At 47.7% G+C, this 70,658-nt stretch overlaps 2 protein-coding genes across 2 annotated transcripts; one reads left to right on the top strand and one right to left on the bottom strand.

The window, feature by feature from the left end:
- The first annotated feature begins 5,668 nt into the window (after positions 1 to 5,668).
- LOC101609572 (mannose-binding protein A-like) lies at positions 5,669 to 9,407 on the top strand. Its single transcript, XM_004657998.2, has 4 exons — positions 5,669 to 5,831; positions 6,552 to 6,668; positions 7,712 to 7,786; positions 9,034 to 9,407. The coding sequence occupies exons 1-4, from the start codon at positions 5,669 to 5,671 to the stop codon at positions 9,405 to 9,407; spliced, it is 729 nt and encodes a 242-aa protein (XP_004658055.1).
- Positions 9,408 to 27,101: 17,694 nt separating this feature from the next.
- Positions 27,102 to 64,039, bottom strand: Sftpd (surfactant protein D). Its single transcript, XM_045137768.1, has 9 exons — positions 63,972 to 64,039; positions 57,063 to 57,138; positions 39,306 to 39,507; positions 33,891 to 34,007; positions 33,487 to 33,603; positions 33,045 to 33,161; positions 32,508 to 32,624; positions 31,100 to 31,183; positions 27,102 to 27,478 (listed from the first exon to the last, which is right to left on the bottom strand). Exons 1-9 carry the CDS (start codon positions 64,037 to 64,039, stop codon positions 27,102 to 27,104), a joined length of 1,275 nt encoding a protein of 424 aa, XP_044993703.1.
- Between the last annotated feature and the right edge of the window lie 6,619 nt (positions 64,040 to 70,658).

The raw sequence follows: 70,658 nt of genomic DNA, 5'->3' as shown, positions 1-70,658 counted from the left end.
CATTCTGGCCTTGGATGCTGAGACCCTCAGCCCTACAGAGCAAGTATTACAGCTCTCGGATCTAAGGTGCAGGATCCCTAGGTCTTAATAGTAGCTAGTGCCACAGTTCCCAGGACAAGGTTGTCTGAGAGCCTTAGCCCTGGCAACTCACTGGAACTGTAGTTGTGGCTCATCTGTGTAGCTGCTCTCAGGATGATTGCTACCTCCTTCACTGTTGTTCTTTTCTCCTTTCTTTTGTTCACATACATGTGTATATATTGGGGGGAGGTGGTTCAAGGTAGGGTATCGCTCTGACCTGGAATACACTCTGTAGTCTCAGGCTGGCCTCAAACTCACAGTGATCCTCCTACCTCTGCCTCCCAAGTGCTGAGATTAAAGGAGTACATCACTACACCCAGCTGTTTTTATAGTTTTAATGATTATTCATTTGCAAGTAGAGAGAGAGAGAGAGAGAGAATCGGGGCCTCCTGCCACTGCAAATGAACTCCAGACACATGAGCTATGTTGTGTATCTGACTTTACATGGATACTGGGTGGGGGTCAAACCTGGGTTGTCAGGTTTTGCAAACAAGCACCTTTAACCACTGAGCCATCTCTCCAGCCCCATCTTCTGTTTTCATTATGTAACAAGCTCAGCCCCCTTCATAGAATAATGAAAATGAAAAGTAGGCAAGAAAATACCATTTGAGCAAAGGCTTTTAGTGAGCCTAATGTCACATGATCAGGGAGGCAACATAGGAAGGTGCCTCTGAGCTGGATCTCCAAGTGAGCTGAACTTAACATAAGCCAAAGGGAGACGTGGCAAGTTTGCTTGCACCAGCTCATATAAGTGAAGGTCTGTGTTTGCAGCAGTCATATCTCAATCCCTTATCAAATGAGGAACCTCACTTGTACCAACAATAGCAGTCCACCAAGTGAAGGAAGGACAGTGTTTGTATTAGTCACAGATCTTCTGCTGAACTACCAGGGGGAATGCATCCCCTCTGGTCTGGGTCCCTGGGCTATCTAGAACTCACCAAGACTTATAATGGAAAAAGTCCAGTGTGAGCTATTTGAAATAGTCATGCTGAGGCAGCCTCTTCCAGAGCCGGAGTTGCATTTTAGCACCAAGCAGCCATGGTTGCAATGTAGCTTCCTCGAGGCCACCGAGTGTTTAAAGTGGCTGGAACTGGCAAGATGGTAATTCTGCATGCTTGGCTGATAAATCCTTGGCGCAGAGCAGCAGCCACTTCATAGAATGGTCTAATAGCTGTCAATTACAGGGCTGGAGAGATGGCTCAGCCATTAAGTGCACTTTTTGCACAAGCATGAAGGTCTGAGGGAGTCCAAAACTGCCAGAGTTCGAATCTCCAAATCCCACACAAACACTGGGCGTGGCCACAGGCACCTGTAATCCCAGTCTCACAAAGGGGAGCAGAGACCAGGGAATTGCCCAAAGTTATAAAAAATGGCAAGGTCCAACATCAAGAAGAGACTTCTATTCAAATAATATCAGGAAGCAGTAAGCCCTTCTCTTCATGTTCATACCCACATATTAGTGCTATTCTCACTTTTGGTTAGAGAAGCTTCTCTTTTCAGATTTCAGTGACCTTGGGATGACTCAAAAGGCACCATAGTGCTGAGAAGAAGTGACAAGAGTGCTCAGTACTGCAATATCTCTATCATGCCTTCCAAGGATCAGGGTTCATCATAGAAGAGGTGGCAGAAAGAATGTAAGAGCCAAAGAAAGGGTAGGACTGCTTACAATGCACTTTTCAAACACAAAATGGCCTGGATCTCCATGACCTCACAGTGCCTGGTATCACCTGCACAAGACCATCGTAATAGGAGGAGAAGATGATGACATCAAAATAAAAGAGAGACTGGTGGAGAGGGTGATGGGATATGATGCAGAGTGGATTTGTGAAGGGGAAAGTGGGGGAGGGAATTATCATGATTTATTGTCTATAATTATGGAAGTTATCAATAATTTTAAAAGTTGAAAACGATAATATTGGGTAATAATATTGGGCAGAAGAGCAATGAAGAAGAACCCAGACATTCTGCTCCAGCCGCCACCATGGGCGCTGGGCACCACAAGGGCACATGCATGTGCATATGCACACATACCACACCACCGCCCCCCAACACACGCATGTGCCAAAAAAAGCTGTTAGAGAATCAACTCACCCCTGCCCCCAGTATCTTAGCTTTAAAGAAAAAGAATAGAGCCGGGCGTGGTGGCGCACGCCTTTAATCCCAGCACTTGGGAGGCAGAGGTAGGAGGATCGCTGTGAGTTCGAGGCCACCCTGAGACTACATAGTGAATTCCAGGTCAGCCTGGGCTAGAGTGAGACCCTACCTTGAAAACCAAAACAACAACAACATTAAAAAAAAAAAAAAACCCAAACAGGCAACTAAATAAGAATTTTCACATACAAGTAACAGTCAGGAAATTTTATCAGAGAATGTTAATGTATCTACAGAGCAGCTACTTAAAATTACATACCTAGGAAAGGCCTTTCTCCTGAGGTAATGGTTCAGCGAAACCTGAATCACAATTGAGAATTTCAAGATAGAGGGAAATGTCTGAAGAGAGAGAGCAGTTTTGCAAATGGCCACGTTCAGCACTGAATTTATCTACAAATATTTTTGCCTCTCCAGCTGGAGAGATGGCTCAGCAGTTAAGGAGTTTGCCTGTAAAGTCAAACAACCTGGGTTCAATTCTCCATTGCCAAAGTAAAGCCAGATGTACAAGGTGGCACATGTGTCTGGAGTTTGTTTACAGTGACTAGAGTCCCTGATGTGCCCATTCTCTCTCTCTCTCTTTCTCTTTGACATAAATAAAATATTTTTTAATTTTTTTCTGCCCCTGTGTCCAGCCTTGTGACATGCCCATCAGAGACATCTGTCCATGCTGGGAATGAGGCGAGAGGAGTGAGATAACTCTGGTTCTACCCTCCTCATTGTGGCCCTCCAATAAGGAAACACAAATCGATGAGTAAATTAGAGTAAACAGGAGGGTTCTCTTCAAGTCTTGTCTGGTGTGATGTCTATGCAGATTTTGTGAGGCAATCGATTTCTGGAGGAAGCTATGCTAGTTAAGATCCTATGATTCTAGAGGATTGAAGCGGCCAAACTGTATGCTTAGATATCAGAAAGGGGCTTTGGAAGGAGAAATGTAGGGTGTTAAAGGGTGCTCAACATTCTGCCAAGACCCCACCAGCAGCCCTGAATGGCTAGCGGGTTACAGCAGCTCTGATAGTGGTTGTTTATTAATCTAGGGTTGAAGGTCATTCCAACACGGCCCCTGGTCACCAGGCTAATTGGGTCTGATATCAAGAAGGCAGCTGTCAGAAGCCTGTTTCCCTCTTTCTATGTTCCAGGGAAGGCTGAGAGTCATTTCTGGATGAAAGAGGTAGGGGACAGGACTTGGATGCTGGCCTCTAGCCACAAACCTTGTGAGGTCCCGGCAGAGTCTAGTGGGATCAGCAGGTCCTTCCTAGATCCACCAGATTATATGCACATTAAAGGTCAGTCTCTTAGTCTCTTCCAAAGGGAGAAGTAAAAGTGTGTAGAGCCGGGCATCACCAATATGTATCACCTGTGGCCCCGGGTGATGTCCAGCCTGGACATAGTAAGATAAAAATAGAAAATTAGAAAGGATAAAAGGGGAAATGTGAAGGAGAATGAGACCTTTTCTAACTGGTCTGACTCACTGCATGCGGGAGGAAGGAGAGATTACAGGGAAAAAGCAGTCAAGGGCAGGAGCAAGCATCGTTCAGCAAGGACTGGGGATCGTGGGATTTGAGGGGTGGAACCAGGCAGGAGGACAGGCCTAAGGGGATGTCTGCCAAGCCTTCATGGAAGAGAGTAGTCTTTCTTCCATCTGGGCTTTGAGCTGAATCTAGACAGCCTAGAGGGTTCCGTCAGGAGAAGGAGCATGGGTTAGCGCCTGCCAGGCTCACATGAGCAGACATTTGGGGAGCCTGGGCTTTGCTTGACAGAAAGGGCCCCTTGGTGGGCAATCTCAAACCAAGGGGAGTCCCCTCTAAAAAGACTCAGTGACTGAAGAAGGGTCCATTGTGAGGGTCAGAATTCTGTCTCAAGGCACTCAGGGTCCAGAGCTGCCAGCAGGTACCTGTCACAACACAGACTTTATACCAGATCGTGACAGGCTCCTGGAGAAAGGACTATAGAGCTGAGGATTGGTAGGGGCCAGGATTCTAAAACAAGGATGTTTTTATTTGAAATGGGAAAATTATTATTTGTATATCCAAGGATGCTGTTGAACTTCTTTTTGGTATTTTTATTTATTTGAGAGGGTTGGGGGGGGGCGTGCAGCATGGGCACACCAGGGCCTCCTGACACCTCAAATGAACCCCAGACACGTGCGTCCCTTTCTGTGTCTGACTTTACATGGGTAGTGGGGAATTGAACCTGGGCCGCTAGGTTTAGCAAGCACCTTTAACCGCTGATCTATCTCTTTAGCCCAACCTTGAATGGTTATCCTTCCGCCTTTACCTGAGGTTAGAGGTAAGTACCACCAAGTTCAATTTTATACAGTTCTGGGGCACGAACTCTGAGTTTTGCACACACTCAGCAAGTTCTCTACCAAATGACCAAATAAGCCACAGCTACAATCACCACCCCTCCCTGCTTCCTGTCCTTCCTTCCTTCTTTCCTTTCTCTCTCCTTATTGGTGTGAAGGTAAAACCAACTTCATAAAAAGTGTTTCAAAGTATTTTATTTGCTTACCAGTGTATGGAATAGCTCTAGGGACATCAGAGTTCGTATTGGAGTTTCTGGTGGAATTTAGCAATGGTCTGCCACTGGAGTTCTCTTTTTTTTTGGAAGATTTTACTGCTGCTTCGCTATCTTTCCTTGGGATTGATTGGTCTGTTTAGTTTTTATATTCTCTTGACTTGCTTTTGGAGTGTCATATGTATGTGTCTGGGACTTTACCATGTCTTTGATGTTCTCCAAGTTACTGGAATATAAGGTCCCCTGCTACAGTTTGGACCTAGCTTGAGGGCTGATGAGAAAGGGAAGGCATGGGCTGGAGAGATGGCTTAGCAGTTAAGCACTTGCCTGTGAAGCCTAAGAACCCTGGTTCGAGGCTCGACTCCCCAGGACCCACGTTAGCCAGATGCACAAGGGGGTGCACGTGTCTGAAGTTCATTTGCAGTGGCTGGAAGCCCTGGCGCGCCCATTCTCTCTCTCTATGTGCCTCTTCCACTCTCTGTCTCTCTCAAATAAATAAATAAAAATAACAAAAAAAATTAAAAAATTAAAAAAAAAGAAAGGGAAGGCGTGAGTAACTGGGGCTTCTGTGACCCAGAAAAAGAACCAAAATACAGAGAGGCTAGGTTGGGCTCTTGAATCTGCCAACGCATCGAGCTAGTGATTTTCAGGCTCTGTTGGCCCTCTGGGTACCCAGGGCCTGACCACTAAGCTTTGTGTGCCCTCTGGGAGAACAGGGCCCTTTTTATCTTGCATCTTCCTTGGCTTTAGCCCTGACCTGACTCTCCTTATTTTTGCTTGTCAGCTCCCCTGGTGGCCCAGGAGTAGGACAGAGCCATGGGGTGTGATAGTCCTTGGGTCTGCTGTCAGCCCAGAGTGAGGTGTAGGTGAGACGAAACAAGGTGCAATTACTTCCCTAGACTTTTTCCACTCTGAGGTAAGGGCCATGTTCCTGTTTCTGCTGCTGCCTGTCCTCCTGGGTGTGGTGAGACTGTCCTCACCAGAGCCAAACACCTGTGAGGATGCCCTGAAGACCTGCTCTGTGGTCGCCTGCGGCACCCCAGGAAGAGATGGGCGAGATGGACCCAAGGGAGAGAAGGGAGACCCAGGTATGTAACAGACAATGCTGGTTTCCTGCATCTTTATCTCCATCAGGAAACAGTTCTGTGTCCCAAGATAGAGCACAGGGGCCTGTGGAGGCTCAGCCTTCAAGATGGACGATGTAATTCCACTCAGAATAATCTCCCCACAATGCCACTGCCTCCCAATCAAAGGTGCTCTTCACCTCTTGTCTCTTTAAAAAAATATATTTATTTATTTGAGAGAGAGAGAGAGTGCACGTGAGAGAGAGAGAGAATGGGCGCACCAGGAACTCCAGCCACTGCAAACGAACCCCAGATACATGAGCCACCTTGTGCATCTGGCTTACATGGGACCTGGAGAATTGAACCCCAGTCCTTTGGCTTTGCAGGCAAGCTCCTTAACCACTAAGCCATCTTCTCCAGCCCCCATGTCTCATCTCTTGTAAAAACCTATGCTCTTGCTGGGCATGGGGGCACACGCTTTTAATGCCAGGACTCGGGAGGCAGAGTTAGGAGGATCACCGTGAGTTCGAGGCCACCCTGAGGCTACAGAGTGAATTCCAGGTCATCGAGATCAGTGATGCAGGGCTGGGCTGGACCTCAAGACAGGATATTCAGTCCCGAGAGGTGGAAGGATCTTTCTTCTTTGAGGTTTTCTTGGGGTCAGTGTGAATCCAGGGTTGAACTTCTAGAGAAAGACAATGAGAAATGATAAGCCCTGGGCCATATTGCTTTTGTCTCCAACAGGTCAAGGGCTCAGGGGCTTGCAGGGCCCTCCAGGGAAATTGGGACCTCCAGGAAGTACAGGGGCTCCTGGGCTTCCAGGACCCAAAGGCCAGAAAGGAGATCGTGGCGAAAGTTCAGGTAGGAAGTGTTCCCCAGTGTGCCTTGGCTAAGGGGACCCAGGGCCCTGGAGCCTGGAGGACCAGTGGGAGGCGCCCCTTGTGGTCTGTGTCACTGGAAGATGTTCATTGCTGCTGCTTCCTGACCCAGTGGTACCTGGAGCTGAATCAGGGATTCCCACCAATGCCAAGCGCCCCGCAGGGCTGCTCCCTCATCAGGCCTCCCTAGGAGATGGGTCCTGGCTTTTCTTCAGCTGAACGCCGGTGTGTGTTCCAGGCTGCGTAGGGAAAGTGGGTTCTTTGCCCTGTCCACTGTCACGAGAGTGGCATCAAAGCAGTCTGCCTCGCTGAGCCTCTGAGTAACCGGGAAACATTTTAGCAACTTAGTCCAGAGCGAAATAAATTCAGTAAGGACAAAAGGAAAACGGCAGCTCTTTTGCGAATATTTGTCCACAAAGTCTGTCAAAATAATTAAAATTATTAAGTAGTTTGCCTGGACCAAGAAATGAAAAAGAATCACAAAGAAACAATTTCAACGTGGAAATTATGAGCACTTTCTTATAAATTCCTATAATATTACAGGGTTGGAGCATTGTAACATAATATCAAGGACCCATCATGATAGTGAACAGGTAGCTAGTACTGGCTAAGATATATGTGAAAAAGGAGGAATACAGTTATTTTCCCCATTTGCTTCTTTTTTTTATATTTATGTTTATTTATTTATGTGACAGAGAAATAGGGAGAGAGTGAGAATGGGCGCCCAGGGCCTCCAGCCACTGCAAAGGAACTCCAGACGGGTGCGCCCCCTTGTGCATCTGGTTAATGTGGGTCCTGGGGAATGGAACCTGGGCCCTTTGGCTTTGCAGGCGAACGCCTTAACTGCTAAGCCTTCCCTCCAGCCTCCATTTGCTTCTTTTTGCTTCCTTGTGTTTCTGCAATGAGTGGTGAGGGAAGGGTGAAAGGAGATGGTTAGTAAACCTTCCCACCGTCCATCCAAAATGCTGCGCTCTCTCTTTAAAAGTGCTCTTTTCACAGAGGGCCTTCTCCCTACTGCTTTTACAGTTGCTGAGTCCAAACTGGCGAACTTGGAGTCAGAGATACGGACCCTAAAATCAGAACTGGAACACATCAAGAAGCGTAAGCTTTTCCTTGGCCCTGGGGTGTTCTCGCCTCTCATGTCTTCCTTTAGAGCTGCCCAGATTTAAGGGGATAGTGGAAGAGGGCCACCTCTTCTTTGTACTTCCTATCCACCAGGGTCTAAGCTTGCTTATAATGGGGTTGCATTCAATTCTCTCATCAACTCTGGCTTGTCATTATGCTTTTGTTTTCAAGAAAGGGTCTCACTCCAGCCCAGGCTGACCTGGAATTCTCTCTGTAGTTCCAGGCTGTCCTTGAACTTACACTCTGAAGTGCTGGGATTAACAGCATGGGCCACCACACCCAGCTTATTAGACTTATTTTTTTAAAACATTTTTATGAAAAAAATATATTTTTATGTGGTTGGAGAGATGGCTCAGCAATTAAGATTCTTGCCTGCAAAGCCTAATGACCTGGGTTCAATTTCCCAGTACTCAGATGAACAGAGTAGCGAATGTGTCTGTAGTTTGTTTGCAGAGACTAAAGACCCTGGCATGCCCATTTATTCTCTCTCTCTCCTTGCAAAGCAATGAAACTATTTTTAAAATATTTTTATACTTTTATTCGCAAGCAGAGTGACAGATAGTGAGAGCGATTGAGAGAGAGTGAGAGAAAGAAAGAAAGAGAGAGAGAAAGAAAGAGAGAGAGAAACTAAGCAAGCAAGCGCCAGGGCCTCTTGTCATTGCAAACAAACTCCAGATGTGTCCACCAGCCAATTAGTGTGTCTGGCTTTGTGTGGGTACTGGGGAATGGAACCCAGGCTCTCAGGCTTTGCATGCAGGCACCTTTAACAGCTGAGCCATCTCTCCAGCACCTGTACTTGTTTTATTTATAAGTGTGGGAAAAGAAATTTGGGAAGTGTGGGGAAACTCATTCCACACCACAGAGCTAGCAAGGAGCAGAGAAAAGGTCTGTGGGCTTCAAAATATCCCTGTTCCTTCCTCCTCACCCACTGTTCTAATGTGGGTGCCCCTCTTCTACCCTGGTGCCAAAACCCAAAAGTAAGGCCCACACATGTCTCCCTGTGTTCACCCATGCTGGTGCCAATGTTTAACTCATGTTGGTATCAAGGGTGGGGTACCCCACGAGGCTCTGCAGCTGGGGCATGCCTTCTTGCTAGATTTTCTTTGAGACAGTTTGATATGGGACTACTTTTCAGAGTCCTGGGTTCCCACAGAATGAGTTTTGCATCTGAAGCCCTGTCTGGGTCCCAGACTGAGCCAGCCTCATCTACTCTGTAATTTCAGTGCAATCCTTCTCTTTGGGTAAAAAGTCTGGGAAGAAGTTCTATGTGACCAACCATGAGAAGATGCCTTTTTCCAAAGCGAAGGCCTTGTGTGGGCAGCTCCGAGGCACTGTGGCCACTCCCAAAAATGCTGAAGAGAACAAGGCCATCCAAGCTATGATCAACGACTCTGCCTTCCTGGGCATCACGGATGAGGTGACAGAAGGCCAGTTCATGTACGTGACAGGCGGGAGACTGACTTACAGCAATTGGAAGCAAAATGAGCCCAATAACTTCGGCTCGGGGGAGGACTGTGTCATTATCCTGAAGGACGGGCTCTGGAATGACTACTCCTGTACATCCTCTCTACTGGTGGTCTGTGAGTTCCCAGCCTGAGGCAGCTCCCTGGCCCCTCTGTCCCTCCTGGGCGCCTTGCCGAGATCAGCGCTACTTCTAAAGAGAATTTGGTGCCAGTTTCCCCAGGCTGATGTTGAGTGATTCCTTTGTGTAGAGGAGGGTGTGTGTGGTCGTGGGATGAGCAAGTGAAGAGATGTTGACCATGAGGCCCAAAAGGGTCTGGTCCCGTGCAGGGCAGGGGTCACATCTGTCCTGTACCAAGCCAGAGTCGACTGTGGAAAAGCAAGAGTACCTCCCCTCCTTTGACTCTGAGGATGCTGCAGGCCACCAGAGGAACCCAAAATGGCCCCCACTTGTGTCTGAATGGCATTTGGCCACCAAAACATCCAACTCCTTTTCTCTAACAATTGCCACTGAGTGATGCCAAACTTACTGTCCTAAGCTCCTCCCCCAAAGCAGGGCATGGTGGCTCACGCCTTTAATCCCAGCACTTGGGAGGCAGGGGCAGGATGATCGCCGTGAGTACGAGGCCACCCTGAGACTACACAGAATGAATTCCAGGTCAGCCTGGGCTAGAGTGAGACCCTGCCTAAAACCTCAGCTCCTCCCAATGGCTAGCGCAGCCCTCTCTGTGATAAGAGTGTTGCTCCCAACGTTCACGGGTCACTCTCGAGCCCTGCTCCCTGTCTGGTTATATCAAGGGGCAGCATCCTGTGTATGTCAGTTACTTTCCTGTTACCAGGACAGAATACCCAATCAGAAGCAGTTCAGGGAAGGAAAGTGTTTATTTGTGGATTACAGTTTCCAAGGGAAGTCCATTCTGCCTGGGAAGGCATGGCAAGAGCCAGAATCATGCCATCACATCGGCAGAGAGGAAGTAAAGACAGAACAGCAAGCATGGAGGATAGAAAGCTCAAGGCCCACCCCCAGTGACACCATTCCTCCAACAAGGTCCCACTTGCTAAGTGGCCACAACCTTCCCAAACAGCGCCACCAGCTGGAGAGGAAGCATCCAAGCAAGTGCTCCTATGGGGGCAGTTTACATTCAAACTAGGCACACTATGTAATCACTCTCAGAGCCAAGAACGCCCTCGACCCACCTAGGTAGCTATGCCCTGTCTTTAGTTACGATGTGACTTTGAGTGCAAAGACCAGCCTGCATAAGGTTAAGGGACTGATTTGAGGTCATGTGCCCGCACGGACGGAGGGGATGGCCTTGCTAGTTGATGTCCTTCTCCATCTGCCTCACGAGCCTCAGTCCCCACCGTTCCCTCCCTTCAAGGTGATATCCTTTTCCCAACTGTGGGTCTGTGGGTCAATTATCAGTGATCATCAAAGGACAAGCTTTGTACCCTGAGGGTCAAATCATGGAGCATCATTGGCCAGCCAGTGCCACCTCCCTCCACAGCAATCTCTGGGGTCATCTCAGCCCAGACTTCTGGCGGTGACCATGGAGGTAGGTCTTCAACTACCTGTACGTCAGGGTGGGTGGAGCTGAGATCCCACAGCCTCGCTCTGGCTCCAGCTGTGTCCCATCCACAAAATGAGATGGGGAAACTTGTCATGAATGGGCCAAGAGCCACATGCACTTAGTGAGAAGTTTCTGTTCATCTTTGTTTTTCATTTTTCTCTTTGTTTCTGAATTACCAGGAAAAAGCACTCTGCAGTCAATGAGTTCTTGATGAATGTTTGTCAAACAGAAAAAGCAAACACTTACAAATGGATGGGTGGGCTGGCTACCAAGAAGTCAGTGTGGGGTTCTGATCCTCCTGTGGGACTTTCCCAGTAGGTGTGAGAGTGGACTCGGTTCTGCTGAGGGCAATGGGGCCAGCGGGATGGGGTGGAAGGACTATGTCCTGAGGTCTTTGGTTTCCTTTTTTTTTCAAGGCAGGGTCTCACTCTAGCCCAGGATGACCTTGAACTCACTCTATAGTCCCAGGCTAGCCTCAAACTCATGGCGATCCTCCTACCTCTGCCTTCCAAGTGCTGGGGTGAAGACATGGGCCACCACACCCGGCACGGGTCCTTGTGATCTGAGCAATTCAAACCCAGATTGCTTAGCAAAGACAATGGGGACTGCTTAGAATTTAGCCACGCCAGTGAAATGGTGAGCTAGGGCAAAGAGAACAAGGGAAGACCCGAGACTGTAGACAGGAGGAAGGTAGACACTTAAGGTGAGGCAGTACAGGGAGTCATTATAACAGAGCATAAAATGTAGCTGAATGTTCTCATGGCCAAGACAAGAATGGGACACTGACAGGTGACTCTTCTGTAATTCTCTCTAACTGGCAGTGTGGGGCGTGGCATGGTCTGCTGAGATGAATGTCCCCTTTGCTATAGAAGATGGCTCCCCACGGACTGCTGCCCAGCAAGTAACAACTGCCTCTTGGGTAGGAAAAATGCAATGAAAACGTGCTGGAGAAAGCTGGAGTTCCCCATTGTCCCCACACACACACCTGCAACAATTCGTTCCTTTTTCCTTCTTCCCTTCCTCTGACAACCCTCCATCACTAGAGCCACAGTTTCATCTAGAAGAGTTTTTTAAAATATATTTTATTTACTTATTTGAGACAGAGAAAGAGGCAGAGAGAGAGAGAATGGGTGCACCAGGGCCTCCAGCCACTGCAAACGAACTCCAGATGCATGCGCCCCCTTGTGCATCTGGCTTACGTGGGTCCTGGAGAGTCAAACCGGGATCCTTTGGCTTTGCAGGCAAACGCCTTAACCACTAAGCCATCTCTCCAGACCTAGAAGAGTTTTCTGTGCCCGCAGGACCCATCCCCCTCCGTGGCTCATAAGCACGCCCAGCCCTGCCATTCTGAAAATCCTTGCTGAGTTTCTCTTCTCAAAGCCCACCTGGACGGTCACGAAGGCGTGTCCACAGGCTCAGGGAAGGGCAGACTTCATTCTCTCCTTGATCCAGCACCTGACAGTTCTTTCAGAGTTCCTCTCTCTAAATATCCCCACCACCACCATCCTGACTTCACCCAAGAGCAAACGATTTAGAGTCCTTGCCTAGTTCGTATCAGCAAGCTGTGGGGTAGCCCATGCTAGATAACCTGGAGAAGATAGGGTTAATCTAGAATAAGACATACTCATGTAAGTATAAAGACAGAGAATGCAGGTCCTCCAGGCCTCCTAGGACATAGAGCAAGAGAAAAACGTATTTGATGTGTCCTTCCAAGAGAACTTCCTTCCTTCACTCATTCATTTGCCTTCATTGCTTCTGTTCATTTGCTTTCTTTCCTTTTTTTTTTTCTCCCTTCTTTCATCCTTTATCTCTATCTCTATCTCTCCTCCTGCAGTGCTGGGAGTTGAACCTAGGACCTCAAGCATCTCACCCATGCCACGATGCTGGGTAAACGCTCTATCAGTCAGCTGCATCCCAATCCCAAAGACGCTCATGTGCCCCATTGTTCTGAATGAGCTGGAGTTTGCATCCCACAGCTGACAGAGGCCACTGATCTGCCGCTGCTCTCAATGAGCTCTTCATTGTGTGCCTCAGGGCACCCCTGGAGAGCAGGTGGATTTCAGGATCCTCTGCAGCAAGGGGCTGTGGTCCTGGAGCCTTGACCAGAGGATCAGGGCGGGGCGGGGGAGGTGTGAAAAACGTGGCCTCTGAAACCTGCAGATTTGAGATCCACTCTGTGTTTCAGCACTGGATTGCATGTTGCCTTTCTATGCTTCAAGTTTCCCTGTGGTACATCAGTCTCTAGAGGGTTCTGTCTTCCAAATGGCCACACATATGTCCCCCCTGCAGGAGCAGAGCTGTGAGATCTGAGAAATGTTTTCAGTTCGATGAGCTGTTGATTTTGCTCAAACTGACTGTGGGTTAAACGTATCTCAGTTACTTCTGAATTCTAAAGAAAGCCAGGCTGGGTAAAGTTGGAACAGCAAGCCTAACTTCCCCATGAGATGAGAACATAGGGTTTAGTTATGTCTTCAGGTTCCTTCTGTGAAACTTCTCACCCAGCCAATGATTTGCCTTATGTAAGCAAACAAAATCAACTGTCAAGTGCTCAGGAGGCTGAGGTAGAAGGACCATGGTTAGTTCAGGTCCAGCCTGAGACTGCATAGTGAATTCCAGGTCAACCTGGGCTAGAGTGAGAGCCTACCTCAAAAAAAAAAAAAAAAAAAAAAGCAAAAACAAAATCAACTCTGAGACCCTTAAGACCTGGATCCTAGAACTTCAAGCCTTGCTCCTCCAGGACGAACTTTCCCAAGAGTCCTATGTTCCAGCCAGAAATGGGGACTTAGGGTTCCAACTGAAGGATTGGCATTCATACCTGTCAAACTTCATGCCTGCCGGGATCCAGCCAGCCTCCTTTCTCTGCGGCTGTCAGAGACCAACCAGCGCCAAGGGCCAGACCTTGACCCCTGGGGGTATATGTCATGAGAGAGCCTCTGCCCAAGAAAGCTGTTTGCTTGCTATTGTGTAAATGACTTGTACTTTGGAAACTACCAGGAATTGGGGATTTCGTTTTCTGCATTAGCCGGAAAGTCATCAGGTGGAGGGGGAGGATGGGCTGGGGATGCTGGGAAGTGAGTTTTGTAAATCGGTGTTACCTGGTAACCCTGAGTAGCTGAAGGATTAATGGGCTGATGGGGCGACTGTCCAGATCTTCTAACTCTGCTGGGAACCTGTGGTGCGGAACTTGTCCATGCCCTTGGGAATGACAGAGCCATTACTGGCTCTTGGCTGGGCTTTAACTCACAAGCTAGGGTTCCAGACACTCACCGTCACATAAAATGTCTCTGCCAGTGGCCTCCAGGTTCTTGTCTGGTGAATTTGAATAATGATACCCATAGACTATAGAGGGTGAGGTGTCCAAAAGACTTTATTACAGAGCATAAGAGATTCTTTGGAGCATGACCAACCGAATGGACTAGAACTCTGACACAATCACAGGACTCTGGCCCCGTGCTGTGGCCGTCTTGGTGGGGTCCTCAGGTGATATGGATGTTTGGCCAGTTTTGGGAAATCACCACCCCAAGAAGTATGGTCAGTCACCCTACTGGGCTTTGCCCCCCTTCTCACAAGTGGTTCCACAAGTGGAAGTCGGGGTCTCTTCATTCTCCGGAGGCCCTTCCTTGTATAAAGGAGCCCTGTTGATAGTGTCTGTCCATAAAAAACAACCGCTAGACCAAAGTCTTCCCTGCACAGCCTCGAGTCTTACCAGTGGCTTTAAGGAATGGGGCTGGAACACCTCTGAGGAATGTCAGAATATGGAAGATGCTGGGCCCATGTGACCCTGTGGGGTATTCACGTGACCATGCCATGCCTAGACTATCTGCATATATTTTTGTTCCTAAGTGTGAATTGAGTGTCTTTGTGGCAACCAACAGACCCAGTGATTGAATTTCCTGCACCCTCTGCCCAGCCTCAGCCCAGCCCTCCCCCAGCCTATGTCCAGGCTTCTCTCAAGGATGTCTACTCTGGTTGGTGTGTGGGTACTGGTCATATACAAAATCCCACCAGTAGCTCTGAGTGTGTTATACGGTATCTGGAGATTAATGAGGTTGTTTTCCCTGCGTAGGGCTCAGATCATGCCACCTCTGCCCCAGGACACCATGGAGTCCTGTTTGGCCAGTGACTCGAAGGTGGCTCCAACATCAGCCATCCATACAACACTCTTATTTTCCTCTTAGTAATTGTAGATACTTGGAATTATTTTGACCATTTGTTTTTCATGTCGGTGTGGCAAAAAGCATTGGAATGAGTACTCTGGAGCCAGACTGCCTGAATTCAAATCCTGATTCCAGCATAGTACAGCTGTGTGGTCCTGGGCAGAGCACAGTTACGCTCCATGGTTTTAGTTCTGTTCTTGATAACGTTGGGCCACAACCTCAGAGAATAAATAGTCTGATGTGAGTGAAGCGATCAGGGCAGTACTGACCTGCAGTGAATGCTCTAGCAACAGTACCTTGACTGTACCGCAAGGCTATGTCATTCACCCCAACAGTCAGTCCCAATGCCTAGAAAAGGGCGGGGAGCCACTTACACGCTCCCTACACCTGAGAGCTGTTGAAAGAGGAAATGGACAGATAGATGAGGCAATGAACTTGAACCCTCTGTCAGGATGTGCAGCCCCTCCTTGCCTCCAGAGATTACCTCAGGGCCAGTCTGGGTCCATTAAAAAAAAAAAAAAAAAAAAAAACCTTCTGGAAGATGGTTGTGGTTTCACCCTCCTTGGACTCCTGGCCAGGTCAGGAGTGAGGCTCAGCGGCCTTGTGCTGCCCTCTGCTGGAGATCTTGAAAGCAGATTCTGCCAACCCACTAAGACTGAAGTCTAGAGAGTTCTGGAGTCCCTTTAACCCCTTGCCTGCAGTTTGGGATGTCTCTACCACTCCGGCTGCCACACCCATGAGAATAGTGTGCCCATCTTGCTGGGGTGCCAAATGCAGATGCCTGCTTTCACCAACTTCGGTTTCCCAGCTCGCCAGTGTCCTGCTGGAATACACAGCTCCTGTGTTTATATGTATCTGCTCCACTTCAAACCTAAAATGTGAGCTGCTTAAAGCGGGATCCCCATTCCATGCCCGTCATCTTCCTGTATGCGTCTCTACGTACAGGGTGACTTCCATGTCTCCTCTAGGCAGGATTTTTGCTGGGTGACCTTCTGGGCCTTGTGGGGTCTGGATTGGTGGGCTTCTCCTTGGACTCCCTGGACATCTCTCTGAAGTTCAGTTTCCTTTCTTTTCTCAGCATCAGCAGGGAAAAAATCTAGGATGTTCTCTGAATCAAGTTCTTTCTGGGGACATGACAAAGTGTTTACCTGTGGTCGTTGCCACAGCCCCAGGTCATCTCAGAGGTGCCCAAGCTAGGAACCTGTCACCAACAACCCTCTAAGGGACCAGCCAGTCACAGGGGCAGTCCACAGCGATCCTGCTGTGTGGGCATCCACATGGTCCACAAGAAGACATTGTGGCCTCTCCTCCTCCTTGTCACTGACAGACACTGTGAGTCAGCTGCTTCCTACACTGCCTGGATAAGACCCTGGGAGATGTGTAACCCTACAGTCAGTCCCAAGGTAGCCAAGATGATGTGCAGAAAAGATCTTGTGGTCCAACCCTGCCCAGTGCTCCCACAATGTCCTGCTTCCCATTCCTGCAAGAAGCTGTGGCTTTGGCAATCCCAATAGTGCCAGGTGCCATGCTGAGCTGTCCCCCAGGAAGAGCATCATGCAGAGCTCATCCTGTCCCCTTGCGCTGACCCTTTCATGGTCATTTGGGAGCAGCTCATGGTGACCATCTCTCCCATGCTGGTCAACTCTGGTTCCCAAGCATTCCCAGGGGAGGAATGGGGAAAGCAGTGTGTATTTTGGCTTCCCGATGTGAAAGAGGTTGGAGAGTCCAGAAAGGGAAGGTGCCAACTGTGGCTGGTTAGCTGTGCCTGCCACTGACAAGGAGATGGGCCGTACGTGTGCTGATGTTCACTGGCCCTGGCACTGCCCCAAACAAAGGCAATGGCCTTGAGTTTCTTCAGTGAGCCCAGTGACACTTTCTGAGACCTCATAAAGATTCTGGGGACTTCTACCAGCTGGGTAGCCAAGAGAATGGGAGTGGGGGCCTAACAGCACCCCCCGACGGCTGCGTGCACCAGGGTTACAGGCTCAGATCTGAGAAGATACAGTGTGCTTTCCTCCAAGGAGTTCTAAGCCACCCAGAGCTTCTGGGCAGGAGGGTGAAAAATCTGAGTCGGGGCTGTGGGCTGGAGAGTTAGCTTAACAGCAAATAAATTAAGGCGCTTGTCTGTGAAGCCTAAGGACCCAGATTTGATTCCCCAATACTACCTAAAGCAGATGCACAAGGTGGTGCATGTGCCTAGAGTTTGTTTGCTTCTCCCTCCCACATGTGGGACCTGGAGAGTTGAACATGGGTCCTAAGGCTTTGCAGGCAAGCGCCTAAACTGCTAAGCTATCTCTCTAGCCCAGCACTTTTAATTTTAAGTTGTGTTATACTTTCTTAAATTTTCCAAAAAAATAATTTATCTGTCTGTGTGGTGTGTGTGTGTGTGTGTGTGCGCGTGCGCGCGTGCATGCACGCGCCAGGTCTTTTTCTGCTGCAAATGAATGCCCATCTGACTTTATGTGCGAACCTGGTAAATTGAACCCAAGCTGTCAGTCTTTGCAATCCAATGCCTTTAACCACTGAGCCCTCTCGCCAGCCCTCTTGTTATACTTATTTTGCAAATAGACAAATATGCATTTCTCACAGTCAGTCATGCAAGCATTATCACTTTGAGCTTCTCTGGTAGTATTTTAAACTATTTCCCATCCAAAAGTATATATCACTTTTTTCTGACTCTTACTTTGTATTTTAATTTATGTTTTATTTTAATTTAATTTTATTATTTTAGAGACATAGAGAGAGAATTGGCATGCCAGGGCCTGCAGCCACTAAAATCAAACTCCAGATGCTTACTCCACCTAGAGGGCATATGAGACCTTGCACTTGCCTCACCTTTTGTGCATCTGGCTTATGTGGGGTCTGGAGAGTTGAACCTGGGTTATTAGGCTTCACAGGCAAGTGCCTTAACTGCTAAGTCATCTCTTCAGCCCCTATTTTTTTTTTAATTTTTAATTACTTTTATTTATTGCCATGCTGGGAATAGAACCAAATTTAAATTTTATTTATTTACTTATTTATTTATAATAATGAGGAAAAGGAAGCTGGGGGAGAAAGGAGAATGGGTGGCCAGGGCCTCCAGCCCCTGCAAATGAAGTCCAGATGCACGTGCCACCCTTGCATCTGACTCAAACCTGGCTCCTTTGGCTTTGGAGGCAATGCCTTAACCACTAAGCCACTCTCCAGCCCTTTTACTTTAATTTTTAATTACTTTTATTTATTTCCATGCTGGGAATAGAACCAAGGTCCTCACAACTGCTAAGCAAGCATTCTACCACTGAGCCTGATTTGCATTTTCATATTTAACTGAAAGAATATTTTACCTTTTCCTCTATGTGCTTAGCCATTTAGTCTTAGTTATTTAATCTAACAGTATTGAGAAGCCATTGCCTACGTTTGGGTATTCCGTTTTACTCATGTGTCTATGGAATATACTCTTGGATCCATCCTTAGACTTCCTGCTCTTTGTCATTATTGTTCCCTCCTGTGACAGGTAATGTGCCATTTTCATTGTGCCAGCTGTACAAAACCCTTGAGCACAAAAGGAGCAAAATCCATTCAACAAACACTACTTTTAATTTTCATTTATTTATTTATTTGAGAGAGAGAAAGAGGAAGGGGAGGGAGAGAATGGGTGCACCAGGGCCTCTAACCACTGTAAATGAACTCCCGAGGCATGTGCCACCATGTGTATCTGGCTTACGTGGGTTCTGGGGAGTCGAACCTGGGTCCTTAAGCTTCACAGGTAGGCACCTTAACAACTAAGCCATCTCTCCAGCCCCAACATACACTGTTTTTAAAATATTTTAATTTATTTATTTGCAAGCAGTGAGAGGGGCAAGAGAAAAAGAGCTCACCAGGGCCTCCAGCTGCTAAAGGAACTCCAGATGCAGGCACCACCACTTTATGCATTTGGCTTTACGTGGGTGCTGGGACATCAAACTTAGTTGTTAGGCTTTGTAGATTTTGCCCTGAACCATCTCTCCAACCCGATGTACACTATTTTAACCAGCTTTCCTGACTCTTCAAGGATTCTTTCTTGCCTTCTTAAGAACTTTAGACTCACTTTGGGAACTCCTCACAATCTCCAGGTTGCACTAAGTTCCTGTCTCCTCTGGGGAATTCCCAGCCCTCTGGTCCTCTTTAGGCTCTCTCAGCCCGTCCCTGCCCTCCTCCAGTTGGCACCAAGATCCCAGGCTTGCTCAAACAACCCTCCTCCCCCGAGTTCTTTCTCTTCCTCCTCTGGCCCATCCTTCTGGTCGCAGAACTTATTTGCTGCCCTGAAGTTGTGCCTTGACCTTTTAGCCCTGGCCCAGCCCCAGCCACTCACACTTGAACTGAAGTATTAAGGGAAATGAACACGCAGAAGAGCTGGCTGTGAGGTCACTGCACTCTTACCAAAGATCAAAGGCCTGGTGACATCTTAAAAATACTCTATCTAGCCCTTCAAGTGGGAATTAAGAATCTTATTCACTTGACTCATTCATTCCATTCGTTCTCCTTACTAAGGAAGCATGCTGGGACCAGGGAGATGGCTCAGGAGTTAAAGGCACTGGCTTGCAAAGCCTTCTGGCCCAAGGTTCAATTCCCCAGTATTCATATAAAGCCAGATGTTCAAAGTGGTGCATGCAGCTGAAGTTTTCAGAGGCAAGAAAACCTTGCACACCCATATTCTCTCATTCTCTCTCTCTCTCTCTCTCTCTCTCTCTCTCTTTCTCTCTATCTCTCTCTCAGATAAACAGGGCTGGAAGAATGGCTTAGTGGTTAAGGCACTTGCCTGCAAATCCAAAGGACCCAGGTTCAATATCCCAGGACCCATATAAGCCAGATACACAAAGTGGCACATGCATCTTGAGTTCCTTTGCAGCTGCTGAAGGCCCTGGCATGCTCATTCTCTCTCTATCTGCCTCTTTCTCTCTCTCTCTCTCAATAAAATAAATATTTTTAAAAAACATGCATATATTTTAAAAAGAAACATGAAGGAAATCATCTTACTCAGGCAAGCCCCAAACCAGTTTGGACAGACAATATGACAGGGCCTGATTCTTAAGTAAACAGAAGTCAAATATGTTAATATTGGAAATGCATCCACTTAGGACCCCAAAAGCTCAAAGTCCAGTTGCTTAGCGTCTCAGAATATTTGATCTGATGTACTATCCAGCAGTCCTTCCACAGTCACCATGGTTGCAGATGAGAGAAATGTGTAGGGACCCTAGCCTGACCACACGCCGGAAGTTCAAGCCTGGCCTCACCAGGGCTGTCACTGAAGTGCTGGGGAAAATGGGCCCAATGTACCACAAGATTGTTGCTCTCAGCTGTGCGAAAGCCTGTCTGTCATGGACAGCAAGGGTGGACAGGAATGAGTAGGCTGTTTTGCTTTCTGCGAAACTTGGTGACTGCACAGGAGCTGCTGTCCCCTGTCACCCTGGTTAAAAGCTCTTGATGTGGGCTCAATCCAGTCACTCTACATTTACTGGACAGCACCTCTGTTAGTCGCTGCTGAAGTCCAGCTCCACAGGTTACCTCTCTGTAAGGAGTGTAGGCTATAGGATCTCCCAGTGCATGATGGGCCATTGCATCTTTGGATGTGGTAACTGGATAAATGTCTGACATTTACATTAACATTTTATTTCACTTAGTAGAAACAAGGAGGTTGGAGGGGAGTGGTTTTTGTTTTGGCTCCTGCACATCAAATGTGGGTAACTTGAAAAGGCCAAGCAGAGCATTAAGCTTGAATAAGATGAACTTCTGGGAGGTAAGATGGGTAGAATTTCCTGAACTTGAGCAATTCAGTTTTCAGAGTTGTATGTCCATGGCCAAAGGACCTAGGTTCGATTCCCTAGGACCCAGGTAAGCCAGATGCACAAGGGGAACATGCATCTGGAGTTGGTTTGCAGTGACTAGAGGCCCATTTTCTCCCTCTCTCACTCTCTCCCTCTCTCCCTCTCTCTTTCTCTCTCTCTCTCTCTCTCTCTCTGCAAATAAATAATTTTTTTAAAAAAATAGGATACTAGCCGGGCGTGGTGGCACACGCCTTTAATCCCAGCACTCGCGAGGCAGAGGTAGGAGGATTGCCATAAGTTCGAGGCTACCCTGAGACTCCATAGTGAATTCCAGGTCAGCCTGGGCTAGAGTGAGACCCTTCCTCGAAAAAAACCAAAAAAAAAAAAAAAAAAAAAGGATACTAGAAAAGCAAACATCAGAGGGTTCCCAATGTCTGTTGGATATGTAGACTGGTTTGGTGGCTGGAGAGATGGCTTAGCTGTTAAGGTGCTTGCCTGTGAAGCCTAAGGACTCATGTGCAAGGTCGCACATGTACACAAGGTGGCGCATATGTCTGGAGTTCGACTGCAGTGGCTGGAGACCCGGGCATGCCAATTCTCTCTCACACACACTCTTACTCTCTCACATAAAAACAAAGGCCAGAACTGGTGAAATTGCTTAGTGGTTAAGGCACTTGCCCGCAAAGCCAAAGAAAGGACCCAGGTTCAATTCTCCAGGACTCACATAAGCCAGATGCACACAGTAGCACATGCATCTGGAGTTTGTTTACAGTGGGTGGAGGCCCTGGTACAACCATTCTCTGTCTTTCTCTCTCTCTAGTTCCCTCCCTGCCTCTTTATCTCTCTCAAATTAAAAAAAAATTTTTTAAATGGCCAGTCTGTTGGGCTTGTCTCTGCCTCAAAAAAGAAAACAAAACAAACAAACAAACACCATGGCAGAAGTCTTGAGAATTTACCATTAAACGGGACATGGTGGCAGCCCATGCAATTCCAGCAAGGAAGCTTAGTGCAGGCAAATGAAGAATTCAAGGCGGCCTGGGCTACCTAGAGAGCCTTTCTCAGGAACGACAAGAGGAGAAAATAAAATCGTAAAGGAAATGCACTATGAAGGTGAACAGGGTTTCCGGTGACTGGCTGCGAAGGTCTCCTTGTGAGGCAGGCGAGCATAGGGACTAGCTTAACAATCTGGGACACTACTTGCCTTGGGCAGTAAACACAACATTGCCCTAAACAATACACACCTAACCACCTACTGGCAACCCGGGACCCCCACCCTGGACTGCTGTGCTACACCCCAGTCCAATGAACAATGAACTCCTTTTCTCCTCTCCAAAACGACCATCACTGTTGATCCATACCTATTCAAGTATGTCCTTATGCTGATCTGGGATCTGAGTTGGGATCTGATCCAGCTGGTTTTAGGTGCATGTACAGTAGGGTAAACTGTGTCCTCTAACTGAAGCTTGTTTTGTTGTTGTTGTTGTTGTTGTTTGAGGCAAGCCCAGCAGACTGGCTTTTTTTAATGAGAGAGAGAGAGAATTGGCAGCCCAGGGCCTCCAGCCACAGTAATCAAACTCCAGGCGCCTACACTACCTTGTGCGTGGGTGCGACCTTGCGTGCTTGCTTCACCTTGTGCATCTGGCTTACGTGGGACCTGGAGAATCAAACCTGTGACCCTAGTCTTTGCAGGCAAGCACCTTAGCCACTAAGCCATCTCTCCAGCCCCTCCAAGTGAAGTTTTAGAGAGAAACTCCAATTTACCATCATATGACTCTATAACTGGGCACACATATGATTAAAATCAGACCCATCATGGAAGGAGCCTGTGCAACAGAGGAAACATTCTATAACCCAAACTTGTCAATCAAACCAGGGGATCACCCAAACTATATCTCCAGCAACAGATCTGTCCTCCCCTAAAAATCCTATAAAGAGAAGCCCCAGATCACTTCTGGGGGCCCTGAGTGTTCTCCATTTGAGTGGCTGGCTTCCCTTTTGGCAGTGATTCAAACTTCTCTTATTGCTTTGGTCCTTTATATATATAAAAAAAAAATTATTCATTTATTTGCAAGCAGAGAGAGAGAAAGACAGAGACAGAGAGACAAAGGGCTCGCCAGGGCCTCTAGCCACTGCAAATGAACTCCAGACACCATGAGCTACCTTGTGCATCTGGCTTATGTGGGTCCTAGGGAATCGAACCTGGGTCTTTTGGTTTTGCAGGCAAATGCCTTAACCGCTAAGCCATCTCTCCAGCTCTGTTTTGTTTTTAATAAAGGTTCTTGCTATTTCACTACTTGTGTGTAACTTTCTTCAATTCTCTGAGGAAGATTCCAAAAACCTGCAACACCTACACACACACGCGCGCGCACACACACACACACACATCACAAGAAGAGAGAGATACCAGCCACCTACTGGTAACACTTAAAGACATGAATGAATACCAGTGGCTATCATGATTCACCTGGCACTGGGAGGGTTGGCATGTCTCCTAGCTTCACTTGACACTTATGCTAATAAAAGTTCCTTGGCCCTTAAGGGTGAGGGTTGAGAGAGAGTGAGAGAAAGAGGCAGATAAAGAGAGACTAAGTACACCAGGGATTCCAGCCCCTGCAAACAAACTCCAGATGCATGAGCCCCTTTGTGCATCTGGCTTTATGTGGGTGCTAGGGAACTGAACTCAGGCCATTAAGCTTTGCAGCTAAGGGCCTTAACCACTGAACCATCTCTCCAGCCCTTGAACTTTTGACATACCTTGTTTTAGCCTTCTTTTTAACCAGGCCATGTCTACAGAGCCCAGGTGACCCTGCTGGCATATTGTCTCTGCAGGGAGAGAACCAGTGGCCACGATGCCAGTGGGTCTGAAGGCTCTTCTGAAAGGGGCCAGAGCCTTAACATCCCAGGCCAGACAGGGATCGTTTGACTTTCCATGGACTCCTGCTGTTCTTTCCTTCCAGTTGTCACAACCCCCCCTTGGCGGAAGCATCTGAGTGAGTAGCGATTGCTCTGAGAGCTTCCACGGTGACCTTGAGTGGGTCTCCGTGGCCACACTGCCCTGTGGTCCCATTCCCCCCAAGCTTAGCTGATTGGAGGAGCGTGGACATCCGAAACAAGCAGACTCATTTCCACAGGGTTTCTGAGCCCCTGTGCGTCAGCCTCTGTCGCAAGCTTCCTTACCCTTGGGCTTTCAAGACCCAAGAAGCAGGAGAAGCCGAGGAAGAAAAGAGGGAGGGTGCGCAGAGACAGGATGAGCCCCGGAAGCTGGCTTGACCCATCCAGTGTTTCCCCGGAGCTTCTTGGGCCCACCAGAGCCATCTGCTTATAGAAAATCTCTTTGGCTTAAATGAGATTCTGCCAATTGCTGCTCTCATTTGCTATAAAAAGAGCCTTTCTGCCGCCCTGTGAGGGAGGCCGGTGTGGCCTATGCATAAAGTTGGTTGCTCATTGTGTAACTCACTGGAATTTCAGAAGGTGCCAGGAATTTATTTATTTTTTTAGTAACAGGAGGAAGAAAGATCCTGAGTTTATGTTGTCTAAAAGGGTGGCACTTGTTTTAGACATGCCATCTTACATATGAGGTGTGCCTACAGGACTTCTGAGAAGCACGGTGCTCTGGAGGGGTGGGGGAGGGGCATTCAGGAAGGACAATCTCTCCTGGCCCCTGTGAAGTGTCTGGTTTCCTGCCTGGGGAAGGAAGGAGGTTGTGTTCCTTGTATGAACCTGTGTGGTATGCCCAGGGATCCTTCCAATTTATCTAACACAGACATCATTTGAATAATTTTTATAACCGGGTAGCAATAAAAATCAACTTCATATATAGAAGCTTTAGCCTAAGTATATATACAGGCCAAAAACATAAGCTATGGGATCAGGAGGACCCCGTTTGTGGCCCAACTCTGACCCTCCACCCCGGCTCCCCACACGAGCCCTCTCCCGTCTCTGTGCCTTGCTGTCCACAGTTGGAAGCGTAGAAGGATTAGCTGGAGGTAGAGGGCACTGAAGGTTCTGGAACTTCCAGGCCAGATAAGGCTTGGGGTGAATTTGAGCACTCTCTGCTGCTCCTAACTTCCCGGCCATCCCAGGGGGCTTCAGGATCTTCCTCCCATGACCCAAGACACAGTCCCATTGACGGGAGTGGTGAGGACCACCGCTGGGCTGTGTCTGGATGAGAGGCGTCATCCTGGGTGTGTCAAAACCAAAGGAAGCTAGCCACGCCTCCCCCCAACTTCGTCTGGCTCTAACTAGCAGACTGCAAGCTCAAATGCTCCCATTCTGCTCTGAGCCGGATGGAAAGCAGACCAATCCTCCCAGGGCCCAAAGCCTAGCAGGAAAGCAAGACCAGCCCCCTGTTGCCAGGGGCCGAGGCCACCTGAATTATAGCCTTGGGTCCTATTTATCTAGCGCCTCTGTGACCACACCACCACCACCACCATCCAGCATCTTTTGGGCTCCTGGATGGGCCCATAGCTCAGAACTTCCTCCTTCCTGGAAAACCTGGGCTAAGGAACCATCTTACTTTGTTCCTTGGTACCAAAGTCTCAGTGTATGTCTCTCTCTCTCTCTCCAGCTTTAGGACCTCACCATGCTCTTCCCATGGCAAAATAAGTCCACTACCACCAATAAACCTATTAAGTGCCTCTCAACTGAACTTGAAAAGAATCTTTCTTTTAAAATCTAGGGCTAGGGGGCTGGAGAGATGGCTTAGCGGTTGAGCTCTTGCCTGTGAAGCCTAAGGACCCCGGTTCGAGGCTCGGTTCCCCAGGTCCCACGTTAGCCAGATGCACAAGGGGGCGCACGCGTCTGGAGTTCGTTTGCAGAGGCTGGAAGCCCTGGCACGCCCATTCTCTCTCTCTCCCTCTATCTGTCTTTCTCTCTGTGTCTGTCACTCTCAAATAAATAAATAAATAATTTAAAAATTTTTAAAAAAAATCTAGGGCTGGGGAGATGGTTCAGTGGTTAAAGCACTTGCTTGAAAAGTCTGAAAAGCTGGGTACAATTCCCTAGTGCCCACATAAAGCCAGATGCACAAAGTGGCACATGCATCTGGAGGTCATTTGCAGTGGCTATACCCATACTCTCTCTCTCTCTCTCAATCTCTCTCTGTCTGTCTGCCTCTCTCTGTCTCTCGCTCTCTCTTTCTCAAATAAATAAATAAAAACAGGGCTGGAGGGATGGCTTAGCAGTTCAGGTATTTGCCTGTGAAGCCAAAGAATCCAGGTTCAATTTCCCAGGACCCATGTAAGACAGATTCACAAAGTGGTTCATGCATCTAGAATTCATTTACAGTGACAGGAGGCCCTGGTGCACCGTCTCTCTCCCTTTCTCTCGCTCCCTCTCCCTCCCTCTCTCTCTCTCTCTGTGTCTCATAAATAAATTATACAAAAAAAACATCTTATGGGGGAAGCTCAGTAGTCTGATGATGTTCCTTGTCATGTCACCCTGCTAAGGCTGTAGCTTCTAGACCTGAGCCTCCGAGCAAGGGGCAGTCAAAGGCCTCCAGCCTGCAGCGGTTAGGGGAGTTTAGGGTGCAAGGAGAAGTCCTGAACAGAAATAAACACATGGGAGCCGCAGTCCGCAGACAGAATAGGAAACCAAGGACAAGGAAGAGCTTATCCTGAAGAGAGCAAAGGAGAAAACAAAACTGAGGACTAGTGCCTGTGTGTCCATCAAGTGACGTGGTCAAGTAGAGCAAGAAAGAGAGCCACACAGGGGCTGGGGAGATGGCTCAGCACTTAAGTCACTTGCCTAAGAAGCCTAAGGACCCAGATTCAATTCCCCAGGACCCACATAAGCCAGATGCACAAGGTGGCACATGCATCTGGAGTTCGTTTATAGTGGCTGGAGGTCCTGGCACACCCATTCTCTCCCTTTTCCTCCCTCCCTCCCTCTCTCTCTCTCTCAAATTAAATAAAAAAATAAATTTTTAAAAAGAGCCAGATTGGCAAGCTTAGTGTCCTGAAATCCCAGAAAAAGAGGAAGAGTTTGAAGAGGAGGGAGTGTCAGCTGGGCCAAACGCAGCTGGTAGTTTAAGAAGCAACAAGGCTGAAGAGAAAGCATTGGGAGGTCATGGGGATCAACTTATAGGTAGGAAAGCTGGCTGGTGCCTTCATTTGACCCCAGGAGTTTTCCATGTGGGAAAGCAGCCCAGCATTTCACTCTGATGGAGGAGCTCTGCATAGTCTTTTAAAGGCATCCCACAGAGAATCCAGGCTGGCAGAGATGGTCACCTTTTATTAGGATGCCCACAGCACCCAGGCCTGAGCAGCACTTCATGGGCCAAGCTCCTAGGCCGCACCCTGCCCCAGGCCCTCACCCCGGGGGCTCAGAACTCGCAGACGACGAGGCGCAGCTCTCCGCAATCCCTGTCATTCCATTTGCCGTTGGTGAAGATCTCCACACAGTTCTCTGCGCCGCCGTTGTTGTTGGGCTCCCCGGGGACCCAGTTGGAATAGCCCAGGGACTCCCCCGAGGGGTAGGTGAACTTGCCCTCGGAGTTCACCCGGGTCATGCTCAGGAAAGCGGCCTTGTTGTGGACGGTGATGAGCTGCTGCAAGGCCGCATTCTCGGCCTCGGAGCGCGGGGTGGCCAGCTGCCCCCCAGCCTGCTCGCACTGCGCCTTGGCATCTTCAAAAGGCTTTTCGGAGCCCACTGTCTTGAAGATCTTGTCCCCAACACTTCGGCCATTAGGAAAGAGCTCCGCTGAAAGATGAGAGGTGGGCTGAGGTTGGTGGCATCCCCTAGCTGAAGCTCAGGGACCCTGAGGTACTCTGCCAAAACCTAAGCCTTCGGGATCAGATCTTTGTACACAGGGCCTTAGGGTCTTAAGGAAGACACTCAGTTCTAGAGGTGCCCTGGCTGCATGTCACACTCTGTGTGGGTGCCACGTGACCACCCCCCCCATGCGCAGGTAACAGCACCCGAGCTCAGAGACACTAAGAACAAGGCCTCAAGTCATGCAACCATCAAACAAGCATGCAGTCAGGAGCAACCTTAGTCCCACACCAAGTGTGGACAGGCTCTGGCTGTGTCAGCCCATGAGGTGTGATGCTGGAAGTGACTCTGCAATTACTATGTAGAACCGACGACGTTCCCCAGGGCAATGACTGGTGTCTGAGCACAGAAACAGCGCGGCGGGCCGCCATCCACTCTGGTGTAATAAAGTATGATAATGCTGGTTGTCAAGGGGGACCTACGCCATGTAGTGGGGTTCAGAAGGGACAGGGTGAGGCATCTGAGAGTTGAAATATGCTCAGCTCTGCATTGAGTCCGTTCCCACATACGTCAGGCGGTGCTGGGGAAGGGGTCAGCGCGCACGAGAGGTGCACTGGACGACCCCGAATGGGGATCAGCTCAGCCACTAGGCCTCGCCCTGGCAATGGCTAGCTGGGAGAGTAAGAAAGAGGAAGTCACTTTCTCCTCAGCTTTGAAATGAGGGGAGGGTCACGTGATCAAAGCACCATCGCATTGCAGATCAAGCGTCTCTCATTCCCATGCATCTCCATCCCTGTAGCTTCGGGCCCTTAGGTGGGCTTGCATGAATATGCACGTGCATTCATCCAAAAAGGCACGTGAGAATGCCTCAGGTCCAGCCAGATGTGTGTGCAATTCTGTGTGTGTCTGCTGTGTGCACATGAGCTCATGTATGTAGAATGAACGACATATCAGTACATGGATATGTGGCGGGTGCATGTGCACATGTTCTTGGTGTGTGATTCGCAGTGCCTGTGACTGAGTGCATATTCAAATATGCCTGTGGAGAGAGAAAGACAAGAGTGCTGAACACTCTCACCTCTGAATTTGGGCATCTATGCAGGCAGGATCCAATACTCTCTTACTTGGATAACCTTCTTTTTGTGCTTTATCACTCAGAAAACTCTTTCTGACATAGTAAGATTTTTCTGGAAGATGTTCACTCAAAACTGATGTCACGGCCCTGAGAAATCAAGCTAAACTTAGTGGATGCTTTCTTCCTCCTGACTAGTTGTCATAGTGCTGGAAAGGTGGGGAGAGAAGTCAACAACAGTCTTAATCAGCTGTGGACCCTGCAAGTTACGTAACTGGCCAAGCCAAGCAAGATGTGCTCACCAGTGCAACAGCAGCATTGTCTCTTATGGGGAGAGCCAACTGCTCCCGGACTGAATTTGAGAGGCCCACCCTGTGGCAGGGAATTCATGCCTGGTGAAACTCAGTCAAAGACCTATGGCTAGAGAGATTATAGACCCTACGCGGGTAGTCACTACTAATGTTGTTTGGCTAAATAGAATGTTGTGCCCTTCAAATTGCCCTCCGAAATATTTATGTCTATGCCCACAATTTAGTACTGTTCTCACTTTGGACCAGATGGCGCTGACTGCGGAGGAGACTCACAATGCTGAGGAGTGGCAGTCAAGCGCTCGGCACTCCATGAGACTTCTCAGCCGGGCGTGGTGGCATGCCCCTTAAGCCCAGCACTTGGGAGGCAAAAGTAGGAGGATTGCCATGAGTTCGAGGCCACCCTGAGACTACATAGTGAGTGAATTCCAGGTCAGCCTGGGCTAGAGTGAGACCCTACCTCAAAAAACAAAAAAGGAAGAAAGAGAAACTTTTCTATCACACCCTACCAAGGGGTAGAAAGAACGCAAGAGCTAAAGGATGGAGTGCTTTGAAACGTTATCTTTCAGACCCAAAGCAGCCATTGCATTCAAGACCTCACAGAAGCTACTGTTACCTGAACAAAAACTACAAACACTGGGCGGGGGGGGGGGGGGTGGAGAGGAAGCCCCGCATGGTGGCGCACGCCTTTAATCCCAGCACTCGGGAGGCAGAGGTAGGAGAATTGCTGTGAGTTCAAGGCCACCCTAAGACTACATAGTGATTCCAGGTCAGCCTGAGTTAGAATGAGACAAAACAAAACAAAAAAAACCCTACAAACATTGGGCCAATCTCCATGTTACCATGGATGATGGAGAAAGGGGAAAATGATGTCAAAACAGAAGAGGAAATACTTGGGAAGAAGGGGTTCAGTGGAAGAAGGGGACACAAAAGAAAGTAATGGGAGAGAATTATGATTAAAATACATTATCCATGGGCTTGGAGAGATGGCTTAGCGGTTAAAGCACTTGCCTGCAAAGCCAAAGGACCCAGGTTCAGTTCCCTGAGACCCACATAAACCAGATGCACAAGATGGTGCATGTGTCTGGATGTTTGTTTGCAGTGGCTCAAGACCCTAGTGTACCCACTCTCTCTCTCTCAAATAAATAAAATAAAATAAAATATTTTACAAAATAATTTAAAAATACTGTCAACCACGTTTCCCCCATCTCTGCAGAAACTGACTGAGGTCTCTTGGTCCACACAAGGAATACCAATAACCTCACCTAAGACCCTCACATAACTGGAATGGGGGAGAAGGAGTCTGAGAGTACAACTGTTTCATAAAAAGTAAATGTAAAAGAATGCTAAGATGAAACCTATTGCTGTGTATGCTAACTTAATTAATAAAAATTATTTTTAAAATGAAAAATAAATAAAAATACTGTCAATAAAAAAGTTTTTAAAAACTGATGTCATGGAAGGCAGGGGAGGTGCAATTACAAAAAAAAAAAGACACAGAGCCCTCAGGTATGTGCTCCTGGAGGCCTCTGACAGCTCAGGACCCCACATTCAGTGAAGTCACTGCTCCCTGCTTGTCAGGAACTGCAGGCAGAGCCCAGCCCTGGCTGGAGCCCAGGAGTCTCCCCTGCTAACCCAAGAAGTGTGCAGAGGAGGGAAGCTCAGTGACCACATACCAAGGTCACTCCTCTGCCTGCCTTGACTCCAGACCAGGATAGGACTGGACTCTGTGCTGCCCAGAGCTGTGTGTCCACAGATCTTGGACATCCCCACCCGTGGCCCCATAGGGACAAGGAACACAGCCCTCCCTGATGGGTCTCTTCTTGGACCAGCACCAAGGAAGCAGGTGTCAGAGTTACTGAATCATATTGGACCCAGGACATCTATCTGCCCCTTGGCACAGGCTGTGCTGAGATTGGAAGGTGTTCAGGGGCCGGGTAGCTTCAGCCGCGTTTCTGCCACCCTGGTGAACCACATCCTCCTCTGTATCCTTTGGACCTAATTCCAGTTCTTGCAGCACGTGTCTTCCTGCCCAGTCCTTGTGCCCAGCCCCTTCCTGCCTCAGCCACAAGCGCAGCCATTGACGTAGTTCTTCATCCTAGACCCAGGGTGAAGCTGGGCCAACTGAGTAACCATAACCCTAACACCAGCTCAACCCCAAGCCAAGGCCTAGTAGTTATACTTTGGACCCATCGCAGGTACCACTTAGGTATGGACCCAGGTACTCACCTTTCTTATAGCGAGAGAGGGCGGCCTCCAGTTGCTGTAGCTGTCCTTTAATGGACCTCACCTGGCTCTGCAAAGCGACATTGTCTGCAGGAGGGAAATGGTCAGGGAAGGTTGTCCTAACGGTCTGCGACCAGCTCAAGCCTGGGCCTCGGGGGAAGCGTGGAGGTGGGGAACTGGGCTGACCCCAGCAAGCCCACGTCTGTGATCTGGTTCTTTTATTTTTAACTTCTTACTTTTTATTGACAACTTCCAAACATGATGAGCAACATAGTCCTGCTGTGCAGAAATCTTGTTTGTTTGTTTTTTTTCACTTTTTATTGACAACTTCCAGGCATTCTGGACAATACAGCATGATCATAATCCCCTCCCAGCACCCTCCTTTCTCCCTCTCCTGAAAACCCTCTTCACTGAATCCCTTCTTTCCAACTAGTCTCTCTCCCACTTTGACGTCATCATTTCTCCTCTTGCTATGCAGATCATTTTCTTTAACATGTTGTTTATTAATTGATTGGAAAGACAGAGAGGGGAATCACTGCAAATAGTATGTGCCACCTTGTGCATCTGACTTTATGTGAGTGCTGGGGACCCGAACCCAAGACGGTAGGCTTTACAGACAAGCTGCCTAACTGCTGAGCCACCTCTCCAACCCCGTTATGCAGGTAATGTCAACCCCTGCGAGGTCATGAATACCACAGCCACTCTGAACATGGAAGACAGTATTGAAAGCACTCCTTCTCTTTTTTGGCTCTTACATTCTTTCTGTAACCTTTTACACAATGAACCCTGAGCCTTGGAAGATATGATAGAGATGTCAGGATCTTGTTCTTTTTCTTTCCTTCCTTCCTTCTGTCTTCTTTTTCATTCTTTCTTTTTTCTTTTTGAGGTAAGGTCTCATTATGTAGGCCAGGGCACCCTGGAACTCACTATGTAGCAAAGACTGCCCCGAACTCAGAGTGATCCTCCTGCCTCCACTTCCCAAGTGCTGGGATAACAGGTGTGAGCCACTATGCCTGGTTTCTGTGCAGGAATTTCTCATGGTTCCTAAGCAAGTTCCTGAGCCTCACTGACCAGTGAAACCCAGTGGTATTTTGACTGGAGACCTGGGAATAAAAATGGTGTCTCCATTCTATGAAGGAAGGGAGGAATGCCGCATTAAGGTCTACTCACTGTTGGATGCTCAAAAGCTATCCTAAAACCAGGAAGACAGCTACCAATGAAAAAAAAAAAAACCTGTCCAAGTTTGCCTCCCATATACCTTAGGCAGACAGCTAAGCCCAGAGCCCAATTTGCCTCCTAACCTGCCAGCTGAGCCGGGTTCTATCCCCACCTGACTGTTGGGTGGTCACCCTCAATTCCAGAGTGCTCCCCGCTTCCTGGGGGCTTCCAGGGCCAGGAGCTGCAGTCTTACCTGCAATGCCACTTTCTCCCTTAGCTCCTCTGTCTCCAGGAGCACCTTTGTCCCCTTTGAGTCCTGGGGTTCCCCTGGAACCTGGAGCTCCCTGTGGACCCACAGCACCAGCAGGCCCTGAAATCCAAGAACTAGGTATGGATATATTTTTCATGGCACATAAATTGTCCTTGTGCCCAACCATAACCCCTCCCCACCTAAGACTTCACGGGACTCAGCGGTGTGCCCTGTGTGGTACACAACTGTCTCCATCACTTGGTAATCAATATTTTGGGCCGGGAGGGGATTCAACTGTCACTGTCACCCAAAATTAACCTTTCCTGTACAGAGGTTATCCTGGAGGCTGGGAAACGCACCCTCCCTACATGTGGACAGTCATGGAGCCCCCGAATTCACCCTCCTGGGATACACACTCTCTCTCCACAGCCCAGAAATGCCAACTCCGACTTCATGGATAGGATGGGGGAAGGGGGGCCTTGGCAGCCCCAAGTGGGCCTAAAGGAACTAGATCCAGCCTCACATCGAACCTTTACGCACCTGCTGCGCCAGCAATCCCAGGGGCTCCACGCTCACCAGAGGCGCCTCTCTCTCCCTTTGGGCCTGGGGGACCTCTTGCCCCGGCAGGACCCTGCGTGCCCGGAGTACCTGCTTCTCCTAGGAAGAAACAACAGGGGGAGATGTTGCTAAAAAGATGTTCATCACGCACCACTTCCTCACTGCTGGCCTTCTTTACTCAGAACGACAGGATCAGATAGAGAGCTGGAGAGACAGCTCCCTGCTGGCTGGGGTTCCCTGGTGAAGGATAAGGGCAAAGCTGTTAGGATATGGGGACTTGGAGGAGATGTGCTTGGCAAGGCCTTCACAGCGATGGTAGCCTGGGCTTCTCCTGGCAGCCTGAGCATGCCTCAGGTCACCCGGAGGACCTCTTCCGTCCATGCCCCTTTCCCCCTCCCAGACTGACCACAGCCCATCCACCTACCTTTGGGCCCCGGCTCTCCTTTGGGGCCTAACTGGCCTTGAGGTCCTGTGCTTCCCTGTTTCCCAGGGGGACCATCCCTTCCAGCTGGACCAGGCCGACCTGGAAGTCCCGGAGGTCCTGGGGACAAGAACCAGCCTAGTCAATGCCACTAAATGCCCTTGACATTGGGACTGCCTATGAGGAGAGAAGAGGAGAGGAAGAGAGGAGGAAGGGGAGGGGAGGGGAAAACAGCTTGAAGAGACAGCAGCATCTTACTGCCCCACAGGAAGCCCTGAAACAACTCCATGCCTCCCTCTGCACTTTTTTCTTCTTCCTGGAAAGGGCTGTCTGCCTGCCACTGGTATATCTTCAGGGAAGAAGCACCCCCTGAAAAAACCAACTGAGTTCCATGCCCCACTGCTCACCATTGGGTCCAGAGTCTCCCTTTGGTCCAGGTTCCCCGATGGAGCCATTGTCCCCTTTGGGCCCAACTGGACCAGCTGGTCCTGGCATCCCTGGGTGCCCTACAGCTCCTGGCAAACCTACAGCAGCAAAAGAAATAGACATAAAGTTAACTCTGTGCTCAGGAGGAGCCAAATGCTTTCAGAGTGAAGGCCCCAGCATTCCTTCAGCACCGTGCAGAGCCCAGGCTTGGCGCACACACCATCATCCAGTGGTAGCCAGGGAAATGGATCTGAGCGCCTCCACTTCGAGGAGACAGAGGTGGCAGATTCAAGCCAACACTGCCACGACTGTCCACACAGCGCTCCTTCACCTGGCCCAAGGCCACGGTTTCATCAGAAGACAATCCATCAGCATTTACCAGTGACCATGGGACACGTGTACAGATGACCATATCTGTAACGTGTCTATGTATAGTTTAACATAGGTGTGTGCCACACATCTTTATCAGAAATGGCTTTATACAGATACTAATTTGGTCATTAAGTTATTTACTACCTTGCTCATTTGTTTATGAAGAATCTTAAAGCACAGGAAACAAAACTTGACAGGATGGAATCAAGCAGTAACACTTCTTCAGGGTGAGACAGGATGAAGCGACAATTCCAGAAGGGGAGGAAACATTGGCCAACCATTTATCTGACAAAGGATTAATTTCCATAATATATAAGGAATTTAAAACTCAGCAACACAGCAGAGGCCAGTAAGTTAAAAAGGAGACATAAAGGGAAGAGAAAGGAAGGGAGGAGGGTACTTAATAGGTTGATATTGTGTATATGTAAGTACAATGATTGTAATGGGGAGGTAATATGATGGAGAATGGAATTTCAAAGGGGAAAGTGTGGGGGTGGGGAGGGAGGGAATTACCATGGGATATTTTTTTATAATCATGGAAAATGTTAATAAAAATTTAAAAAAAAAACTCAGTAACAACAACAAAAATAGTAATACAACTTGAAAATGAGGAAATGATCTGAACAGCCTTCTTAAAAGAAGTAACATGTGCCAGGTGTGGTGGCACACACCTGTAATCCCAGCACTTGGGAGGCAGAGGTAGGAAGATCGCCGTGAGTTCGAGGCCAGCCTGGGACTACAGAGTGTCAGGTCAGTCTCAGCCAGAGTGAGACCAAACCTCGAAACAAATAAAAAGTAATACAACTGGCCACAAGATATATGAAAAAAAATTTCAGCATCATTAGCCATTAACGAAATGTAAACAAAACCACAATGGGATTCTGTCTCATCCCAGTTGAAAGGCTATTAAAACAAAATAAAAATAAAACACACACAAATAACAAGCGCTGATGAATCTCTGGAGAAAAATAAACCTTCAGAGAGACTATGAATTAGCCACTGTGGAAAAGAGCACCAAAAAGCATTACTACTGCTTAATGCAGTGATGCCATTCCTGGGACATATCCAAAGGAAATGAAATTGACTTACCAAAGAGATATGGGTGCACCCATATTTACTGCAGCACCACTTATGATAGATAGGAACAAAATCTTGTCAATTGCAGGAAAATGGATGAGACTGGAGAACTTCAAAGCCAGACACACAAAAAAAAAAAAAAATTTTTTTTTTTTTTTTTTTTTGGTTTTTCCACCAGCCTGACCTGGAATTCACTATGTAGTCTCAGGGTGGCCTTGAACTCATTGCAATCCTCCTACCTCTGCCTCCTGAGTGCTGGGATTACAGGTGTGCACCACCACACCCGGCCAGACACAAAAATTTCACCACCACATGTTCTCTTTCATATACAGAAGCTAACAACAATAAAAAATCCAGTCTGAAGAGACTGCTCAGTGGTTAAAGGTGCTTGCTTGCCAAGTCTGACATCAGCCTGGGTTCAAGTCCCCAGCACCCATGTAAAGCCAGATGCACAAAGTGGCACATGCATCTGGAGTTTGTTTGCAGAGGTTAGAGGCCCTGGCAGATCCGTACGCACTCATTATCTATCTATCCATCACTGATCTATCTCTCAAATAAATAAAATATCGTTACATTTAAAAAAAAAAAAGCCAACCTGTCAAAGGAGAAAGTGGGCGGGGGAGGGAATTAACATGGGATTTTTTTTATAATCATGGAAAATGCTAATAAAAACTAAAATAAATAAATAAATAAAAGCCAACCTGAATTTATAATAGTGATTATCAGGAGTTGGGGAGGGTGTGTGGAATGGGGGAAGGGACCAGGTTGGCAAAGAAAACTGAATTTGAGCAATGCACACAGAGTGTGTGGAAATAGCATAACTTCCTTAAGAGATACAAATAACACTTCATGAAAAATAAAGACCCCATCTGCGCATGGCTACTTCAGGATTCACAGTGAGCCAGGTGTGAATATTAGCCTCAGGTTCTAGTCTATGAGACATCCATGCGCCCAGGGTCACAGGGGAGGAAGACGGGACATGAGTCATTTTTACTCTCCTCACAGAAACCCCATCCCATCGCACATATGTCCTCACTCACAGCTGCTTTCCTGAAGGTGAGATAGAAAAAAAGTTAAAAGTTAAACAAATTGGGCTGGAGAGATGGCTTAGGGGTTAAGGCGCTGCCTGCAAAGCCAAAGGGACCCAGGTTCGACTCCCCAAGACCCACATAAGCCAGATGCACAAGGGAACACATGCCTCTGGAGTTCGTTGGTGCACCTATTCTCTCTCTCTCTATCTCAAATAAATAAATAAAAATAAAAATAAGCTAAATTGATTTACTAAACTATTGCAAGAGTTAATTGCTAAGGAGCTAAACTTATCTTTGTCAGCAGATTAAAATCACAAAGAGGGAACTGTCCAGAAAGGGCCCAGAGGGAGGATAAGGAGGAAAGACAGTTTAGGCTAAAACAAAGTAAAATGGAGTTCATTGTTAGGATGGCCTGACTACAGAAATGATTGATATCCAAATTGCCATGCCTTGTCTGTTCACTTACACCTCCTCTTGGCTATGAAAGCTATAAAATAGAAATAAAATCGCAGCTCAGCTCCAGAGCTTCTTTGGAGGGCTACCTCAAAGTCTTTGGCCCCCAGGTAATAAATTCCTAATAGTGCTGGAGTGAGCTTTCCAGAGAATTTCTACCACAAAAGCAGCAGCAAGGCTTGGAAGGGACAGAGAGAGAGAGAGAGAGCCTGGGTCCTCTGTAAATCATTTTAGAGAAGAGAGATGACATGTCAGGTTTGCAAACCGCTCCCATGGCAGGCGAAGTCAGGCCTTCCTGGGGCAAAAGTGTGGCTGGAATGTGGGTAACTGAATATGCTGGAAGTTTCTGCACTGGGGCACTGCATCCTGCTTTGGTGACAGTCTTTCCTAGGGATGAGGGGTAGGCATAGAAGGTTACAGGGTGGGTCCATCTCACGTCCACCTGTGCCCTGTGCCAAGGCCGAGAAGCTCCTGGGCCCCACCCTGGCCAGAGCGTGACTGGGAAACTCCTGCATTAGAAGGTAGGCTGTGAGGAAAGGAAGGACAGGAGCTGTCGGGACATCCATGGGAAGAGTAAATGACAGAGCCCAAGGAAAGAGAGGGGCTGGTGAAGGACCATAAAGGAGCCAGGATAAGTGGTGGCAGTCGCTTGAGTCTGTGGATGCTATAGGGTGTGTGGCCTTACTCAGAGGGAGATTGGCGACCCCGCAAGTACTGTACCTTTCTGGGAAGGAAGGCTAAAGTTACTAAGTGATGCACCTCCGCTCATGCATCTCTTGTCTCAGGTCACAACTGCCCTTTTTTTAATATATAAATTTTTATTTATTTATTTAGAGAGAGAAAGAGGCAAATAGAAAAAGAGATAATGGGCACCCCAGGCTCTCCAGCCACTGCAAATGAATTCCAGACACACACACTCCCTTGTGCATCTGACTTTACATGGGTCCTGGGGAATTGAACCTGGGCCCTTAGGCTTTGCAGACAAATGCCTTAAGCACTAAGCCATCTCTCCAGCCCCACAACTGTCCTTTTTTCAATGAGTTCGAGGGTCCCTATGCTTCCAACCTTGCCGAGAAGTCCCAAGTGCAAGCTTGGGTCGTACACAAAAGAACTTGGGTCACGGGGCTGAGGGTACCCCAAACTTCCCAGGGCACTCTCAGACTAATAGCAGTTGGATGGCTGAAGTGACTGGAATGTAGGACCGAGAGAGCCCTCAGTCCCCGCGTACACAAGGGCTTGTCCTCGGACCAGCAAAGCCAGGTTTGCTGTGTAAAAGCGTTACAGGAAGTTCAAGGGCCGCTGTGAGAAAAGCCCTTGGAACTCAAACCATGGCTTCCTCTGGAATCCAGAGAAAACTGGGGATCCCTGAGAAAGACTGGTAGGTATACTGAGTCCCATCCTTCTTGTGGCTGCCCCGAGTGACTCTCGCTGAGCCCCAGCTCATTTACAACAGGAACCTTTGTAATTTATCCGTAAGCAATATACAGGCCCTTGGCTCTTACCCCACACAGCCTCAGGATACTACAGAGTCTGTCTTAAATGTGATTAATGAACACTCCAGAAAGGTGAAGTTCAATAGTAAGTATTCCATGGCCCAGGGCACTGTGTTTTCTCTGCTCATGCTGCTGGCTCCATGAATCTCCCTTTCTTGCCAGTGTGGGACCCAGTTCCTCCCCCACGGCAGGGTATTATTTCCAGAGATAATTCTCTTGTTCATTAACACCTCTGGTAATCTTGGCCAGCAGGAAGAGGAAACTTTATCTTAATCACAACTCAGAATCATAATTGGGCTTGGTTATTTCTCACTAGGTGGAAATATTATTCCCAGATGGACACGGGCACACTGAAACCCCCTGAGATTGAGCGGTTGGCTCAGAGGGTTCCAGCTGAAAAGAGAGCTAGCGGCCGAGCCTTAGACCTGCCTGGCATGGAAGCCCAGGTCCTTTCAAGCCTCCCTGCCTGTCAAAGGAGACTGTAAGGCTTTGGGAGAGGAGTTAATGGGATTTCAAGTGAACACCTAAGCACAGGGCTCTGTAGAAACTCATGTGTTCCCCTCTCCCCGTGTAGAGTTTTAAAGCAGATCTGTTCAATTAGCAGAGTTTAATTATTAAAAATAGCTAATACCCTGCATAGGCACCATTTAATCAAAATGAACAAGTGGTAGCTACTAATTCATGGGACCATGGTCCTATGGGAACCCCCACCCCGGTATGAGGAGGTTACCCATTCTTGTGGAAAGGAGAATCCAGACATCCTAGGATCAGGTCAGGTGGGCTGTCAGTGAGGGGTCAAGACGGCCATGCATGGGGCAGACGGTGGAATGATGTGGGGAGGGAGGGACCCCACTCCTCTGGGAGGAAGAGGACCCCCCCCACACACAGGTCTTCTATCAGAACGTCCAAAGCTGCACGTTGGTTCTCATTCCAACATTTACCCTCCCCACCGGCCTGGTCCCAGCTCTACCTGCATCACCCTTCTCGCCCCGGGGACCCTCTCTCCCATCCCGTCCATCGCGACCAGGCAGGCCATTTTCCGTGGGGCCACACATGACCAGGGTGCAGGCGTCGGGTAATGACCGCCGCGTGAGGGTCCTCACTTCGGCTCCTAGGTAACCCAGGGGCTGGGAGAACAGGGCCGTCAGGCAAAGGACGAGGCACAGCATGATCTGCAAACAGGAGAAAGAGAAAAGCGTGACGCTGCTTCTACGATAGGTTAGGCCATGGCTGTGCTCGTGGAGGTCAAGGTCATCCCCATCGGCACATATTCCTCCCTGATTGGGGGAGGGAGGGATGCAGCGCAGCAAGACTCCAGAAGCAGTGCAGGGAAGTGGGCGCGCAGTACTCAGCTAGCACGGTGGCATGGGTTAACGGTGCCCATCTCTTCACAGGTGCCCCATTTGAACAGCATACTGTTCCTCACCGAGGACATCGCTCTCTCTGGGCGCATCACTGAGGCAGCTGGCTGAGCTCAGAGGAGGCATATCTATCTCCTCTAGCTGGAGCCTAGACTAGACAAGCTCTGGCAGCTTACAAACCTATGACCTCAAGCCTGAGGGCTTCAAGACATCTGCCCTGGGCTTAGGCTAGGGTGTGATTGCAAGCATGCCAAACAACTCGGCATTTCTGGACCAGGCACCTACTTGGTGAGGAAAGTCCCAGAGGGCTTATGAGATATGCAGTTAGCAGCTGGGGAGATCTAAAGCACCAGACCATCTGAGACAGCTTTGGAGGAGAGGCCTCACGGGGCACAAGGCATGCCAAGCGGGCTTTCTCAGGTGGGATGCTGGTTTGTGGAGGAATAAAGGGGAGCTATCTAAGAGGACATCCAGATGCCATCTGAAAGGGACTTAAGAGTTGAGGGCCACAGAGTGCCAGACCTGTGTCATTCCTTACACAGCTCCAGCATCACCTGTCACCAGGACAAAGACCAGAGATGAGTACACTTAAAAGGAGGGAAGATTTATCTTGGCTCATGGTTCTGGAGGGGTCAGTCCATAGTAACCTGGCTCCATCGCCCCGGACCTATGGGGACCAAGTACATCATGTTGGGAACGCATGGCTAGAGAGCCCCATAGTAGCTAGGAGAGGGGGAGGGAGAGCCCTCCGAGGGCATGATCCCTAAAGTCTTATCTTCTCTCCACAAGGCCCCATGTCCTAAAGGGGCCACCACTTCCCACCAGCACCACAAGGCTGGAAACCACGCCTTCAACCTGTGGGGCATGGTGGAGTACTTAAGATCCATACCACAAGGACATCTCTCCTCTTGGAGAAAGACGCTACAAAGTGTGAGCAGAAAGAGGCTGTGGGAGGCGCAGCAGCTGTAGTGAAGCCAGAGGAGCCTATGCAAAGATGAAGTCGCCCAGGCTGACTGGGGCTGGAGAGTGGGGTGCCAGGGCCTGGGCTTCCTGCCCAGAGAAACGCCACTTCTCCACCAGCTCACGATTCGGTGCGGGGGGGGGGAAACTATTTTCCCCTGGCTTTTTTCCATTTTTATTCATAACTTCCTCATATCTCCTGGGCGTCTCTAGAGTCATGCTGGTGGGTTCACATTCCAGCAGCAGCCAGCTCAGGTCCTTGTCCCGACGGGGGGCTGGGTCATGAGGGCCTCACTCAGGCCAGGGCAAGGGCACGGTCCCTTGGCCTGTAGCCACCTCACTTTGGGGGCCAGGCGCCCCATTCTGGGGAGTGGTCAAAGCGATGGGCGTTCTGCTCGCAGGCGTCTATGGAGGACACCACCAGCCAGTCACCTGAGCACGAAGGGTCCTGCAGAGAACAGACTTGCCGGCGTGCAGACCTGAGCCGGGCAGGGCTGCCTGGCTGGAACCACACGGCCACAGCCGCTGAGCTCCTGCAGCCCTCGGCTCAAGCTCTGCTTTTTCTGTTTCGAGGTAGGGTCTCGCTCTAGCCCGGGCTGGCCTGGAATTCACTCTGTGCTCTCAGAGTGGCCTTGAACTCATGGCAATCCTCCTACCTCTGCCTCCCAGGTGCTGGGATGAAAGGCGTGCGCCACCATGCCCGGCCACCACGCTCTGCTTTTGTAGAGTAAGAGTTTATTGATTTATTTATTGAGGTTAAGGTGCTTGTCTGCGAAACCTATGGGCCCAGGTTCGATACCCTAGTACCTATGCGAGCCAGATACACAGGATGGCTCATGTGTCTGGAGTTCTCTTGCATTAGCTAGAGGCCCTGGCGTGCCCATTCTCTCTTTCTTTCCCTCCCTCTCTCTCTCTTCTAAATAAAATTAAACTAAAATACAAAATAATAAGAGTTTGAGAAAAGCGACTCTTCTGAATGTTGGCTGGCAAATCAAAGACATCATGCAGCAAGTCTATTTTATATTTTTTAGTAAAACTTGAGACTATGAGGAAAGTAGCTTTGTCTGCATTTGCAGGTGATTGCCACCAGCATGGGTTTACGATTCCAATGGGAGAATGCCTAAACAGTTTCTCCTCCACCATCCTTCATTCTGAAGGAATTAGGGGCAGAGAAGGAACCAAGACAAAAAATTAGAATTGAAAAACATAACAAAGTAAACGAATAGCAACTAGCTGGGCGTCATGGCACCTGCCCTTAATCCCAGCACTTGGAAGGCAGTGGTAGGTGGATCACGGTGAGTTTGCCGCCAGCCTGGAACTACAGAATGAGTTCCAGGATCCACCTGGCCTAGAATGAGACACTACCTCAAACAAAAAAATTAAAACACCAACTTAGAATTGCAATTTCCACCTGAGCTTTCTACACAGTGGCACGTGGACCTGAGGGAGGGTCACACTGCCTTCATGCCACGCTACCTCAGCCCAGAAAGCAAACCTGCTGGGCTAAGGAGGCTAAGCTACGGCCAGATAGCATCGGCCCCATTGTGCCCTTCACCTCCCACACCCATAACCCCTGGACCAGAACCTAGAACCAGAGCCCCAGCCCACGCTCCCTCAATCCCAGTGGGATAAATGACCCAGATGGACAGATGGACGGGGGTGGGGGGACATTCACGGGGCATGAATAAAAATAAAATGAGAGACAGGGACACTCACAGGTAGCTTCCTCCAGGACGCAGGAACTCCAGGCAAATGAGCCTCTGGCAGGTTCCCGGTATTTATACCTGCCTGCAACTAGAGCCACTCAGTCTTGGTCTTCTGAGAAGCCCATTCAAGAAGTAGACAAAAAAATAGTGGAACAATTTTCTTCCTGTTGACTCACTCTTACCCCACACCTGCACCCTGGAAACCTGCCAATTCATAGGCCCGACACTACACACGGCTGTCACCTTTAAGCTTGCGGGACACTGCCTATGGTCACCGCCACCTTCTCGGTAGCTCTGGGAGTGAAAAATCACCACCAATTTCTGGGTTTTGTACATGTCCAGAAGTCTGAGGTCCAGAGCCCAGTGTATTTTGCAATTGCCTACAGTGATTTGCTAAAACATCTCACATCTGCAGATCTCAAAACCCAGGACCTACTGCGCCTTTTTTTTTTTTTTTGTCTTAAAAGCACTGCCCAGGTATTAGGAAAGGAAAGCTCTGGGAGATGTTTGGCATATCCAGGAGAGGTGGGGCAGGTGGAGAGGCTGCAGAGGCAGCGATCTACGGAGACAGGCACTTGACAGCTGTGACCTGGAAGGAGTGATTTATTTTGTTTTTTGTATCCTACATTAGGGCTCCGCTCTTCACTTTCACGGGGCAGACTTTCCTCAGCGGGTGGGTGACTTGCTTGTGCTCAGGCGTGTTACCTCGTCTTCCCAGCTGACGTTTGACTTGTCTGTCGCTCTAGTGACCTGAGTGAGGACCCACGAGCTCTCGATAGTTGTAACCCGAGGACGCCCCCAGGGTCTCCCAGGAAGGTGTTCACCTGCCATCGCTGCCGCGGTCTTTGCACGCCTCCTTCGTCCTGTGACTCAATTTCTTTTTTAAAAAAATATTTTTTTAAAATTTTTATTTATTTATTTGAGAGCAACAGACAGACAGAGAAAGAGGGAGAGAGAGAAAGAGAGATAATGGGCACGCCAGGGCCTCCAGCCACTGCAAACGAACTCCGGACGCGTGCGCCCCCTGGTGCATCTGGCTAACGTGGGACCTGGGGAACCGAGCCTCGAACCGGGGTCCTTAGGCTTCACAGGCAAGCGCTTAACCGCTAAGCCATCTCTCCAGCCCCTGTGACTCAATTTCTTGTATCAACTTTTTGCATAGCTTCACATACTTTAAGATATTTTTTGTATTTAATTTTTATTATTTATTTATTTATTTTTAATTGTTTGGTTTTTCAAGGTAGAGTTTCACTGTAGCCTAGGCTGACCTGGAATTCACTATGTGAAGCCTAAGGACTCGTGTGTGACTCTCCAGGTCCCACGTAAGCCAGATGCACAATGAGGCAAGTGCACAAAGTTGCACATGTGCACAAGGGGGTGCACACGACTGATGCTCCATTGCAGGGGCTGGAGGCCCTGGCAAGCCAATTCTCTTCTCTTCTCTCTTCTCTCTCTTATCTTTATTCTCTTCTCTCTCTCTTCTCTTCTCTCTCTTCTCTTCTCTTCTCATTCTCTCTTCTCTTCTTCTTCTTCTCTCTCTCTCTCTCACTCCTGCATTTTAAAAAAAATCCAGGCATGATGGAACATACCTTTAATCCCAGCACTTGGGAGGCAGAGGTAGGCAGATTGCTGTGAGTTCAAGGCCACCCTGAGACTACGTAGTGAATTCCAGGTCAGCCTGGGCTACAGTGAGAACCTACCTTGAAAAACTAAAAAAAGAAAAGCAAACTTTTATGTACTCAATGGAGAACTGTTGTGTATAAATCCTATTTTGTACAGTGAATAGTGTATAGTGAATAGTGTATAGTGAATTCCAAATCAGTCTCACATAACCAAAATTTTGTACCCTTTATCCCTCACCTTCCTGCTGCCTCTTCTTCCAGGACTGGCAACCACTCTTCTATATTCTCTTTCGATGGGCTTGTGTGCGACGAATCTTTCCGCACCTTCGTCCTCCCATGTTGTCTTGCTGACTAGGACTCTGCAGCTCTTGCCTAGGAAGGAGAAGAACAAAGTGATGCATGGCAATGTGCTTCCCATTTTGAACCCATTTTAACCATGAGCTTTCATATAACCACTGTGTGACCATGAAGAAACAGATGCAAAAATTCCATGCAAATGGTCACCCATGTCCAAAGCTGCTCTGCATGTCTCAGACAGCATAGAGTCATTCGTACATGTGAATTGAGACGAAGCGGGCTGCCAGCAATGGTACCTGAGGGAAGGACTGTGTTTTCTGGCTCTCCCTCTCCCATCTATTACATCTAAAGTCCCAGCCTATAGGACACAGGCTCACTGCAAATCTCAAGGTCAATGCGGCTTTATCCCTACATCCTAGAAGGACAATGTTTTTCCTTTGCAGCCAAGCTCTGATTTTTTAAAATTTATTTATTTATTTATTTATTTGAGAGCGACAGACACAGAGAGAAAGACAGATAGAGGGAAAGAGAGAGAATGGGCACGCCAGGGCTTCCAGCCTCTGCAAATGAACTCCAGACGCATGCACCCCCTTGTGCATCTGGCTAACGTGGGACCTGGGGAACCGAGCCTCGAACCAGGGTCCTTAGGCTTCACAGGCAAGCGCTTAACCGCTAAGCCATCTCTCCAGCCCCCAAGCTCTGATTTTTTAAAATTTATTTTATTTTGAGAGAAAGAGAGGAAGAAGAAGAAAGAGAGAAAGAAAGAAAGAGAATGGACATGTCAAGGCCTCCAGCCACTACAAATGAACTCCAGATGCATGGGCCACCTTGTGCATATGGCTTACATGGGTCCTGGGGAATCAAACCTGGGTCCTTAGGCTTCTCAGGCAAATGCCTTAACCACTAGGCAATCTTTCCAGCTCCAAGCTCTGGTTGTTGTTGGGGTTTTTGTTTTGTTTTGTTTTGTTTTTTCAAGGTAGGGTCTCACTCTGGCCAAGGCTGACCTGAAACTCATTCCGCAGTCCCAGGCTGGCCTCGAACTCACAGCGATCCTCCTGCCTCTGCCTCCCAAGTGCTGGGATTAAACGCATGCGCGCTGCCACACGGGGCTTCCCTTCCTGCTCTGTTTTGATGGGAGATTATTTGGATATTGTTTCTTTTGGGGGAAATGAAAGGCTACAACATAAACGGCTGAAGGAGGAACCACTATAACACATCCTGGAGCCAGTAAGGAGGTCAGGGCCACTCACCTGTTTGCAGCCTCTCTGGACAGGCCAAGGGAGATGGTGCAATTGTGGGTGGAGACAAACCCCACAACATCCACAGTACCAAGGCTGTCATCACTTTTTCTCGGAAGTGCCTGAAGACAGGAATGTATGCACAGTGAGGTCGGCCGCCTTCTCCCCGCCTCCCACTGCAGCCACCCCAGATAAAGTGTCCGCAGCCGGCGCTCCGCTCGGGCCAGGAAGGCCTTCCATGCAGAGTCGAGTGGTCACGCCGCAGAATCCAATGCGCTTCCTTCCCTGCTGCCGTGTGCTCCTCATCCTCGTTCCCGCCAGAGCACCTGGGCTGAGTGTCCAAAGGTCTACTTTGCTGCCTCGGCATGGGGAGTTTGAGATTGCCTCCTTCCGGCCCTCATCAGCCTTCTTTAGCTTGTGTTTCTTACTCTCGGTTCTTCTAGGTAGAGTGTCTTATGCCTTCCTAAACTGGCGTATGTCCAACTCCCTTTGAGTCTCCATCTCAGAGATCCTGAGTAAAATCCCTTCTGTGGATATCTGGCCGCATGGCCCAACCAGCTTCCAGGGCAAACTTCCCTCCAAGATTCAAAGGCAGGGGAGCTGTGGTTACACATGCCACCAAGTGCTGGTATTTATTGCCATAATCCAGAAAGGTGGTGATGGATTCTCCGAAGGTGGTGGCCACCTGTCATCAACTGGCGTCATGGTTTGGAATGTTCATAATGTTGAGGACGTGAACAGAGAACTGAGGACCTTTTTTTCATCTATTACATAACTGCATTTTCTCTTACACTCAAATTATTTTTCTTTTACCCAGCATGGTGGTGCACCCTTTTAATCCCAGCACTCAGGAGGCAGAGGTAGGAGGATTGCTGTGAGTTGGAGGCCACCCTGAGACTACATAGTGAATTCCAGATCAGCCTGGGCTAGAGCAAGACCCTACCTTGAAAAAGTCCCCCCAGAATTTTCTATTTTCATGCGTGTGTGTGTGTGTGTGTGTGTGTGTGTGTGTGTGCCTTCCAGTGTCTCTTGCCACTGCAACCAAATGCCTGTCTGGCTTCATGTGGGTGACTAGGGAATTCAACCCAGGCCAGCAGGCTTTGCAAACAAACACCTTTTGAGCCATGTCTCCAGGTCCCCTCTTAATACTTTTTTTGAGGGGGATGACTTATATAGCAATATAACTTTTCCTATATTTATTCCATAGTAGGTGTGATTTATATAATGTACAATGGTTCCTTTCAGAAAATAAAAATTCAAATCATGAAAAATAAAAGTGAACATCAGACTCAGAGATAAGACGGCAGCATAGTAGCCATACCAAAGCAGCCTAGGGAGGGAAATAAGTGGAAAAACAGCAAAATACACTCTTCTACCAAAAAGTGAAGGTGTATAAGGAATTATCAACTGCAGGAGAGACTCAGATCTTCTAGCAAGTGGTCATTGCTAGATTTAATCACTTAAGTTTAAGTGATTTAATTTCAGTCACGATAACTTTTCCTGTTAGGTAAAATATGTTGGGATAGCTTGCCTAAGCTGTATCAATTTTAAGTCACGGGTAAGACATAAAATCATTTCATGTAAATAAAAATTCCTAGTATATATCATATCAATTGCTATCCAAGATTAAGCTAAAAACATTGGTTGTCAAACAGTGTTTTCTCTTTCAAGACAGATTTGTCAAGGGTTGTATGAGGGCTTAGCTGTTTTGGCTCAACCATGACCAAATTCTGCTCTTATGTATAAAGTGACTGCCTCATTTCTGGCATCTCAAGTCCAGTGCTTAGAACAAAACGAGCTCTTAAGACATATTCCCTGCTTTAGGGTACAGCCTTATGCTCAAACAATGGTTCTCATCTAAGAGGACCAATTTCAAGTTGTTGTTATGTTTCCAGTGTTCTCTGGGTAATTGGTACCCGCACAGGTATCCGCACTAATTAAAGATGTTTTCAAACACAAACTTTATACTGTCTTACTTGCCTTTTTGCTGAGAATGTCTAGGTTAAGTTAATTAGTTTATATTTGTATAATTTTGAAGACTGGTAACAGGTTCTGCCTGTATTTGTAGCTATTAGATATTTAAAGGATAAGACATGCCCACTTTCTGTGTTTCAGATATGGCCTGTGCTGCCACAGAATAACTAAACTTAGAGGTGAGACAAAGTAAGTGAAAGCATGTGTATCATTCTTTAACTAAATACGTTTTACCAATCAAATGTGCTATATATGGATGCCCTTCAAGGTTGCTGTAACTTCCGTCCGCTGAGATTACATAGTGAATTCCAGGTCAGCCTGGGCTAGAATGAGACCCTACCTTTAAAAACCTACATGTGTGTGTGTGTGTGTGTGTGTGTGTATTTTTTTCATATATATATTATATATATGAAATAAATTTGTCCTCCAGGCTCTTGGGAGGCAGAGGTAGGCAGATTGCTGTGAGTTCAAGGCCAGCCTGAGACTACATAGTGAATTCCAGGCCAGCCTGGGCTAGAGCAAGACCCTACTTCAAAAAAAAAAAAAGAAGAAGAAGAAGCATATCAGGTGAAACTCAGATGAAAAACAACAATACAATTTACCCTTGTCAAATGCTCAAAAGCTTGTGAACTTGAAGCGGAAGCCACCAGGTTTTCCTTTGTGTTGTGTTGCAGACTACTGTCATGATTGTCCACACAAGGACACTCAGAGGTGAGTCCTGTGCTGAGTGTCCAAAGGTCTATTTTGCTGCCTCGGCATGGGGAGTTTGAGATTGCCTCCTTCCAGCCCTCATCAGCTTTCTTTAGCTTATGTTTCTTACTCTCGGTTCTTCTAGGTAGGGTGTCTTATGCCTTCCTAAACTGGCGTATGTCCAACTCCCTTTGAGTCTCCATCTCAGAGATCCCGGTTTCTGAATTTTGAGCTCCAGCTGAGAGATGTCTTTTGTTGACATCAACATCTATTTCAAATTCCTTGGTTTGTGAGGATGTGTCAAAACTCTTGTCTCCATTTTCATATGCATTTTCATAGGGCTACAAGAGCAGACAAATTTCTCAAAACTCTCCATGCAACACAACTTTGAAGACATATTTTATTTTAAGTATGGTGTGCCTAAATAAAATTGGTGCTTCAAAATTAACTGTAGGCCAGGCATGGTGGCACATGCCTATTAGGCTGGCACTCAGAAGTCTGAGGCAGGAGTATCATAAGTTGAAGGCCGACCCTGGGCTGCATAATAATAATAAGAGAGCCAAAAAAGTGAGGGTTGGAATGTAGCTCAGTGCTTAAGCACAGGGTCCTGGACTTGGTCCCTGACATTGCAAAAAATACAAATAAACTGGAGATATGATTTTCTTCTTATCCCTGCAATTCATCCCCTATCATCATGATACCACCTGGGAGAAGTTTTTAAAACTCATCTTCCCAGGTTCCTCGGCCCCCTGCACCCAAAAAATTTGGCGGGCAGCTGGCCTGGGACTCAGCAGCCCTGGGCCAGGCATCCTGGAGGATTCTGGCTCGCGTCCTCTGAGCACAGTTTGGACAACTTGCCCTGTGTGAGCTCGAACTGGATTAGAAGCAGGTCATGTTTGGGTACCTAGCCTGGGCTCTGAGGTGCCCTCAGGCACAGCAACCCCATTTTCGGGCTGGAGGTGACAGTGGGACTCTGGTGACAGAAGAGTGGGACGGGGAAGACCACAAGGAAGTTTAGAGAAAGGATGTCTGGGGTTCACTCCCAGCTTAGGTGCTGACCGAGCCCCCCGCCCCCCGCCCCACAAAAGATGCAGTTAGCCAGTGGCTGCCCGCTGGCCCCCCTGGGCAGGTGAGCACCAACAGAAGGTTCTTGAACAACTGTCAACCTCTGACAGTTGGCAGGCTTAAGCCCCCACCTCGGTTGCCGGGACAACCAGGCTCACCGGGCACTGGCCCCGCCTCCCAGGCTCAGTTGGGAAGCAGTCTGGGTGTGGTGAGGGAAGGGAGAAAGAGCTCCCGGAGGGTGCTGGGGTGCTGCTCCCCTCTGACCCTCTGAGTCAGGAAAGAGGCTTCAAGGTGGGGACAATGAGGAAGTAAGAGTCTCACCTTCAAGAGCCAAGGGCACCAGGGCCCAGCAGCAGCCCAATAACCACAAGAGCCTTGTCAGCAGAAGGCATTGGGGCTACTGTGTCAGAAGAATGAGACTTCAAGAGTGACATCAAAATCAACATGAAAGAAAATGACTGCAGCAGAAGACTGGAAACCTTCAACTGCCAGCTACACGTGGCAGAGCCAGAGCCTACAGCAAAAGGGGGAACCAAGCATTCAGAACACGAGTTTATGGAGGACATCTGATTCAAACTACCACACTTTTGAAGAATGATAAATTGTATTAGTTCGTTTATAAGAAGGATGTGTTTTAAAATTCAGTGTTGGGCGAACTTGTAAAATACACAACTTGTATTTTCTTTCCTTACTATATGAATTATGATAAGCTTAACATGCACAGGTCAACAATTAGTAGTTCCCACATCAAACTCAAGAAATATATCAGACAGGTGGAACTCAGAAGGAAATCAACAATACAAGGAGCCCTTGTCAGACACTCAGAAGATTGTGAGCCTGAAGTGGAAGCCACCAGGTTTTCCTTTGTGTTGTGTTGCAGACTATTGTCATGATTGTCCACACAGGGACACTCAGGGTTGAGCCCTGTGCTGAGTGTCCAAAGGCCAATTTTGCTGCCTCTGCGTGGGGAGTTTGAGATTGCCTCCTTCGGGCCCTCATCAGCCTGCTCAGTTCATATTTCTTACTCTCGGCTCTTCTAGGTACAGTGTCTTGTGCCTTCCTAACTGTACTCTATCCCTTTTGAGTCTCCATCTCAGAGATTTTAGATCTCCATTTTTGAATTCTGAGGTCTACCTGAGAGATCTCTTTTGCTGACATCCTAATTTTAATATTTCAAATTCTTTGATTTGTGAAGGATATGTGAAAACTCTTGTCTCTATTTTCATATTCATTTTACTTTTTTTTTTTGTCTTTTTTTAAGGGATCTGTGGTCCTCCAGTAACACACTTGCAGCAGCCTAAGGATTCCACAGTCCTCAAACATCGCCAGTAGCAGGGTACCAACTGGCCAAACCCATATCTGATGTAGCTTCTTTTCTAATGCAAGTTTTCTGGCTTTATGTGGGTACTGGGGAATCAAACACTGACTGGCAGACTTGGCAAGTGTCTTTAGCCACTGAGTCTTCTCCCCAGCTCTGCAGTAATTTTCTTATTCAATTCATGTACTGTTGATTTTAGAAATTGTTCGGATTTTTAAAGTTTTTAAATTTTTGAGCCGGGCATGGTGGTTCACATCTTTAATCCCAGCACTCGGGAAGCAGAGGTAGGAGGATCGCCGTGAGTTCGAGGCCACCCTGAGACTAATTCCAGGTCAGCCTAGGCTACAGCAAGACCCTACCTCGGAAAAAAAAAGGGAGGGGGTTTAATTTTGTTTTTGTCTTCAGACATATTTGCTTTTCTGCCAAGTTCTCATCTTTATCTCAGTTTTTTTCTGAAGATGTTCAATTTGTTTTGCTTGCTTTCTAAAATATTCTATTCTTTAGACAGATTGTGTGTGTGTGTGTACGCACATACACACACACGCACACACACACACACACACATGCACATTGTAGCCTTTTGTACTGCAAATGAACTACAGACACATGCTCCACTTTGTGCATCTGGCTTTGGGTGGGCACTGGGGAACTGAACCAGGCTGGCAGGCTTTGGAAGCGAGCACCTTTAGCCAGGGCGCCATCTCCTCACCCTTTGCTTGCTTTGTGATTGTGTCTCTTGAGGTTTTGGTGTTCAAGCTTTTGGAGAAGAGCTTGCATCTAGATGCTGCTCTCATTCCGCAGGCTCTACGCGTTGAATCTAGAGTAACTGACAACCTGGCGACAGTTCATTGCTCAGTCTCTTCAATTTCATATCTTGAGCTTGAAGGGACATTTCAAGCTGCTGTCTTCTTACTTCAACTTCTTCATGACATTGCTCTTCTCTTTTTGTGGGCACCTGTTGCTCTGTCTTTTTTTTTCATTAACCACATGAACATCTCTTCTTTGGGCAACGTCTTAGGTTAAGGCCAACTTCAGACATACATGGCTTTTACAGTCTGGTGTAGCCCAGGAGGGCCAAGGTCCCATTCCTTCTCCTCAGAGCTGCCAGGGGATGAGTCCGCCCTGGAGGCACTTCAGGAAGAAAGTTCACTACCCCGCCTCAAGCCCAACAAGCAGCAGGCAATGCTGGGGCCTCCACACATGCACCCAGTGTGGACCTCTGATTTTTGAGACAAGTTCTATGTAGCCAAGGCTGGCTGTGTAACGCTCAGGCTGGTTTGAAGCTTATGAACCTCCTACTTCAGCCTCCAAAAGGGGGAGAATACCTGAGTGACTCCATGCTGCTTGTCACTGGCTGATTTTGACGTTTACTACAAAGCTGTCGCAATCAACAGAGTGAGAAATTGGCCAAGGGTAGCCATGCGGATTGGTTTAATACAAAGTCCACACATGGGCCCCAAACATACATGATTAGTTGACCTTACCAAGCTATTTCAGTGACTGGTACTGGAATGCCATATGGGAAACTATGAAGGCAAAAGTAATTTCAACCTGAACGTTACATGGAATTCAGTGGAAATGTACTGCAGAATGTGGATAACTATCCTCAAACTGCCACGAGCTGGAAATACCCAAACCACAGTAAGTGGATAAATAAGCCTTATCCGTAGACAGTGGGTGTCACTGATGGGAGCCACCATGTGACTGACCTCAAAGACAGGCTGAGCAAAAGACACAGAGGAGGGTAATCTGCCCAGTGAAGCCCATTATCTTGTAACCAACTAAAAAGAAGAGATATTTGTGATTCCTTTCGGTGCAGCTCTAGAAACTGCAAAACCCCGAGCAGTGGGCCAGGGAAAGGATTGTTGCACAGGAATTCTCCATATTGTAGTGTGGGTTACAGAAGCAGACCTATTTCTCAAAACTCTCCATACAGTTCAACTTCGATGGCACATTTTATTGTATGCATGGTATGCCTACGTAAAATTGGTGTTTCAAAATTGACTATAGGCCAGGTATAGTTGCACATGCCTGCAAAACCAGCACTCAGAAGGCTGAGGCAGGAGGATCATAAGTTGGGAGGCTAACCTGGGTTACATACAATAAGACTCTGTCTCAAAACAGAAAATTGGCCGCAGAGGTGGCTTAGCAGTTAAGGCATGTGCCTGAGAAGACTAAGGATCCAGGTTCAAGTCCCCAGTACCCATGTAAACCAGATGCATAAGGTGGCGCATGCCTCTGGAGTTCATTTCCAGTGATGAGAGGCCCTGATATGCCCATCCCCTCTCTCTGCCTGTTTCTGTGGGTGTGTCTTTCAAATAAATAACTTTTAAAAAAAATTAAATATAAATTTAAAAAAGTAAGAACTAGGGATGTAGCTTAGTGGTAAGGTGCTTTCTAGCAAGCATGGGACCCTGGGTTTGGCCCCTGCCACTGCAAAAAGTAAAAATAAAAATAAGCGGGATATACAATTTTCTTCTTATTCCTGCATCCTCACCCCCTATAAGCATGGCACTACCTGGGAGACTTGTTTCAACACTCCTCTTCCCAGGCTCATCCCCGCAAACGTTGGCAGGCAGCAGGCCTGGGACTCAGCAGCCCTGGGCCAGGCATCCTGGAGGATTCTGGCTCGGGTCCTCAGTTTGGACAACTTGCCCTGGGTGAGCTCCAGCAGTAGATCTCCCTGGATTTGAAGCAGGTCATGTTTGTGTACCTAGCCTGGGCTCTGAGGTGCCCTCAGGCACAGCAACCCCATTTTTGGGCTGGAGGTGACAGTGGGACTCTGGTGACAGAAGAGTGGGACGGGGAAGACCACAAGGAAGTTCAAAGAAAGGATGTCTGGGGTTCACTCCCAGCTTAGGTGCTGACCAAGCCCCCCCCCGCCCCCCGCCCCCCGCCCCACAAAAGATGCAGTTAGCCAGTGGCTGCCCGCTGGCCTCCCTGGGCAGGTGAGCACCGACAGAAGGTTCTTGAACAACTGTCAACCTCTGACAGTTGGCAGGCTTAAGCCCCCACCTCGGTTGCCGGGACAACCAGGCTCACCGGGCACTGGCCCCGCCTCCCAGGCTCAGTTGGGAAGCAGTCTGGGTGTGGTGAGGGAAGGGAGAAAGAGCTCCCGGAGGGTGCTGGGGTGCTGCTCCCCTCTGACCCTCTGAGTCAGGAAAGAGGCTTCAAGGTGGGGACAATGAGGAAGTAAGAGTCTCGCCTTCAAGAGCCCAGGGCACCAGGGCCCAGCAGCAGCCCAATAAGGGCAGCAGTCTTGGGGGGGGGGGGTCTTTCAGAAGCTGAGTCACCAGAAGGCCTTGGGGGCTTTGGGACTACTGTGTCAGAAAAATAGGACTTCAAGAGTGACATCAAGATCAATGTGAGAGGCCGGGCGTGGCGGTGCACGCCTTTAATCCCAGCACTCGGGATCGGAGGATCACTGTGAGTTCGAGGCCAGCCTGAGACTACACAGTGAATTCCAGGTCAGCCTGGGCTAGAGCAAGGCACTACCTCAAAGGAAAAAAAGAAAAAATGAGCATGAGAGAAAATGATTACACAGCAGAAGACTGGGAACCTTCCCAGACTACATGTAACAGCCAGAGCCCACAGGAGAAAGGTCTCTGATAGACAAATGCAGAAGAGGCAGGTGTTGCCCAAATGGGCTTTTGGGAGAGGACTCTCGTTGCTTGGACTCTTATTTTAAAACTCCTACCTGCGCGCATGGATTGATTTCTCCCCATATTGACTGCCATTTGCTTTCTCAGTCCTGGGACAAAGCATGTGACCAGAAGCGGCTTAGAGAAGAAGACTTTACTTCAGTTTACAGATCCAGAGGGTCCAGCCCACCATGGTGGTAAAGGCCCACAGCAGGTGCAGGAAACCAGCTCCGCCAGCAGGAGGCAGCAGCAGGAGGGCTGGGCTAGAACGCAGCAAGGCTCACCCCCAGTGACAAGCTTTCCTCCAGCCAAGCTCCACCCCCTAGAGGCTCAACTACCTTCCTGGACAGTGCCCCCGACTGGGGATTTTATATATATATTTATATCTATAATATTTTATATTTATATATAATATATATTATAGTAATAATACATATTATATAGAATATTTATATATATTCAAACACAGGAATCAAAGGGGCGGAAGACATTTTACATTCAAACTACCATAGTCAATGAAAGCACAAGTCTCAGACCTAGTTTGCCCTGGTGCATCAGAAAGAAGGAAGAGAATTCTGGAGGCCCCCAAATGAAATGTTGAAGTCAAGCTTCATTAGCATGAAACTATCACCCTTTGGTCAAGCTCACTCTTCCTTTCGAACTAAGCTCTCCTCTGTCCTTAGTTTTGTTACCCAACCCCACCATCAGGGACCCTGCAGTCCATGGTCTTTCTGCTACTGATGTTGTGTTACAGGGGAGGGAAAGCCTCAAAAGTGCTCCCCTGCTCCTGGGAACTATAGGGTTAACTACACAGGGCAAAACAGGGCTGCGGGAGGCACAAGACAGGCTAGAGTCACCAGAACAAGGGGCCTGTATAGATAAATTATAGGTAAGTTTGTATTACCCCAAAGACAACTGACCAGCTCTCTTAGTTAAACTTTTAAAATAAATAATCAGGGGAAATCCTACTGTCCCCCTTTGAATTAACAGCTTCTTGCGTTTGCCCCTAAAGCTGGTTGTCTTATAAACCTGGAGCCCGGCAATAATGTAAAAGGTGCTGTCAGGACTGGCCAAACAGCCCAGCCAGTGAAAGCCCCAGGCTTAGCAGAGTTGGGAGTGGAAGACATCTGAGAGCAAGGAGCTCACTTCAACCCACCAGTGTGAGGGAGTCAGGTAGCTTTGACAGGTAGTTTAGGATGACTGGGTCCCCGATCGTAAAAAGCAAGAATGTCTTTGGGCCTATCCTTGCAGTTTCCACTTTGCTAGAGATCAAAGTATGATCTGACTTCTTATTTCTTCCCTAGGTTTGTTGTACAAACAATCTGAGCCCCTCCTGGGAGGGAGGTCCCCTTTCCTTAAATTTAAATCTAATGTTGACATTATGGCTGGTCAAGTTCGGGGCCCAAGACTTGGTGTCATGGCTAGCCTCTTTCTTACACAGCCTCTGGCACAGACTAATTGGCTGTCTCTTGAAGTCACCTGAGCGAGGAGGTAGGGCCCACCACCATAAGGTTATAGATATGTTTATCAGGGGAGGGCAACCTCTTTTGGTGGCCCATTCATCACTCCTGACCCCTCTCTACCCCTCCTGCCTTCCACATGGCAGGAGCTTTCTTTTCTCTCTCTAAATCTCTTTTCATGTTTGTTCTAGACCCAAATGAGCTCTCAGACCAAGTGGGTGTATTCATTTTCCTTCCCCTGGTCTTGTACTTTCCTAAATAAATATAATAAGTTAGTAATTATCCTCAGTTTGGTCTGCCCAATTCTTTGGTTAAATACAAACATGAACCTAGGGTTTGGGGTTTAAGTACTCTATTGCTTAAACCCCTAACACCTCATTTCAAATGTACATAAATAAATGGCCTACCTCTCTGAGTGATGGTTGGCATTCTCGCTGACTTGAACCCAGATTTTCTGGAATTGTTTCAGAAGTGAGTGATGGTTGGTATTCTCGCTGACTTGAACCCAGATTTTCTGGAATTGTGTCAGAAGTGAGTGATGGTTGGCATTCTCGCTGACTGAACCCAGATTTTCTGGAATTGTGTCAGAAGTGAGTGATGGTTGGCATTCTCGCTGACTTGAACCCAGATTTTCTGGAATTGTGTCATAAGGGAAGACATACAAGGAAAGGTTTATTTACTACCTTGCTTAAAAGTCTGTACCTTGATCTGGGTGTGGTGGCTTATGCCTTTAATCCCAGCACTCAGGAGGCAGAGGTAGGATTGCCGTGAGTTCAAGGCCACCCTGAGACTACATAGTCAATTCCAGGTCAGCCTGGACCAGAGTGAGACCCAACCTCAAAAAACAAACAAAAAAAAAAAATCTGTACCCTTTCCTTTAAAAATTAGTCTTGAAGAGGCTAGAGAGATGGCTCAGTGGTTTAGGTGCTTGCTTGAAAAGCCTGATGACCTGGGTTTGACTCCCCAGTACCCATGTAAAGCCAGATGTACAGGGTGGCACACGCATCTGGAGTTTGTTTGCAGTGGCTGGAGGCCCTGGAAAACCCATTCTCTCTCTCTCTTCCCCTACCCCCCTGTCAGCCTCTTTTCCTCTCTCAAATAAATGAAATACTTAAACAACAAAAAAAAAAGTCCTGAGACTTCCTTCAGGTCATCAAAGGGTCCAGTGTCACTCATCTGTCCCCTTCTCTGTCTGGGCCGCAGTGTGTCCTGAGACTCACTTCATAGCTGCTCCAACCACCCGAGGCCAGTTCGGGGCCGCATCTCTCGGCTCTCTCCTCTCTCTCCCCTGCTGGATCTTGTTTTCCCTCTTCCATTTTCTGTTGACAAGCTGTTGGCCCCACGACATCTGGGATGATTCTTGCAGACCGTTTAGAAGCATTGTCGAATCCCCACCGCATGAGAGAACTGTGGCTGCGCGGCCTTCTTCCCATCGGCATGGAGCGGCGGCGGTGACCCGGCCCCTCGCAGGCTGGGGAGCAGTCATGTAAGGGAAATTAAAGAGAAAGACAGTGGACTCGAACTGCAACAGAAGGAGGCTGTTTATTGCAAGCACGATCAACAGTGAGGGATGGAGACCCCTGGACTGGCTAGAGACTCTCTGCTTTTCTCCAGAGCTGAGGGGCAGCCTGTAAATGCACAGATCCAAGGAGCACTGTGGGCAGGAGTCTAGGGGGCTGCTGAGGGTATGTTCCGAGAAGTGGTTGGGAGGGGAGCATGGTTTCTGAGGTTGCAACGCCCCAGAAGTTTCAATACGGCTAGGGGTTGTTTGTGGGTCAGGACATGGCCCCTCTGTGCTTTATGGGTGGCCTGCCTAAGTCAATGTTTGTTCATGGGTCACGAACTCAAGGAGAGCCTATTTTTCTTCTGGGGGCCCGAGGAGAGCACTTCAAATAAATAATGTTACAGGCCCAGGTGTGTGTCTGGAGGATACCCACTGAAGTTTCTAGATTTTTGTGTCCCAAGACAAGGCATTGTACCAGGGGTAACGGGGTGCGAGTGGGACTGTGTCAGTTACCTTTTCAAGAAGACTGGCCCTGCCGGGCGTGGTGGCGCACGCCTTTAATCCCAGCACTTGGGAGGCAGAGGTAGGAGAATCACCGTGAGTTCAAGGCCAACCTGAGACTACAGAGTTAATTCCAGAATCACTGTGAGTTCAAGGCCAACCTGAGACTACAGAGTTAATTCCAGAATCACCGTGAGTTCAAGGCCAACCTGAGACTACAGAGTTAATTCCAGGTCAGCCTGGACCAGAGTGAGACCCTACCTCAAAAAACCAAAAAAAAAAGGGCTGGAGAGATGGCTTAGCAGTTAAGCGCTTGCCTGTGAAGTCTAAGGACCCCGGTTCGAGGCTCGGTTCCCCAGGTCCCACGTTAGCCAGATGCACAAGGGGGCGCACGCGTCTGGAGTTCGTTTGCAGTGGCTGGAAGCCCTGGCGCGCCCATTCTCTCTCTCTCCCTCTATCTGTCTTTCTCCCTGTGTCTGTCGCTCTCAAATAAATAAATAAAAAATGAACAAAAAATATATATATATAAAAAAAAAAGAAGACTAGCCGTAACCTCAAGGCCTGTCCCCTAGGGACACGCTTCCTCCAGCAAGGCTCCACCTCCTAGCAGTTCCTCCCAACCCAGGCTACCTGCCAAGGCTCACGTTTAAAACACACGAGCCTATGAGGACATTTTACGTTCAAATCACCACAGGGGCCAAGGTGGGGCTAGAACTGGCTCCAAGGAGGTAAGAGCCAGCCTTGATCTAGAAGAACGGAGACTTGATAGTTGGCAAAGTCTTCTTAGCCCACACAGCAGCCATGTTGACCCCTGCTCACCTGGCCGTCCTCGAGCGAGTCTGCGTGGAATGGCTTTAAGCAAGCTGAAGGAGGGGTACAGGTAGGAGGAGGAGTGGCCAGGTGGGGGAGGTTGGCAGCAACTACAAGACACTCAGGTGGTATAAGTGATATAATAACATCCAAAAATGAATATTTCTAAACAATACATATATGTATATAAGATCTATATATTGACATCCTATAAGAGCTCCAAGAATTTTTTAAAATAAGTAGATGTATTATGTTTAAATAGATTACTTATGAATTAAAGGACTCAATATTATCTAGTTGTCCATTTCCCTCAAGTTGATCTACAGATTCAAGAGAATTCTTACCAAAATCTTATCATGGTTTTTTTTTGTAAAAATTAACCTGACTCTAAAGTTTATATGAAAACACAAAGAATCTAAAATGCAATTTGGAAGCAAGCCCCTTAACCACTGAGTCATCTCTCCAGACTATAAAATATAACTTGGAAGACTCATCCTATTGGTACTTTTGTTTGGTTTAGTTTCTCTTTTTGGTTTTGGTGATTTTTTTTAAATTTTTTTAATATATTTGCAAGTAGAGATAGATAGAAGAGAGACAGACAGAAAGAATGGTCATGCCAGGACACCAGCCACTGAAAATGGACTCCAGATGCATGTGCCACTTTGTCCATCTGGCTTTATGTGGGTCCTGAGGAATCAAACTTGGGTTCTAAGGCTCTGAAAGCAATTGCCTTAATCGCTGAGTCATCTCTCCAGCCCAACAAGATCACCTATTAACATTTCATGATATGACACATTGTGTTTCAAGAAAATGGTAAATTTTTAAAATTCAAAAAGAACTTGATCCTTCTTAGTTGCACAGTTTTGAATTGACTAAAAGTATTCATCTCAGATTCCTTTGTGTTTTAAACATTCACACGTGATTAGGTGTTGGATATTGACCATCCACTTATAATTAGGCATGGCAAATTTCAGATCCTTTGGGAAAACATTAAAACTTCTGTGCAGCAATCCAACCTAAATTAATTTAGAAGCTAAGACAAAGCATCTTAAATTATTGAGTTAATATGCAGTCATGTGTGTTTTCAAAAATATAATAGAAATACACTTTTTTAGTTACCTTCTCACTGATGTGTAAAGCACCTGACCAAAAGTAGCTGTTGGAAGGAAAGATTTTTTATCCTGTTTTGTTTTGAGATAGGCCCAGCCTGATCTGGAATTCACTATGTAGCCTTAGGGTGGCCTTGAACTCATAGTGATCCTCCTACTGCTGCTTCCCAAGTGCTGGGGTAAAAGTGTTTGCAACCATGCACAGCTGAGGAAAGGTTTTTATTTGGCTTACAATCTTGAGAGGAAGCTTCGTGATGGCAGGGAAGAGATGGCAGAGCAGAGGCTGGACGTCATCTTCCTGCCAACATCAGGTGGACCACAGCAGCAGGAAAGGGAGCTGAGCACCAGCCATGGGGAGGTGTCTATAATCCCCTACACACGTTCCCAACAACATGTCCCCTTCAGCAAGGCTCCACCTCCCAAATTGCCATCAGCTGGGAAGCAAATATTCTAGTCCCATAAACTGATGACCATCCATGGTGTAAAATGCAATGCATTCAGTTCAACTGGCTATAACACCCCTAAGCCCATCCCAAACAACACACCTCCTGGAGCAAGGCTCTGCCTCCTAAACTGCCAACATGGGGACCAAACATTGAAAACACATGAGTTTATGGGGGTATCTGATTCAAACTACACACTTTGGAGAACATTAAAAATGTATTAGTTATTCTGGGCGTGGTGGTGCACACCTTTAATCCCAGCACTCGGGAGGCAGAGGTAGGAGGATTGCCATGAGTTCAAGGCCACTCTGAGACTACACAATGAATTCCAGGTCAGCCTGGGCTAGAGTGAGACCCTACCTCAAAAATCCAAAAAAAAGTATTAGCTAAGTTATAGTTATAAGAAATATGTGTTTTGGAATTAAGATTGGGGTAGTTTTTTTAATGTACAAATTCTATTTTGTTAAATGTTTTTGTTTTTCTTAATCTTTGAAAAATAATCATCAGAGAGAGTGGGGGGGTGGCCAAAGAGAGAATTGGCACGCTAGGGCCTCCAGCCACTGAAATCAAACTCCAGACATATGCGCCATCTTGTGTCACATTGTATGTCTGGCTTATGTGGGACCTGGGGAGTCAAATATGAGTCCTTAGGTTTCACAGGAAAGCATCTTAACTGTTAAGCCATCTCTCCAGCCCCCCCAAAAAATTCTATTTTCTGTCCTTACTACATAAACTATTATAAGCTTAACATGCACAAGTCAATAATTCACTAGCTCCCGTGTCAAAATCAATAAATATATCAGAGAGGTGAAACTCAGAAGGAAATCAACAATACAAGGAGCCCTTGTCAGACACTCAGAGGTTGTGAGCCTGAAGTAGAAGCCACCAGGTTTTCCTTTGTGTTGTGTTGCAGACTACTGTCATGATTGTCCACACAGGGACACTCAGGGTTGAGCCCTGTGCTGAGTGTCCAAAGGCCAATTTTGCTGCCTCTGCGTGGGGAGTTTGAGATTGCCTCCTTCGGGCCCTCATCAGCCTGCTCAGTTCATATTTCTTACTCTCGGCTCTTCTAGGTACAGTGTCTTGTGCCTTCCTAACTGGACTCTGAGGAAAGTGTAAAAGAAAAGCAAAAGAGAACACCAGATTTGATCTCTACAGACAGACTATTTATTGAGAGGTGCAGTGAGGGGCAGCAGCCTTCCCGTGGGATGAAGGGCTGAAGCCCTGAGTCAGGCTGGGGTTCAAACTTATCAGGAGGAACCTAAGACAAACAGACTGAACCAGCTGCAGGTCCAAGGGAGTAGATAAGGAACTGAAGTGATTTTTCTGAGCTAAGGGAAGATTATCAATCAGGGGAGTTGTTGGGCCTGTCAAGACTGAATGCCTCCTTCTCTATGGCCTTCTCATCTTTAGGTTAGTTAACTCTTTAGCTCCCTCTAGTCTTTAGGGTGGGCTATTAATCCTTCAGACTCTTATCAACATCTCTTTGAGTCTCCATCTCAGAGATTTTAGAGCCCGGTGTTTGAATTCTGAGCCCCAGCTGTGAATGCAGTTGATCCTTCACCGCCAATACCCCAGGCGAGGCCAGAACCCCACCGACTTCCCAGGGTGGCCCTCCAGGGTCAGTGAGGCAGTAGCAGTATCGCTCTGAGGGCCCCTCGGGTGGTCTTGGGCAAAGCTCACCAAAAATCTTTGCTGCTGCTGATTCTCCTACTACTGAGTAGCTTCATTACAAAATAGAACTAAGATGTTGTTTTAGTTGTTCCTTTAAGGTGGCAAGGGGCCATCTTAGGACGGGTTCTTGATGGCTTCCCAGCAGGGCTGAGGAGTGAGACCCACGTTCCCAGGAGCCAATACTGGGAGAACTGGGGTGTCCTGCGTTTCTTTCCTAGATGGCCAGGGTGGGAGCGCAGGGCTGTGAGGCCCAGAGAGAAGGGACAGAGGCCCACGTCCCTGGGCAAGGAAGGGTTAACTGCTTGAAGATGGCCAGCCAGGCAGGGGTCCCTGGGCCTCCGAGGTTCCCCTGGGCGAGCACCTTGCAGGGAAACCTACTGACCAGCCAGGAACTGGGCTGGGACGGGGCGGTGGTCCGGCGCCCTCCGAGTATTTGAAGCCGATGCACCGGGGCTGGTTGCGCGGTTTATGCTACGCCCCTGGGCAGCCACAGAGCTGGACCCGGGCCGCTGGTGTCCTGAGACCCCACTTGGAACACAGGCTCACGGCGCGCACCCGGGGTCCGATTCACACCAACTGGGATTCTGGAGCCCCGCCTAGCATGCAGATCCAGATCCGCTCCTAGAGACTCTCCATTTCTTTCCATCGTCCATTGTGGTGCACGCCTTTAATCCCAGCACTCAGGAGGCCAGGGGTAGGAGGATTGAGGAGAGTTTGAGGCCAGCCTAAAACTACATGGTAAATTCCAGGTCAGCCTAGGACAGAGTGGGATGCTATCTCGAAAAACTGTAAAAAAATAAAAAAAGGCAAAGAAAGGTGTGGAATGTTTATAATGTCTTCCAGACATGAAATAACTTTGATATTCATGATCGATGCTATCTACACATGACCTGCATAATAAGAGGAGAAAATGATGATATCAAAATACAAGAGAGACTACCTGGAAAGAAGGAGGGATTCAGTGGAGGAGGCAATTGGGAGAAAAGCTCAGGTTGTGGGCGGGGATTATTATCATGGTGTATTGCCTATATTATGTAAGTAATCAATAAGTTATTTAAGGGCTGGAGAGATGGCTTAGCGGTTAAGCACTTGCCTGTGAAGCCTAAGGACCCCGGTTCGAGGCTCGGTTCCCCAGGTCCCACGTTAGCCAGATGCACAAGGGGGCGCACGCATCTGGAGTTCGTTTGCAGAGGCTGGAAGCCCTGGCGCGCCCATTTTCTATCTCTCCCTCTATCTGTCTTTCTCTCTGTGTCTGTCTCTCTCAAATAAATAAATAAATATTTTTAAAAAAAAGTTATTTAAAAGTAAAAAAATGGTATTGTCATACAATCTTTCTTCACGTCTACAAAATATTAAAATATAAAATGAGGTGTGGAGTAGAAAAAGCACAATCAAGGTTGGAGAGATGGCTCAGAGTTTAAGCCGCTTGCCTGCAAAACCTAACAACCTGGGTTTGATTCCCCAGTGCCCACGTAAAGCCAGATAGATGCACAAAGTGGTGCATGCATCTGGAATCATTTGCAACAGCTACATTCTCTCACTTCTATCTATCTCTGTTTGCAAATAAATGAATATACATTTTTTTTCAAAAAAGAAAAGGCAGGCTGGGAAGATGGCTTAGCAATTAAGGCTCTTGCTTGCAAATCCTAAGGACCTATGTTCTAAGGATCCGTATTCAACTTCCTAGATCCCACAAACGCCAAACATGCACAAGGTGAGGCATGTGCAAAGTTGCACATGCACACAAGGTGGCGCATGTTCTGGAGTTCCATTACAATGGCTACAGGCTCTGGCCCACCAGTTCTCTCTCCCTCCCTCTCATTAAAACAGAGAGCGAGGGGGGAGGGGGAGAAAGGGAGAGAGGGAAAGAGAAGAGATTGAGAGAGAGAGAGAGAGAGAGAGAGAGATGGAGGGGGGAACAGCCCCCCTCTTGATTATCGATTACTGTGCAATAGTAAATACACCGCTGCTCCACCCTGGCAAGGATGGAATGCACAGGGATGTGGTGATAGCGGTGCATCCCTGACAGAGCAAGGCAGGGGACCAAGAGAAACTGCCAATCACCTGCCAGCCTGGCCACCCACACTGCGCCTCACCCACTTGGGCGTGAGGCTCCTGGCCCAGCCAGCCCTCGACCCTGGGACAAATTTCTCAGCGGGGCGCCACGGACTTTTGCCTTCCTAGACCAACGCGGGTGGCATAGCTAGGAACGAAAAGAAAGCCCGCAGGACCCAACCCAGTTTGGCGGGGAGCTGCGCATCACCGCGGGGGCAACGCCCAGGGATGCAGTGGATACTCGCGGAACCCGCTGGGCACCGCGTCCGAAAGCATCCACCCGCCTGGGAGGGGCCCGGGCACCTCTGAGCCTCCAGCCGGGCTCGCGAGCTGGTTTCCCCACCTGCCCCCCCCACCCCCCCCCCCCCGCGCAGCCGCGGTTCACTCTTCCGCGCTGCATCCAGCCTTCTCCCGCTCTTCTGCATCCCGGCCGCCAGATGGCGCACTGCCGCTTCCTCGCTGCCAATCACTGCAGCATCCCCCGCGGTGGACCTGAGCATCCTAGCACCAAGTATCCACCATCTTTAGGCATCAGTCCGCCCGAGGCACGTATTCGTCTGAAGGTGACTTTCCGGGGCTACCGGAGACTGGTGAAGGGTCACAGGGACCGGCGTACTTGCCAGCTCAAGAAAATCAGTCTCCAGAGTGCAAAAGATGTCTGAATATTTCCTGTAAACTAACGAAGCTTCGTGCAATAGGGAATGACAAAAAGAAACTAAAATATTTCTGAAAAGAGGTATGATGGATGGATATCGTCCTCATATGAAATAAAGACTGAATCGAGGCAATGCATTCACTGTGCTACAAAAAAATAGTCCAGAAGCCGATCATGGTGGCGCACGCCTTTAATCCCAGCACTCGGGAGGCAGAGGTAGGAGGATCACCGTGAGTTCGAGGCCACCCTGAGACTACATAGTGAATTCCAGGTCAGCCTGGGCTAGAATGAAACCCTACCTTGAAAAACAAAAAAACAAAAACAAATTTCTGAGGCTACCTTGCTAGATTTACTTGGCCCTAATTCTCTGTAACAATTACTTACATTAAATAATGTATTTAAGAGGGGTTTTATTGCCAGAATTTCAGTATCTATATCTTTGTGGATTTTTTAAAAAAATTAAAAATATGTTTATTTATTTATTTGAGAAAGAGAGACAGAGGGAGAGGAAGAGGCAGACAGAGAGAAAAAGAGAATAGGTGTTCCAGGGCCTCCAGCCACTGCAAATGAACTCCAGACACATGTTCTCCCTTGTGCATCTGGTTTATGTGGGTCCGGGGGAATTGAACTGGGCCCTTAGGCTTCGCAGACAAACACTTTAACTGCTAGCCCTCTTTGTGCATTTTTATAACTTTTTTTTTTTCCAAATGGCATTGTATTTGCAGATTAATCATGTTCCCTTGTCATCATGACCACCAATCTTTGTGCTATTGCTGCTGTTTGGCCCTGAAAAGTTTTCCTTCAAGGTGTTACATAAACTTCAACTTGAACAGTGAGTAGTATGGTGATGAGCTGTAAGAACAAATAATAAGAGTGCTGGAGAGATGGCTTAGCGGTTAAGCACTTGCCTATGTGCCTATGAAGCCTAAGGACCCTGGTTCAAGGTTCAATTCCCCAGGACCCACAATAGCCAGATGCACAAGGGGGCGCATATGTCTGGAGTTCATTTGCAGTGGCTGGAGGCCCTGGCACGCCCATTCTTTCTCTCTATCTGCCTCTTTCTCTCTCTGTCTGTCGCTCTCAAATAAGTAAATAAAATTAAACAAAAAATTTTTTTTAAAGAATAAACAATAAGAATGAACTGTGGGGGGTAGGAGGGATGGCTTAGTGGTTAAGGTGTTTGTCTGCAAAGCCAAAGGACCCAGGTTCAATTCCACAGGACCCACGTTGGCCAGATGCACAAGGTGGCACATGCGTCTGGAGTTCGTTTACAGTGGCCAGAGGCCCTAGTGCACCCATTCTCTTCCTCTCTCTCTCTCTCAAATTAATTAATTAATTAATTAATTAATTTTAAAAAGAATGAACTATGGGGATGTTTCTTACAGACCTTACAAACAAAGAACTTTCCTGAGATTAATACTTGTAACTTGCCCTGAAGTTAGTCTTACAACTGTGTCATCCACTCTCTGACAGCAACATGACTAGGTTTCCTCTGCTCTGCTGTCCCTTTGGCCTGAAACTGCCCAGGTGACCAATATTGACAAGGAATGTTTAAAGATGCTCACTGATCTCAAGCTATGCTCTTTGCCCAAATTCCTTAGAGGCCTGGTTGAACTCTTGACAAACATAAATACTAAGAAGTGCTGCCGGGCGTGATGGCACACGCCTTTAATCCCAGCACTTGGGAGGCAGAGGTAGGAGAATCACCATGAGTTCGAGGCCACCCTGAGACTACATAGTGAATTCCAGGTCAGCCTGGGCCAGAGTGAGACCCTACCTCGAAAAACCAAAAAAAAAAAAAAAAAAAAAAAAGAAAAGAAGTGGGGCTGGAGAGATGGCTTAGCGGTTACGCGCTTGCCTGTGAAGCCTAAGGACCCCGGTTCAAGGCTCGGTTCCCCAGGTCCCACGTTAGCCAGATGCACAAGGGGGCGCACGCGTCTGGAGTTTGTTTGCAGTGGCTGGAAGCCCTGGCGTGCCCATTCTCTCTCTCCCCCTCTATCTGTCTTTCTCTCTGTGTCTGTTGCTCTCAAATAAAAAGAAAAAAAAAAAAAAAGAAGAAGTGCTGATCATAGCATTGACAAGGTCAGTAACAAGGAGCCCACAGACCTGTTGGAGGCAGCAGATGGGATGAGTGTTACTGCATTTATGATTTGTGATCTGTGTGTGTGTGTGTGTGTGTGTGTGTGTGTGTGTGCTGGAGCATCAGAGCCCGGCAGGTCATGCCCCCAAATCCCTGCCTTTACAACTGTTTGAAGACTATCTAAGGTTGAAAGGTCCTTACCCTTTGCTCACCTGATATACTACCTGTTCACAGATTACGGCCCTTAGCAGTTAAAAGCGCCAATAAGGACCTGTATGCAGGAGAGAGGAAGCCACAGGAACATGAAAGCAGTGGCAACTGCAGATGCAGTGGGCTTACTAAAGGCTTACACTAAACTTCTCTTCAGTTTCTTTTTCTCCTCAGGCTGCTGTGAGAGCAGCTAGCCCACGTTTGGGGTGGGTGTATGAGGAGTTAGCTCTCCCACTTCTCAGGTTCTGCTTCTAGAAGCAGTTTGACCACTTCTGGGTAGAGCAGTGCAGTGCTCCCTGCCCCCCAAATAGGCAGAGTAGGAGGTAATTCAAACAAAAAGTGCAAAGTTGAAATAATATGAAGATTCTTATGACACTGAAAATGTTTATAAAGAGACTTGAATGCTGGGCGTGGTGGCACACGCTTTTAATCCCAGCACTTGGAAGGCAGAAGTAGGAGGATCACCATGAGTTCGAGGCCACCCTGCGACTACATAGTGAATTCCAGGTCAGCCTGAGCTAGAGTGAAACCCTACCTCGAAAAACAAAACAGAAAAGAAAAGAAAAAGAAAAAAGTTTAGAACGCTAAGCTAACTAAAACACATGGTTTACGTGGTGTAGTTTCTGAAGTTTTATATTAGTTTTCTTTCTCATGTTTACCTTTAAAATAAATTTTATTTGTCTTGGATGTGTATATGTGGGCATGCCAAGGTTTCTTGCTGCTCCCACTTTTCGTCATGAGTAGGCATTAGCTGAAGACCAAACAATATCTGAATGATCATTTCATGATGAATCTCCTACTTTATGACTAGAGATCCAGGAATAAGTATCTTAAATGAAGACTTTATACACCTCCAGATGTAACCCCAGCACTCAGGAGGTCTACAATCTCGAGGGAAGGGTTCATGATGGTGGGGGACACTGTGATGTGAGCAAAGGCTGGACGTCACCTCCTGGCCAACATCAGGTAGACAAGAGTAGCAGTATGCCAAACACTTGGCAAAGGGGAGCTGGTTCAAACACCCATAAGCCATGCCTCCAACAGCACACCTCCTCCAGGAGGCTCCTATTACCAAATTACCATCAGCTGGGGACCTGGCATTCAGAGCCCAAGTTCATGGCGGACACCTAATTCAAGCCACCATACCGCTGCTTAGTCCGTTCTCCTTGCCTTGTCAGATTCGCTCACCTCCTTCATTCACACCACTGCTTAGATGGCAACTTCTGTACCACTGTAACGCTCCACAGTGCTTATGACACTTCTTGCCCTTTGCCTTTTCATTTCTTAATACTTATCGGAGCGGCATAGGTATTAAGATCTTGCCAACAGATGACAACTAAGACAAGAATTGCTCATGACAAGTAGCAGTCTAAGAGAGAAGTGAGGCAGTTTTCCTGTGATGAAAGGGCATCAATACAGGACACATCGAAGAGCAGGGTCCCACTGTGGCTGACTCTGGAGGACTCAATTACATGAGCTACTATACACAGGACATCCAAGTTGTGCCATGCCAGCCGTGAGAAACCTCAAATATTTAATTGTAAATCCCCTGTGGCCCTTAATTTAAGAGCTTAGGCAGAACATATTCAGATAGTCATAGAAAACCCTCAGTCATCAAAGGTGTGTGTATATGTGTGTATGTATATATACATATATATATATATATATATATATATATATATATATATATATATATATATATATATATATATAATATATCACATGAGGGCTGGAGAGATGGCTTAGCAATTAAACACTTGCCTGCAAAGCCAAAGGACTCAGGTTCTATTCTCAAGTACCCACGTAAGCCAGATGCATAAGATGGCACATGCATCTGGAGTTCATCTGTAGTGGCTGGATGCCCTGGTGCACCCATTCTCTCTCTCCTCTCTCCCTCTCTCTGCCTCTTTCTGTCTCAAATAAATTTTTAAAGCTATTAAGACTGTATTTTTATTTATTAATTGAAGAGCATGAAAGAAGTAGAGAGAGAGAGAGAATGGGCGCACCAGGGCCTCCAGCCACTGCAAACGAACTCCAGACGCGTGCGCCCCCTTGTGCATCTGGCTAACTTGGGACCTGGGGAATCAAACTAAGGTCCTTTGGCTTTGTAGGCAAGCACCTTAACTGCTATCTCTCCACCCCTCAAATAAATGTTTGTTTGTTTGTTTGTTTTTAAAAGAAACCTATATGGGGCCAGAGGAAATGCTTTGCTGATATCTGCTACAACACATGTTTTGCACAACTAATATCTACTCAGTATACATATTAAGTTCATTCACTTTTTAAAAATTATATTTGAGGTTTTGAGAGATGCCTCAGTGGATAAAGGCTCATGCTTGTAAGACCTGATGGTCCAGGTTCAATTCCCTTAATACCCACATAAAGCCAGATGCACTAAGTGGGTGCATGAGTCTGGAATTTATTGGCAGTGGTAGGAGGCCCTGGAATGCCCATAGTCACTATTGATTTCTGCCTCTTTCTGTGTCTCTCAAATAAAATATACTTTTCAATTTTTTATTAACAACTTTCATGATTACAAACAATATCCCATGGTAATGTCCTCCCTCCCCCCACTTTCCCCTTTGAAACTCCACTCTCCATCATATCCCCTCTCCCTCTCAATCAGTCTCTTATTTTGATGTCATCATCTTTTCCTCCTATTATGATGGTCTTGTATAGTTAGTGTCAGGCATTGTGGGGTCATGGATATCCAGGCCATTTTGTGTCTGGGGGGAGCACATTGTACGGAGTCCTACCCTTCCTTTGGCTTTTGCATTCTTTCTGCCACCTCTTCCACAATAGACCCTGAGCATTGGAAGGTGAGATAGAGATATTGCAGTGCTGAGCACTCCTGTCAATTCTTTCCAGCACCACGATGCCTTCTGAGTCATCCCAAGGTCACTGCCATCTGAAAAGAGAAGATTCTCTACCAATAGTGACAGTAGCATTAACATAAGGGTATAAACATTAAGAAAAGTGCTTACTGGGCAGTTTGATGAGCATAGTATATACATTTAGCCAGACAGCACAGACGTTTCACCCCTAGGGCTCATGACTACCCTTGTTTTAAGTTTTCAGTATCAGGGATGTATTCCCTCCCATGGAGTGGGCCTCCAGTCCAATTAGAGGGCAGTTGGTTTCCATCATAACAGACGTGCCACTATTGCACCCATTGGCTCATTTGGCCTGGCTGGCCAAATATAAGGCTTGCAGTGTCCACTGTTGAGTATCTTCACTGGTGATTTCTCTCTCTCCCATTGAACTGCATGCAGAATGGCTTCTTCCAGCTTTCTCTCAGCTAGTTTACATGGATGGGGTCAAATAAATAAAATAAATAAAATATTTTTAAAGATATATTTGAGAAAGGAGAGAACGAGAATGCCAATCCTCCTGCCACTGCAAATTAACTGCAGGTGCATGTGCCGCTTCATTCTTCTGACTTTACATGGGTACTGGGGAATCAAACCTGTGCCACCAAGCTTTATAAGTAAATGCCCTTCACTGAGTCATCCCTCCAGCCCAAGTTTATTCACTTTTATCCATTACTATTTCTCTAAAAATAGTATTTATGGGCTGGAGGGATGGCTTAGTGGTTAAGGCATTTGCCTGTAAAGCCGAAGGACCCAGGTTCAATTTCCCAGGACCCATGTTAGCCAGATGTACAAGGGGGTGCATGTGTCTGGAGTTCGTCTGCAGTGGCTGGAGGCCCTGGCGCACCCATTCTCTCTCTCTCTCTTTCTCTGTCAAATAAATAAATAAATAAAAATATTAAAAATAGTATTCATAATAGTAGTAGTACTGAGAAAAATTACCATTTCTAATTCTCACTATCTCTACTTTATTGCTAATAAGATCCCTCTTGTTACATTAGTGCCGCACCAACTTAGTGATTTAGCAAGTGGTGTGTAAGCCAGACAACAGTTGAGAAGACCAAGCTCTTGCGACCCGCT

This window comes from Jaculus jaculus, chromosome 18, assembly GCF_020740685.1.
Source record: "Jaculus jaculus isolate mJacJac1 chromosome 18, mJacJac1.mat.Y.cur, whole genome shotgun sequence".
In the NCBI taxonomy this organism is placed as follows: Eukaryota; Metazoa; Chordata; class Mammalia; order Rodentia; family Dipodidae; genus Jaculus; species Jaculus jaculus.
This window is presented reverse-complemented; position numbering and strand designations above follow the sequence as displayed.

What these genes read in the sequence shown, in the direction of transcription:
- Sftpd (XM_045137768.1), bottom strand. Translation starts at nt 64,039, where the DNA reads ATGCTTTCGGACGCGGTGCCCAGCGGGTTCCGCGAGTATCCACTGCAT. An exon ending in GGGCGAGAAGGGTGATGCAG is followed by an intron (nt 34,008 to 39,305) that starts GTAGAGCTGGGA and finishes TTGCTGCTGTAG; the next exon opens with GTTTGCCAGGAGCTGTAGGG. An exon ending in CCTCTCTCGCTATAAGAAAG is followed by an intron (nt 27,479 to 31,099) that starts GTGAGTACCTGG and finishes CTCATCTTTCAG; the next exon opens with CGGAGCTCTTTCCTAATGGC.
- LOC101609572 (XM_004657998.2), top strand. Translation starts at nt 5,669, where the DNA reads ATGTTCCTGTTTCTGCTGCTGCCTGTCCTCCTGGGTGTGGTGAGACTG. An exon ending in GGGAGAGAAGGGAGACCCAG is followed by an intron (nt 5,832 to 6,551) that starts GTATGTAACAGA and finishes TGTCTCCAACAG; the next exon opens with GTCAAGGGCTCAGGGGCTTG. An exon ending in AGATCGTGGCGAAAGTTCAG is followed by an intron (nt 6,669 to 7,711) that starts GTAGGAAGTGTT and finishes CTGCTTTTACAG; the next exon opens with TTGCTGAGTCCAAACTGGCG.